The following is a 72,089-nucleotide window of genomic DNA, read 5'->3' on the forward strand; positions in this document are numbered from 1 at the left end:
CCATTTACAAACTGTCTGTACTTTTTTATTTTTTTCAAGATTATGTAATAGTCAATGGGAGCTCTCCAAGGCTGTCATTTTGTGGTCCTTTTACTTTCGAGGTATTTGAGTTTTTCTATTTTTTTGAGTTTAGAAACTCGAAAAAATATGGCTCGACTTTGCCTATGACAACTTCCATTGACTTCTACAGAAACTTGCAAGCAAACTTGAATCTGAGTTTTTTAAGTGCAAAAAAAATCGTATCGAGAAAAAAAATTAAACTTGACTGTTGATAAATCACCCCCTTAATGTCACAATAAAAGGTTAATTAGTAAATAATACAGGTTATTAGTGCATGGCAGCTCTAAAACCAGTGCAATTAACATTGGAATTTAATCATCAGCCCTGTAGCATCAGGCCAGCTTCATTTTCTGCTTATTACTTTGCTATGACCCCTAAGTTTGGCTTTTCAACAGCTGCCCAGAGCCCACTGAGCATGTACAGTGTCACTGACACTTCTAACAGAATCCAGTACGGTGACACACGGTGACGTGGCACGTGAGCTTACATATTTTGGCCAAAGTGTGGTACTAACACCTCATTTTTTGTAAAAGTTATTTCTAAAGGCAAACCAAGCGCTGGCAAACTTTCTTTCTCTTTGTGTATAATTAATGGCTTTTTACCGTTTATAACAGCTGGTCAACTCCAGAATGTGAGTTAGACCGAGCGCTGGCACAATAATGTGTTTCTAGCAGCTGGTCAACACTACAGCGTGGATTAGACCGAGCGCTGGCGATTTCTTTCTGTGTTTTGTGTACAAATTGTAGCCAAATTTTGCTTCTAGCTGCTATGTAGCCTTTAAACCAATGAATCACTTTCATGTGTGTGCTAATGAGCTGGGGCTTAAAAGCTCCCTGCTTTTCCACTAGAGCCTTTTTGAGCTAAGGCTGATGCCACACGTGGCGTTTTTACGCTGCATAATTTCTAATTCTCTCAGCGGCTGAAAAACGCCCGATATCATCATCCATAGAAATAACTTGAAAAGCCTCTAGGCAAACCACACAAAGCGTAAATACGCTAGAAAACGCCTTAGCGCGGATTTTTCAAGCGTTGGCTGAAATACGCCAGTATTTGCAAAGCAAGCTATTCCTATGTATACATAAAGGCAGCTGCCAGACCTAGCTGAAATACACTGCGTTTTTTGCTATTTTGCACTATTAGCACCATGGAAATGGGATTTGCTATGTCACCAGTACTAGGCTGAAAAACGCCACAATCAGGGGCTGTGTGGCTTGTGCAGCGTTTTTAGGCTGAGAAAAACCGCAGCGTAAAAACGCCACGTGTGGCATCAGCCTAAAGGTAGGTGCAATAGGTCTTACTACTCAGTTACATTGTTTTCTGGGGGACTTTATTTTAATTGCATCACAGACTCAAAGTCATTAGACAGTGTAGGACTCACGTACAATGAGGGGCCTTGACGTGGCACGTGAGCTTACATATTTTGGCCAAAGTGTGGTACTAACACCTCATTTTTTGTAAAAATTATTTTTAAAGGCAAACTAAGCGCTGGCAAACTTTCTTTCTCAATATGTGACAACTGGATCATTACTACTATATAGATGATGAACCTTTAGGCTTGTTCAATTAGTTCAGAATATAAAATATGGCATTTGTAGCCATATTCTTTTTTGGGTTTATTTCTCCTTTAAACTTGTGACTGCTGTGATGCAAGCCACCAATGCTAACCACAGCCCCATCATTTATTTCAGGATACACTACAAACCCCACCTAGGCTCCACCCCTTTTCAGACCCAAAACTCAGCTTACTTCCACAGTTTTACATACTTGGGTACTTGATTACTATAAATCAATGATATCATATAACAAGGTCAATGGCCTTGCAGATTGTAAGCTCTTTTGGGCAGGGCCCTCTTCACCTCTTGTATCGGTTATTGATTGCTTTATATGTTACTCTGTATGTCCAATGTATGAAACCCACTTATTGTACAGCGCTGCGGAATAAGTTGGCGCTTTATAAATAAATCATAATAATATGGTTATCTTGGGCATATGGGAGCCTATGAAAAACAAACTTTTGTAGGGCCACATCATGAGCCTTCAGCTGGACAGCCCTGCGGCAGAATTTATCAAGTTCAGGTGTCCTTTTGTTAAAAAAGCAAAAAAAAAAAAAAAACACCAAAAACTGTGTAAAACCAAACCAGATGCAAATGCCAGTTTGTTCCATTGTGGTAGGAAATGTCTATGCGCAAGAAACAGATGACAGAAGCGTTCCCTTATACTGTGTTCTAGACAAATGTCTTATCTGTGTTTTGGCTTGATAGAAACATGTCATAAAAATGCCTCAGTGGTATGATACATACCAAAGTTTTCCTCCTTTAATCTGAAGCCAAGAAGATAGCTGTGTGGAGAACAAAGTGTTTGCTCAATTTCAAGAGAAAAGGAAAAAAAAAAAGCAGGAGAAAAAGCGAGATTTTGAAGGCAAAAGTGAAGAGAAAAATCACATTCTGATTCCCAGTTATGTATTACCGTCTCCCTGCTCCACCTGAGCAACGTCAATCACAAGGTGCTTTTTTTTTTTAATGTGTTAAATCTGAGCAGGTCTTATTCCGTCTAGGTTTCAGGGAAATATGTTCTCCTGAATGAATGATGTATGTTCATGTTATACATTCTCATATATACATGCACCGACAGGAAGGAGATTAACTAATATCTCGCCAGATAAATCGGATTCTTTGTCCCTACCTGACATCTACAAAGATTTCTTCTATATGCAGAAACCAAAGAGAATTAAAAACTAATTATTTTTTTTTTGTATTTAGTCAGTTTTCCCCTAGTTTGTCACTGCACTATTTCTTATTAGTTGCTGTTAATACTCCATGTCCCTCTCCCTTCAGAGCTCAGAGACCTATAGTACATAATTGCACCACAAGGAGGCTCATATATGATGGTGGGGCAATGTACAAAAACAGGTGCAAATCACACTGCGTTATTCAAATTTGCACCCTGAAAATGTTTGGGGTCAAAGCGGCACAGTATATGCACCCTTATCACTCTAGCATATGGGATCCTGATCTTGGTTATATAAGGATATTCCCTTTGAGTTCACCATCTCAGTATAATAACTAGTGATGGGCGAAATGTTTCGCCAGGCATGGATTCGCGCCGAATTTCCGAGTTCCGCCATTGGCGGATTGTTTCGCGAAACAGATGAAAACATTTTCCGCACGTCCAAAAATTGTCGGCGGGGTCAAAAAAAGAATAGTCGCGGGTGTCAAAAGAATAGCCGCATGGCAAAATAATAGCCGTGCAACAAAATAATAGCCGCGCAACAAAATAATAGCCGCGGGCGACAAAATAATAGCCGTGGGCGACAAAATAATAGCTGCGGACGACAATTTTTTTTGCCGCCCAACATTTTCGCCATTTTGCGAATTTTTCCCCGTTTCGCCGATCTTTTGAAAGATTTGCGAATTTTTCGGCGAAGCAAAACGGAACAGATTCGCTCATCACTAATAATAACCCCTTTGTAGAATCAATTACATTTAACTTCTGTTTATGACTTTTGAAAAGTTAATATCCATGTTCACCTAATGTCATTTGATAGGACCCTAGAGCCAACCACTGTATCATTCAGTAGACCCTTCACACGTCTACTGAACTGTAAAAAAAAAAACTGAATCAACACACCTATGCGCTTTTTTGTCCAATGGGATTTTCACGCCTGCCAACATATATTATTAGCCCATGTATGGCCACCTTTAGGATAAAGTCCCACAGAGTGAGTTAGTCACCCACAATAGACCTCTGCTACCGCGAGCAACTATGATGAATAAGAAAAATGTACGGGGAGCAGTCACCGAAACGGTCCCACATTCAAAGAGTCCCATGCTATCACATCCAAATACGCCCCCGATCCAGGCGTGACTTCAATGCAGGAAAAATATGTAGATAGCTGGAGCATGCCAGGACTTATCTAGTATAAATAAAGCAACTGGACTTGTTTGGTAATCATTGAAGACGTTTCACTACTCATCCGAGCAGCTTCTTCAGTTGAACTGAAGAAGCTGCTCGGATGAGTAGTGAAACGTCTTCAATGATTACCAAACAAGTCCAGTTGCTTTAAATTTATTTATACTAGATATACCATGACCTGGATGAATGAAAATCTTCATAGACATGCCAGGACTTCTTTTCAATAAATGATATTCTTGTTTCCATTAAAAACATGTCTTAGCGTGCTCCATCTATCTACATAACTAACTGCTCTGAAATGCCTTTTGACTGGCAACAATAGGAGTCGCCAGTGGAAAGGCCTACACATCACTTTGGCTTTCTGAAGTCACCAGTGGTAGTAGAGATCTATCGCGGGCGACTAACTCAATCTGTGTACCATCAGCCTTAGGGTGAAGACACACGGAGCTACTAGTAGCAGCTACTAGTCACAGCTACTAAACAACAGAAAATCCCCTGCCATAGACAATACTGAGAATTGCCTCTGCTAAAACACATATAGAGACAATTATCAATAAATGATCAGCTTTGTCTATTAAAGTAGCCACGACAAGTAGCTGCTACTAGTAGCTCCGTGTGTCTTCACCCTTACTGTAGGTCCCTATCAAGTAATGTACACATACACAACATGGTCAATCTTATCAAGAGCCAATAACCCTCTTGGATGTGGGTGTTGAAGTGTGGATGGGATCCATGACTTTATGTCTCAAAGTAGTCAGTGAGATGAGCAGGGGAACAGGGGGTCAGGCTTAGGGAACTGTTCCAAACCATATTATTACATTAAAAAACATTAAGAGGCTGCATATTTTAAAATTATGTATATTATAAAGTTGCTTGACATTATGTTTAATTTTCAAAAATCTCAAGTTGTGTTTGGGTGGAGTTCCCCTTTAATGATGCTAGAGAGTAGTGATTATGAGAATAGAGAATCAGTGGGAGTCACTGTGTGTATGCATTGAGGGAATCCATTTTTGGTACCTACAATCCAAACAATATGCTCCTAGAATTACATCATAGAGAACATAAATCAGGGATTTGGGATCTATCATTAAGAGTGAATCTGGTAATACAGCATTTGATTTGATCACTTAAATCATAAACCATTTGGGGGGGTCTCCCTCCCCTGACGCGCCACAGGTGAGTTTCATTTAGATGCGCTCGGGGGAGGGGGTCGGAGGGTGTTGGGGGCTCCTGAGGGGGGAAGGTGTAAAGGCAGTGGGGGCCATTGGGGGGTGCAGGGGCCCCTGAATCAGAAGCCCTGGAGCACCTTGCACCCCCTGTCCAACCCTGTTTGCAAAGACCAAAAAGATTGCAGAATAACTTGCAACCGGCAGGCAGAAATTACAAGGGTTTCCTAGCCCATGCATCCCTGGTGCATCTCAGCTTGTGCTGTAATGATGTACAGGGTAAGGGGAATTCCAGGGGCAGCCCATGTGTTACCCCCAGTAAGGGAATGTCCCCAAAAGCTTGTGCACTTTCCATATACATATATACATATTTCATATACATATTCATGGGTGGCTACCCACAAGCTTGTCCCTGTGCTATGTCTATTACTGAAAAGGTACAAGTATGGGATCTGTAATCCGGAAACCCGTTATCCATAGAATCCATTTTAATTAAATAATTCCTATTCCTTTTTCTCTGTAATAATGAAACCAAACCTTGTAATTGATCCCAACTAAGATGTAATTACCCCTTATTGAAGGCAAAACAATCCCGTTGGGTTTATTTAATGTTTAAATATTTTTTAGTACAGGTATATGATCCCTTATCCGGAAACCCGTTATCCAGAAAATTTCTGAATTACGGAAAGGCTGTCTCCCATAGACCCAATTAAAGGTATGGGACCTGTTATCCAGAATGCTCGGGACCTGGGGTTTTCCGGATAAGGGATCTTTCCGTAATTTGGATCTCCATAACTTAAGTCTGCTAAAAATCATTCAAATATAAAATAAACCTAATAGGATTGTTTTGCCTCCAATAAGGATTAATTATACCTTAGTTGGGATCAAGTACAAGGTACTGTTTTATTATTACAGAGAAAAAGGAAATAATTTTTAAAAATTTGAATTATTTGCTTATAATGGAGTCTATGGCAGATGGTATTTCTGTAATTCGGAACTTTCTGGATAACGGGTTTCTGGATAAGGGATCCCATACCTGTAAAAAAGTAAAAAATCTGGTCCCGAGCATTCTGGATAACAGGTCCCATACTTGTAGATGTAAGGTTTTGAGATCCAAATTACTAAAAGACCCCTTATCCGGAAATCCCCAGGTCCCAAGCATTCTGGGTAACAGGACCTGTACATGAAACATGGCTGGAAAAAGCACATTAAAATTTTTTGATAAGGGCACTTCAATGCTAAATGATTCTTGTGTATATATATATATTTTACCTTTAATAAGAATATCCTTTGCAGATCTGAGAATAACAAATCTGGTCTTCATTACATATCTGTAAAACATACGTATTTTTTTATGTTTGTTAGTCAGAATCATCGCTTTTAATTTCATGTTAACATTAATAGACTTTAACTTCTTTCCAGGCTTCAAAACCACTAAAATCTTTACTTCAGCTTTGCTGGTTTTGGCATTTTCTGTCTACATCTAGTATATAATTATATAAAATGTGTTGATGTTAAGCCAAGATATTTTTACATTTTTCATATTATAAGTTAGTACAAACAATGGCCTTATGATATTCTGTTCCTAATGGCATTTCATCTAGTTCTACGGCTCTTCTTAAGGGAATCTACTTTATACACCTGGAAATTTGCTTATCACTCTTTATAATTCATACTGCCTTTAAATGGGAACTCCACCCAAACACAACTTGAGCTTTTTGAAAAGTAAACATAATTTCAATTAATCTTAAAATATACATCAATTAAAAAATATGCAGCCTTTTAACAATTTTTGGAGCAGTTACCTAAGCCTGGCCCCTGTTCTACTGCTGATCTGACTACTTTGAAACCAAATGTAACAGTAGACGCCTGTCCTTAGCCTGTCTTCATGCTCCATCCTCCAAATCCCGCAATTCCCAGCACACATGATGTCAATAAGGAAAGGGACATCACAGTGCAATGCATTGTGGGTTATGTTGCTCCTGCATGCGGTCTGTAAGCTGTGGATAAGTTGTTACGATTTGTAACGTCAATGTTTTAGTCCCTCCTCCCCTAAAAGGATTTCAGAAGATGCAGAAAGATATAAGCTGTTTTGCAACTGTATTTAAGCATATACAATGGTATTTATTCATACTTTTTTGGAACAGATTACAGTGATAGGTATATTAGGGGTTTCTGTGTTGTGTGGGGCTCTTTAATAAATTTTGATTCAGAAGTCAGAGTTCCCCTTAAATGGTTTCTCTGTCTATTTGCTCTCTCTTGCTGTCTCTTTTTCTGACCTTTGTCTTTGGAGAGGTTAGGAGCTGAAGTCTTTCACTTTTTGTATGGTCCCACTAATACAATTTAGAATTTTTCAGAAATATAGTAGATTCTTTTTTTAATTTACCTTTAATAAAGAATTCCTCACATTTTTAGCTCTTTAAAGTGCTAAAGTGGATTCTGAAACCTACATACTGTATTTTTGTACATATAGCTATAATATACACTAATTTGCTAATGAGTTTTTAGGTTTTGTTGACACACGCACGAAAAAAATCTTATCCAAGGTTTAGTTCTTATTTGTTCATGGGAAAACTCTCTTTCCAGTACTTCTTATGGGTAACTTCTGGAAATGGTCTTCAGTGTATGTTTCATATCATTTAAATGGCGTGGTACATAAGTTATGCCATAATATATGAACAGTAAGTTATCTATATAGGTATGGAACCCATTACCTGAAACCCGTTATCTAGAAAGCTCTGAACGACAGGAAGGACATCTCCCATAGAGTCCATTTTAATTAAATAGTTCAAATTCTTTCTGTAGTTAACCAACTAAGATATAATTAATCCTTACTGGAGGCAAAACAACTCTTTTGGGTTTATCTAATGGTTAAATCATTTTCTCCAGACTTTGGGTATGGAGATCCAAATTATGGAATAACGGAAACCTAGAAAATCCCAGGTCCCGAATATAATGGATAGCAGGACCCATACTTGTATATTATCATTATGAAAAATAGAGCAAGCTGATGTTGTGTGATCCTCAGAGTTGCTTTCTCCTATAAATTCCTTGGGTTGCACTACCTCAGTTGTATTATTGCTCTTGTGTTCTTGGGAGAAGGGGTGCCTTGTACTTCTGGTTTCTTCATTCCACCAATACACATCTCCTATCCTGTAGCCCTCAGCTTCCTTTAAGAAGTCTGACCTCTTCTGATCCCCTATAGCAGTGATCCTCAACCAGTGGCTCGCAAGCAACCTGTGCTCATCAACTCTTGAATGATGCTTCCAGTGGGCTAAAAAGAGGTGCTTATTTTTGAATTCCTGGCTTGGAGGCAAGTTTTAGTTGCATGAAACAACAGGTATACTGCCAAAAAGAGCCCCCTGTAGGCTACCAGTTCACATAGTGGCTACCAAATAGCCAATCATAGCCCTTTTTGGCATCCTTGTGTTGCTCTCCAACACTTCTTATATTTGAATCTAACTCACAAGTAAAAAAGGTTGGGGACTCCTGCCCTATAGCCTTAAGATACCTCAGCACAGCTTCTTCTATGCAAGTTAGCAACTTTAACTTCATCGCAAGGGTTCTTCATTCTTAAGCTCGATCGCAGCAATATTCTCTTGCTTGGGGAACTGCAGCTTGCAAAAATGCAATATTTAGGATATTAAGTATTACGTATTTCTTTTTCTGCCCCCAAAAGGTAGGCATATAATTATTGTTACTTCTAAATACCAGTTATGTTTGACCGCACCTTGAGATGATAGGACTGCCAATGGAGCAAATAAGTTGCATAACACTGCAAAGGTTGTGGGCTTTGCTGATTACCACAGGCTCCAACTTAAGGGGAAATATAGCAGAAATGAAAAGCAGAACCCAAAGAGTTAAACTGGATGATCCTTATGTTCACTGAATGAGAAGATATTTGCAACTATTTGCTAAAGTTAAACAGATCCAACACAAAGCTATTAAGGAAGGGGGACCCAAGGGGCAGTAATGTTTATGTGTGTTTGTCAGTTCCCGCTACTGCATGTGTATTATAAGAAAGGAACAATACATATGGTGCTGTATGTGTACTCACAGCCAGGAGAAATGACTTCTTGTGTCCAGGAAAAGTAAATGATGTTAAAAGTGAAAGGAAACTTAGTATTAACAGGAAACCAATAAAGTTTAACGTGCAGGCATGAATGACATTTCCCAACAATAAAGATATGCACAAATAACCTATAATAATAACAATACTGTTATAATAGGGTTGTGTAAACCTGTATCAGGGGTACTGGTCAAATGTCTGTAATAACAACTTCAGCATTTCTTGTAAATAAAACAAGAAACACAGCCAATAAGTGGGAAGGAGTTGCTATACTCCATTGCCTGCCTTTCTAGAGCCAGGGTATTTCTGCCATGAGGCAAGACTAGAACCTTCCATAAAACAACACAGTGCCCCTGGTAACTATGAGAGCTTGCTTAGGCAGCAATAGACCCAGAAGTACCCCTACCTAGATCCAATAACCAATGGCCGAAGAGTATGGGAGATAACATAATGAAAGTTACAAAGACTACAGGAATCAATGCTCCTGGCTGAACCGAATGTGAACCATAAAAATCACGTGACTTTGTGTTACATAAACACGGAAGTTGAAAAATTTTCCCATTTTTTTCCCAATTTAAACCTTATTAGAATATGCTTATTAGGATTCAGACTTGGTTTGGTGTTCGGCCAAATCCTTTACGAAGGATTCGGGGGTTCAGCCGAATTCGAAAAAGTGGATTCGGTGCATCCCTAACAGGTGACCAGTAAATTACCTATTGATTGGTTGCTATGGGTTACTGCTCCTGGTCAAACTTAGTGCCTTTTATTAAATAACCCCCAAAGAATAACATTTGGGTGCCGTTTTGACGCTAAATTTTGTAAAAGATTTTCAGCAATCTGATTTGCCTCTGATTTGTGTCAAAGGACACTTGCACACAATAGAAAACATTGGACACCGTTAAATCAAATGCATCTTCCCCCCGTGACTGGAATTATGGGGGAAAACCTGAATTGGAAAAAAAATGTTTGATAATACAGTTTGCACTTAAGTATTGAGCAAATTTTTTTTCCCAGGCATGGATTCTGAAACTAATACAAACATTGTATAAGCCTACTTATAGAGCAGTAATCCCCACAGTGGCTTGTGAGCAACATGTCGCTCACCTCCTCCTTTGTTGTTGCCCCCAGTGGTCTCAAAATAGGCACTTAAATTTGATTTTCTGGCTTGGAGACAAGTTTTGGAACCACAGAGACACAGTTTTACCCCAAGCAGAGCCTATAGCAGACCAGCAGTCCACATGGGGCTACCACATGGGGCCAATTACAAAGAACTTTTTGTTCATGCTTGTGTGGCTCCCCAATGCTTCTTACATCTGAGTGTGGTTACGAGTAAAAAAAAAGTTGGGGATCCCTGTTATAGAGAGTCAGGTAGGTTTTTGGGTAGGCAGGTGATTGATATGTTTATGTAGAAGATGCCTTCTAACAGTTCACGGTCTCTTAACTATGCAAGTAGTATGAGATTGTCTTGCACGTTGCATTAGCCTCGTAGGCTGCCGAGAGCTGGGGAGTATGGCTTCTATTAACCAATTTAAATTTGTCTGATTGCCTAGATTGCCTGTAGAAAAGAGCAGATCATGTTAGAAAGTGATTCGTCTACACAAATTCAAATCTGTGGCTCAGCTCCCATGTGATGTCCCTCATTTGTCCTCAGCTCTATGTGTCATGGAAATGCTGAAATCAAAGCTTTCCTGAAATTCATTCGGTGCTGGAGCCACATTAGAATGTTCTGTTAGCACAGTACAAAGGCTCGGATTCCAAAAGCTTTATGCAAGCTAAAAACATCTGTGAAATTATATATAACAACTTGCCTTTTGATCTGATATTTCTGGTGGGATTTTCTTTTTCAAGACTTCATATTTTCCAAAAAAAAGAGCAGGCACAGTGCCAGAATTAGTGCAAATCCTTGGGGTTCTTACCCACAATGCATTCTTTTTTTGCCACAATTCAGTAGCCACTGCTAGGGGCCAGCTATGCATAAAAAAACTAAAAATTGCATTAAACGTGAAGTACATTGGCATAAAGGGTTATGCCACTGGCATTCTCTTACACACCTTATAATTATTATGCAGGCTATTGAAACCATAGACATGCCAAGTAATATTGTTGTCCAACCTACCAGCTAACGACCCCACACCCTACTCGCTTGCTCACACACACTGAACACCCACCCACTCTGACCTGCTGATCTGACCCCCCCAAACAACTGTGCCTCCCTCACTGAGGAACATGCCTCTTATCCTTACTTTCTTTTTTAACCCCTCATTTCAGTGTTCTGCGAAATAGAAATTAATTCTAAAGCATTGCTTAGATTTGGGATAAACCACTTACAACTCCAATTAGACAATGCACAATTGATAACTGCTCTCTGTGCACAATACTTTATCCAGTTCTACCAATCCATGTACCAACATACCTTAGAATATAAGGCAAATATTTATGTTGCACATTATTAAACTCTAAGGCAAAATCTATGTATTTCACATCTACTGCATCACCCCATCCTGCTAAATGACCGACAAGTTCTGTTTCAGTCATCTTGCTGTTTTAGCATTAACAGATTGCTGTGTAATTCTGGCAAAGAACAAGGAGAGCAGGAAGGGCGAGCAACTGGGCCTGTTGAGCTAGAAAAAAGTTTTCTATTGGAATCTCTTCCTGATGGTAATGAAATGTATCTCCACTCCAGTATGTTGGAGTATACTGATAGTTGTAGCCCGTTAATATGCGGGCAACCCATATCCATAAAGGTGAAATATACCTTCTACAGTAGCATTGCTCCAACAAGATCTTGCTCTAACTACATTATTTTGCACTATATTATCAAGATTGGCGCATCATTTTATTGAGCAATATGATGTTTCTGGACTACATCTCAGTGTTTAGATTCCCTTTCTATGCCCTTTTTGACACCAATAGACTACAGGTCAGAATTACAAGTATCTATGAGAAGCCTTTCCCTGTAATATATTTTACCTTTAATCAACTGAACTGGATTAGAAGTTCCAGAGAGCAGCCCACAAATCCTCTTCAAAAGATCCCTTAGTTTCAGCTAGCATCTGGTTTTAGGTTGGTTAAAACATGCCCTCTTCCAAATATCATTCACATCCCTTTTGTACTAGTCATGCTGTTAATATAAGAGCGTAGCCAATGCCTTTATATAGTAGCTATGGAATGTGCATGAACTCTTCAAATAATTGCTGTACATTACCTACACTCAATGCAATGCTGCTCACCAGTAGTTTCATGGCTTGTTCATACAAACCCCAAAATAATTAATCTAATTACTTTCCAGCAAAGGTATGTGTAATATTTCATGGCTTGTTATTATACCATGGATATTTATTTAGTAGTTCAAATCAAGCATTCTGGAATTATTTGAAGGTCAACTGAATTCAGTGTTTGGAGGAAGGTAATAAAAGCTGTTAATTGACAACAATATGAGCAATTCAAACAACTGTTCCTTTCTGTATTTAGAAAACTAACAATAACAATAAAATTGTGGCCTCGCAGAACAATAGTTTTTGGCTGCCGGGGTCAGTGAACCCCAATTGAATGCTGGGAAGAGGCATAGGAAGAAGGCATATAATTCAAAAACTAAAGTAAATAATAAAAACTTTGCAAAGATTCGAGTAATAGGTAATTATATAACATACTAAAAGTTAATTTAATGGGGAACTGCACCTTTAAGTCATAAAGGGAACATAAACCTTAGCATTATTTTCCACTGACATATTCCTAGATTAAAAATCCCAGCATTCTCCAGAATATTATCAAAGGTTCAAGCAAAAATGGATTCTTAAATCGGCACAGCATAAAAACCTTTTTTCCATGTTAACCAGGGCCAGTGGGCCAATTTATGGAAGATCCTCTCCATCTTCTTCCTCCTCTGACTAGTGATGAGCGAATCGGTCCCATTTCACTTCGCCTAAAAATTTGCGAACCGATAATAATTTGTAAAACTTTGAAAAATCATCGAAAACGTTTGTTGCACTAATTTTTTTGTTGCATGCATCTTTCTTTGCCACGACCGTGCATATTTGTGATGCAACCACACCCATTTTGACGCGACTGTGGCCATTTTGACACAACTGCGACTTTTTTTTGACGCGGGACGTGAATTTTTTCGCAGCAGATTTTTGCTGAAGTTTCGCAAAACAATTTACCAATGGCGAAATGCGGAAATTCGCTGCAAATCCATGCCTGCCAAAAATATATATATACATATATATACAGGTATGGGACCTGTTATCCAGAATGCTCCTGACCTGGGGTTTTCCAGATAAGGGATCTTGGATCTGGATCTCCATAACTTAAGTCTGCTAAAAATCATTTAAATATTGAATAAACCCCATATGGTTGTTTTACCTCCAATAAGGATTAATTATATCTTAGTTGGGATCAATTACAAGGTACTGTTTTATTATTACAGAGAAAATGGAAATTATTTTTAAAAATTAGAATTATTGGCTTATAATGAAGTCTATGTCGTTGAGATGCCCGTAATTCGGAACTTTCTGGATAACGGGTTTCCAGATAAGGGATCCCATACCTGTATGTGTATATATATATATATATATACATACATATATACTTTGGTAAATGGACTGGTTATTTTCAGGTGCACTTATTTATTTTTTTAAATGTCCTGCTAAAGAATAAGGCAAAACAATACATTTTATCTCAACTTCTAAAAAGCAATTGCCACATGAAATAATTGATAGCCTTCTGCCAAGGCATTTAAACCTTTACGTATATATCTGAGAATATTACGGCAGCTGTTCTATTCAAAAATGCAGCTCTTCACAGTGAAAGAGCAGACATTTGGCAGAAAATCAGATCTTGTGGAATTACAAATAATGTATCTTGTTTCAGTAAATGCGGCCGTATTTTGAGAGATCACACACATATAGCATTCATCATGTAAGGAAATACAAAAACAAATTAATCAAGGAAAAGCAGGACCGAGCCAACGTGTGATGTTCTTCATGCCTTCAAAATGTGATTTGTCATCTCTGACAATGGGCACTGAGCATTCTGCTGAAACGCATTGCAGTTAATCAGCATTTGTTCAAAGTTGGCAGGCTTAAAGGACCACTAAAGCCCCAAAAATGAAAAATTTCCAGTTATTCCTGTTGTCAGAAGGATTTGGTATGTGTGTCCTTAAGTGGAACAAATCAAAGGGGACTTTTTTTTTCTACACATTTTAATACACAAATACGCTATCATTTTCTCACATAAGCATTTAGATTTAGTACCGCCAATATGCTGTATGATCACTGGCAGGCATATCTTCATTTATAAAGCACTACTTACGTACGCAGCGCTGTACAGTAGAATACATTTATACAAACAGGGGGTTATTAAGATAATAATAGATAAATACAAAGTCTAACAATAAATACAAATAAATACAAGATACAGCTGCAATAAGTTAAGAGTCAAATACACAAGAGGATGGAGGTCCCTGCCCCGTAGAGCTTACAATCTATATGGGAGGGTAACTTACAGACACAAATAGGCAAATATAAGTGCTGTAGGTCACAGTGGGTGACACTGCAATATAAGTGCTGGTTCCCAGATCAGGGGCTTTGGTCAAAAGCAGAGTAAGGAAAGGATTTGCAGAAGGGGACCAAATAGCCCCGAGCATATCATATCATAGAGTTTGACAGGGGACGTAGGAGGGCAGCCTGCCCCTCCCCCTTTTCTGAGGATAGGTGGGGATTGGCCAATTTAAGGGTTCCAGGAGGAGGCAGGGGGAGAGGCACACAGAGGGACGAGGATTTTACCTTGGTAGTTGGTTCCAAGCGGCAAGAGGAGCAGCAGCTCATTGTGCTTCACCCTCCCTATGAGATGGGGGTTGTGATTGATGTCATGGTTGGCAGAGGGTACCTTTACTTTGAGCTACAAGGGCAAGTAACACTGGGTTGTTGACAGGGAGCATAAGTATTTTGGTAGGCTAGGCATCCTGATGGAAAGGTAGCCAGCCTCAGTTTAGGGCAGGGAGAAAGGAGGTAAGACCCAGGCGTTACATAGGGATTCTGCTCGCTTTAGGGCTGTCCGAGTTTGGAGGCTATTAGGTAAAATAAGGCAGGGTAAGGGTTGCAGTCTCAGCACTGCACCCATCATGTAAATTACTATTGATGTGAATTATTATAGTATTGAGAAAATGAACTGGTTGGAATCAGTTGGAACAATAAAAATATTTGATTATTTATCTTTCTATTAATAAGAGAGAACTACAACCCCATTCTACTTTGTTGGTTAGTCAGGCTGCCAATAAATATGCAGTGTATAAACAAAATATCCAAAATGCCATCACTTGTCCACAATGGTCGAGGTGTCCACCACCTGGTTGCCAGGATTTCCTGAATGTCACCCATGGTCATTGGCAAACATAGAATGTAATATGCAAGGTTAGCTCTTAGTTATTTCTGTATACATGAATGCATGGAGGAGCATAGCTAGGTATTAACTTTATTGTCATTATGGAGAATAGAGGCAGAATATGTAGGGATCTCTGTAATGGCACAAAGTACAACTAATGAGCCTTTAAATGAGGGTAAAGCAGAAGCCATCCATCAGTGACTTCCCAGCATAGAAAGAAGGAAATGTAAAATTCATGATGCGTTTGTGTATTTGCTTATCCCTAGTACCTTTGCACTTCATATGACAATATTTCTTATGAATGTTTTAATTTCTAAGACATAGATTTATATCATTGTTCTACTATTTCATACATCACTTTGCATAAAAACAAAAGGCTATAAAATTACATTTGGAGAAAGAAAGCTGCGCTTCAGTACAACCATCAGCATTTATCATTCACGCTGAGCTATTCGCACACTAGTTTATCTCTCTAGCTGTGCTGTTCATCACTGTAAGTACCTTAATGTACATAAATAAGTAATAAAGTTGCATTCCAGAGATTTCGAAGAGTATCTGGCGCTTGCTGTCTTCGCTGTTCTGGTAAGGAAGCAGTGAAAGTTAATTGCTGTCTACTGAAGCCAGCAACTGTCTTCCCTGCTAAAGCCGATGATCCCATCATTATCTGGCACAGCTACAGTAGCAGTTCTTTTTCTACATCTGTGACGAGCTACTTTATCTGGTCTCTCAGTAAGGGGAACATAGGAACTCAGATTATCAAAGTCCTCAAAGAGCCTTTGGGATTCAAACTAAAACAATGGTACAGCTTTAGGAAAATGTTAAATATATATTATAGATTTTATTTATCTAAAGGGTTTTGGTAAAAGGATTTTATTTTTTATGCATCTTCTGTGCATTAGATTTAAAAAATCATGAAGTCAACACAGATTTTCTTTTTTTTTTTTGATGGCAGATTATGCTTTGCCATGTACGGGGTCTTATATGTAACAATTGCGTTTCTGCAGACAACCTTTTTTGTGGCCAGCTCATCATACCAGCAACTGGTGGTGGATCCTAATAGGGTTTATAGGGTGTTAACCCAAGACCCATAGCAAACAGGAGGCCCAGCGTTGATGGATAGAGTGGATGGGATGTGAGCAGAGCAGTGGTAGGCTGGGGCTAGGTCTTGGTGGCAAAAGCATGGACCAGGGGATGGTGCACAGCCCAGTTAAAGAATAAATTTGCCCCTGCCAATACTATAAAAGATACCCACAGACAGGATAAGACAGATATATGCCTTTAATGGTAACTGTCTGGTCAATATTTATCATGGATGATGCTTAGGTAAATGGGATTTAATAGGCACAGCAGACTTGGGCTTAAGAATCATGGACAACCATCATATTAAAGCTGAGCACAAGATACAAACTAAGTAAACCTTATGTACTTCATCATAATTATCATTTTCCCTATAATACAAGGTTTTTTTTCCCAGAATTCCAGCATAGTTGTGGTTGCAAGGAGGTGCTGCATCTGAAGAAACTGTGTTGCATCTGGTGCAATTGCGAGTGATTCTTCAATTAAAGCAACTGCATGCCCATTTTGTCGCAAATTGAACACAATCACTTGACTTAATTTCCAGTGTTGAGCATGCAAGTGGCAGCTGCACCCGATTTTTTAGATGTAACTGCGCTGCCCCTATTGACACAAGGTGCAAAGGGAACCCTGGGACTACCGCCTGGTTCGGATGGTGGTAGCTTCACATTTCTCCTGTGTCTATAGGTGCAACAGTACTTCATGCAGAACAGGAAGTGGGAAGGACTAAGCAGCACTGAGCGCTACTATACTGAGCTGCAAAGAGTGCATTTTGACGCAAGTAACTTTAAATAATGGGGTAACGTGCAACTGACTGCTGGGAAAGCACAGCTGCACTTGCGGTTGTAAATGACCCCTTTTCTCACGCATTCAAATACAAACACAAAATAGGATAAACAAGATATTATTCTGAGCACATCTCTATAGCTTTTTGTAGCAAGAAATGTTACACTACAGCTTGCTATTATATATATCTAGGTTCTGCCTCATTAGAATGGGCTGTGCATAAAATTCAGATTACATCACAGAACCACGAGTAAGTTTCATGTTTTAAATGAGTGAAAATGATGACTAATGCATAGGCAGGAGTATTGCTTGGGAAAGTGCTGAGTAGAACCATGCTTCAGTGGAGTTGGCTGGATTTAAAAGTAAATTGCTGTGTATGCTTGAAGATGAAAGTCAGGGCTTGTTGAGTGAGGACTTTTCTTCAGTTTAACAAAACAATAATTTGTTAAAAAGAGTATTTTTAGGTTGGTGAAGGTGATTGTTAATATGGACATTGGTGATGCTGAATTGCACATTTAATGTTCTTGCTTTAACAGTTTAATCACACTAGGGTGATACAATAATCAAATGTTAAGGTTTAGTAACCAGTTCAATCCAATGAAATTGTTTAAACAGCAGACCAGCACTAACTGCTGATTGGCTTCTTTTAGTAAAAGTTCATACCTATTATTATGTCACTGACTTAGTAATGTAACATCCTGGAAAGCGGGTAAAGTGAGATCCCTTCCTGCCACAGTTATTGTCCAAGTAGAACACATGTTACATATGACCTTATTTCTCAGCTGAGCACCCACTAAAGTGATAGGGGAAATGGTGTTATAGCTTAACTGTTAGTCGCACATGCATAGATGTTGGCCTAATAATGACAATAGTGGCTCTAACTGTTAACCCAGAAACAAAAAAGAAAAAGGGGTGGCACTCTAAACATCCAAAAAACAGGCCAATTAAAAAGTTAAAAAGAAAAAATCTTCTACACTTGTCTCATAAAGCCTTACATGTTTTGTGTCTATCTGACACTTAATCATAGGCAACAGTGGCTCTACACTGTGAACAGTTGTTTTGTTGAACATCAAAATAAAAATAATAAGTACTTCCTTTGTACCCATATGGAAATAAATCAGTACACATTGATGTGCCAAAAGGGTTTGAGGCACACACCAATATCCAGTTGGGGAAGAAGATAAAATCAACAGTATAGATTCACCAATAGGTATGAAACTTAAAGGGCACATTTATGATTGCTCAAGCCTTTCGGCAAACACAGGGTTTTGGGCAAAAACTCCTCATTCATTTTTTTGGGGTTGTTTTGCCGAGCAGCTTTCTTAAATAAGGAAACCTTGAGTTCCTTAACTCATGTTGGGTTTCCTTTATGATTGCTCCAGCCAAAAGGCTTGTGCAATCATATATGTTCTCCTTAATGTACTGAATCCCATCAGCATATGCCTCTCATGGATAAGAACATTAGCCTTGGTCCCCTTCCACTACAGTGTTACATAATGAAGTTTGCCCATCACTTGTTAATCATCATTCAGGGGTCCCTGTTTACTGAATTTCATTAAGGTTCATTAAGGGTTGAAAGCATCTTCTCAACTACTGAGACCTCTTCTTGCCTCAGGCCCTCCATTAAATCCAAATACCTGCTAAGGTGGCGTTGCTAAGATGAAGTAAAATTATGGATTTCCTCCCCTTTTAAAGAATAGAAAACTAGGGAATAGCCATAATACCAATGGGCCAATGGGAATATCTACCTCCCATACAGAGTAGGTTACTTTACTGGGGTAAAGTAATAACCGGCCTCATCTTTGGTCAAGGTTCAGTAACCAATTACAACCAATTAAAATGTTTGAAGAACAGACACTGAGTGCTGATTGGCTTCTTTTAAATAATAGGCAGGAAAATGTAAATATTTTACAAACTCTATAGTAGATTTACATCTCCTACAATAGATTTATAAAGCTGAGATTTGCCACTGATAAGTTTCCTGGAAATGTCACGCAGGGCCTTGATTACTGCCTTAAAGGAGAAGGAAAGTGAAAAAATTATATCGGTATGTTTGTTTAAAGCATTAGCTCCCCTCCTGAACCGCCGCATTAACAACTCACCAGCTGCTGCTGGAACGGTGCATCATCGATCCAAAGAATCTCCCGTGTTCTTTCTTTGGTGCCGCCATTTTAAAAAATTTTATGTGACTTCCTCCTTGCGTCTGATCCTAATGTGCATGCGTCGGCTTCGCGACCTTGTTGACGTAAGCGCTACTGGCGCGCTTATCTGTTACTGCCCTGCACATGCAGATTGCTGGCAGAGAAGGTGACGTTCGCTTTACTTATTTCAGAAATGGCCATAGCACTTTGCCTATAGCGTTTTGCCCATAGCGTTTTGCCCATAGCGTTTTGCCCATAGCACTGATTTCAGGATTTTCACTAAAGACATTTCCATTTCCACCTTAAGAGGACACTTCTGCCATAGAACTGGTTACAAGGCATTATTTTTGAAATGATATGTTTAATAAATAATATTTATTTTAATTCTGTTTTGTACTTGTTTTGTGGCTGGGCATGTTGGACTGTGGCTGTGGGATGGCTGGTGGATGTGGGACTGTGGGATGGCACAAAGTCTTTCTGCTCTAACTCGATTTCAGCACAGCAAATGGAGGCAGAGGGACTGTGCAGGACTAGAAAAAACAGGAGCATTCCTATTGGACAATAGAATGAAGTGGGCAGGGCTAACGGGGTTAAGCATTTATTCAGGGACTGCAGATCTTGAAAGGAAAAAAAAAAACGGAGCTCTCTGCTGTGCAGTGCGCATGTCTTTGTCCGGGACAATCTGTATACAGTGAGACAGGAAGCTGCACAGGCTAGGAGCAGGTACTGCATTTACTGACAAGACTTTTCCATGTCAGAGCGAGAATAAGCAACAGAATGGTGAGTTCAGGAAATATGTTTAGGACTGTATTAACGCTAAGTTATTGAGCTCATGTTGTTTTTAGACTTTCCTTGTCCTTTAAGGCACACAAAGGGTGAAGTAGTAGATTCCTTTCCCTCAAGTGGTCGTATCGGCAGATGCTTTCAATTGTTGAAAACTGTCCCACTGTACCCTCTAGTTCTCCAAAAATATAATTACAGATAAAACACAACTCACCAGTGAGCATTTTACTGGCCAAAAACTTTATTACAGATGCAGGAGAATTCACCAATGAGATTGCTGATTCCCAGCACCGTGTCGGGCATCTTGCTGTTATCTTACATACAAAGATTATTGTGGCTTCATTATATTACGCTGGAATCTGACATGGGGGATAAAGGACTGAATTGTTCAGTGCCAGAAAAGCTTTCAAATTCAATTACAGGTACAAAAACCATGGAGCCAGGGTCACACAGATCAGGGGGATTCAAATTGGAAGATTATTTTGCATTTTAATGGCTGAGAAGTGTTGGGGAGTAAAGTGTTGTTGAGCAACAGTGTTTAGATTGCCTTTAATACCATTAGTATAGCACATAAAATTACTAGTCCAAGTACTAGTTCATTGTGACAGGAAAGACATTTCTTTCCATTAGAGATGGCTTCAGCTTTTATTTCTGTTTTATCCTCATCAAGAAGTTAGTTCAGATTTTCTTATTTCACTTGTTTTAACCTAAAACACTTTCTAACTATGTGCAAAGATTTCCCAGTTGGTTCGGGCCAGGACTGGCAATCTGTGGATTATGGCAAATGCCAGAGGGGCTACTATACAATCTGTCACTATTTATTGGGCTGGGGGCTGTTTGGGCCTCAGTGTACTTGCAATGGCAGGGCCTATTTTGAATCCCAGTACAGACCTGTGTTTAGTCCTTTGCTGAAGGTCTTTCAGCAAAGGTGTGTGTTCATTGTTATTCAGTTATATTTTTAATTCCTAATACTGCCATGCATAGTTGGAATAAAGTATTTTCTTCTTCTTTATAGCAATGAATATTATTTTTAGTTTCAGCAACTGTCACATTGGGTTGTTACTGTATGTCAGTTTTGTGGCTTTCTCAGTAACATGATGTTCTGTGTTTTGGCTTAGATGCAATAATTATACACCAGAGACCAATAGTAAAGTCAACTTGTTGGTCTAATTTGCCATGTAACCACAGAATATCAGACATATTTTTCCTTATGAGAAGGATGTAGGTGCAACCTTGACATTGGGGTTGCCACCCTAAGACAAAAAATGGCACAAGAAGTAAAGAATCACATTTCTCTACCACCAGTTACTCTCTGTTTCATGAATAGACTCGTATATAAATTTTTTAAATATATGTGAATTCCATATTTTTGGAAAGCTTGGGTCTGATCATTGGGCTTTCACTGAGGTCTTTAGTTCCCCACTAGGTATGTTTAGATATTGAATGGGGTACTAAATAACATATTTACTAGTATATACTAGTCACAGGGCAGAGGAGGAGCATTACTAAAGGTATTGGACTTGTTATCCAGAATGCTCGGGACCTGGGTATTCTGGATAAGGGATCTTTCCGTAATTTGGATCTCCATAACTTAGGTCTGCTAAAAATCATTTAAATATTGAATAAACCCAAATAGGATTGTTTTGCCTCCAATAAGGAATAATTATATCTTAGTTGAGATCTGTTCTGTTTTATAATTACAGAGAAAAACTAAATCATTTTTAAAAATTAAAATTATTTGCTTATAATGGAGTCTCTGGGAGATGGCCTTCCCGTAATTCGGAACTTTCTGGATAAGGGGTTTCTGGATAAGGGATCCCATACCTGTACTAAGGTATACTCCTGCTTTGGCTCAACACTAAATGAACTGGAGTCAATTTCTTAGCAGTGTGACTTTTAAAACCATAGGCAATAAGTGATATTGAACTGGAACTTACTGACAATAGAAATGTCACTTATAAAACAGATTTTGGCACGGTTTTTGCTACAACCACAAAGCTTGTCATTTCCCTGAAAGTTATTACCCAGTGATTTTTCTATAGGAACTCTAGAGAGTGTTGGTGTGCATTGGAGCCCATATATCTCTCATTAGGCTGATGCCAGACGTGGCGTAAGGCTGGTATTTTCGGCAAGCATAAAAACGCAAAAAAATACGCAAAAAAAAAAGTGAAACTTTGCATTATCTTGCGTTTTCATGCGTATATCGGCTACTTGTGCCTGCACCTGAGCGTATCTCATTAATTCGGGTGCAGGCACAAGTATTAGGCGTAGGGCTGTATTTTCGCCAAGCGTTTTTCCACTTGCCGAAAATATCAGCCCTACGCCACGTCTGGCATTAGCTTTAAGGCTAATGGATATTTCATGTGCCAATATACCTTGTAACCCACAGGAGGAGACAGATCTGTTACAGCTGCACTATTTGTATGTAGTTATACTCTGATATATGCCAAACTGTTGCTGTTACCACAAGGAGTTATCTTGTATCTTTTGATATGTAATTGTTTATTCCTTGCATATTTATTATTATTGAACCCTGTTTATATGAGCTCTATTATCTGAGTGCAGTCTTCTACCTCTGTAACTTTTGAATACCACTGCTCAGTTTCAGCAATCAAACAGCCCCTGTGCCATAGCAATTAGAATAAATACATGTATACAATGAGAACCTACATACAAATCTAGCCTAGTGCTGCTTTTAGAAGTATCCCTATACAGCACATGAACTTTGCTATTAAATTGTATTTGATATACTTATTCACCATAATAATTTCATTGCTCTTTGGGTGACTATAGACCAAAGGACCCCAGTGCCAATTCTTCGGGTGACTTTCTCCCCTTTGCATCACCTTCCCAAGTTGACATCTTCACATTGTGTGCTCCTAGAAGTCCCAGAGGGCCGGGAGTCCTGGTGCATTCACACCCTCTGTACACCAGGCAGTTACACCATTGGGTGGCCTGTATTAATACTATTTTATCTCTAAGATGCTTTTAGATGGTGCCATTAAGCTCTGTCATTGGATAATACAACAAGGTGGACACCTCCATCTCTGAAAGCAATTATACCAGACCATTTTGCTACCCTGCCTGAATCCATGGAAATTGGTGAATATCAGCAGATTCTAGTTATAGTTTTGCTAGTAGCATTGAAGATAAAGTGCAGACATGGGTCTCCTTGACTGTATGCACTTTTTCTGTATACTGTATACTGTTGTGTTTGGGGAAGTAATAAAGGTAAAGGGAATGGAAGGCTATTGCCACCAAGGTAACCTTTGTTAATGGGCAGAGGTGCAAGTCATACCTACGGAAGTCTGACAGCTTCGTTCATTTGCTGAATTCCTGCTGTATTAGCCAGTTCCAATATAATTCAACATTCTCTCCAAACTCATCCAGCCTGCAGAGACCCCATACACCTGCCCAGGCAGCACAGAGCATAGCTTGCCACCCAAAACAATTATACCATATGCTATGCCAAAATATTCAGTTAAGTATTATCGGCAGCCATGTAAATACAGTAAGAAATGGAGATTATATGATATAATTAAAACCTATGTGCCCATGGCATATGGGGGTGTTTTTTGAAATAGCACAAACATTCTCATAAATTGCATAAAGAAAATATAATTCTAAGCAATTTTCAGTTATTTATTAACTGTGACTGGTTCACCAAGGGACCCCAGATAACCTAATATCAAGGCCCCAGCAGCCAGAGCCCTTGAACTTCTCTTTTAGATGAGTAAAAAACTGGTAATCCGCATGAGAGGTTCAATGTTCAAATGTAACTGACTAATATCGGCACTGTTTTTCAAAATTGCCCGCTAGATTCCAATTAAGTCTATGGGAATCATTTTCTACATCACAGCAACCAGTGTGGCAACTTCTACAAACACACATTCAGGACTAATTCTGTAAGGGCATCTGTGCTTTCTGGTTGTTGCATTATTGCTAGCATTCTTAGTGCAGAGTGCTAAAATAACCCTTTCCTATCTTTCTTACTGCTAGGAATTATTAAAACCACAAGCAGAACCTCAAAATGGTAGAAAATACTTAATCTCAGGCCATAAAGCAAAATGGGACCACTGCTATGTGAGAAAAAGGAGACACATTACACTTCCTTAGTAAAGACAAAAGTTATACATTTATTTGTAATCCATGTATTCTCATTTTTATTTTAGCATTTGCTAAATGTTTAGGAAAGTCAGTCTGTTCACCAGCCTTTATATGTATGCCTCCTCTCCCTCCCAACAGTTTATCTCCCAGACTTCTTCCTCCTCTTCCTCCAATTACAATATTACAGGGTAACTGAGAGAATATAACGTTTGGCTGGCCTTTCCCTTGATATTGCCTTCCTTTTTTGAATAAGTAGAAGTAACTTAAATTATCTTTATCTTTTGGCAGATTAGATTCAGAAGCTGATTCATTATGTTGTAGCTTATTTTCTATCCAGCCATGTGATGTTTAGTGTGGGTTCCAATTCAACCACACAGGCATCTACTATTTTAGGAAATTCAGTAAACTTCCTTCTCTCAAAGCAACCAATGAGATGCCTTCTCATTTTCTTGCTCTCGTATTTGCAGATGGGGGTTCCGCCGGACAGGAACTCAAATGCATTAGCAATAGCATAAACCCCACAGTCATGAGTGTTGTCTTGTTCATCAACATCCAGTATTTCCATAGTTCCTTCAGGATCATTCACTAGTTCACTATAGCATTCATTTATTTGTTTCCTTAGTGAGGTACAGTGCTGTTTAGTCACAGCACTGTCTGCAATCTCCACATGATCCATTTTAAAGCAGCTTGTCAACCAATGTCTCGCTACACTGTTATAATGTATCTGTACTGATGGTCCTTTAACTGCATGAAATCCAATTTGGGAAAGGAGGCAGCTTTGAAGCCCCTCTGTCTCAAACTGGATTTTCAGCAAGGACTGAGCTGCATCAATTATTGTGTCGTCCAGACATTCCCTGCCTCGCAGGGCCATTTTATGCTCTTGTGTCAGGTTCAGTTCAGGGATCCAGGCATCAGTCCCGTCAGGGAAGGGCTGGCCTGGAACTCCAATGTACTCGCAAGAATCATCAGAGAATTCATTCTCTTCATCCGCATAGAATCTTGTGCGTGATTTGTATTCATCCGCTATCTTTTCTCTCTTATTCTTTTCCTCGGCCTTGATAGTCTGTCTGTTGTACTTTCTTCCTTTCCTTGCCTCCTTTTTGTCCCTTCTCTCATGGAAGAAGGGTGTGAATTCATGCTCCTTATTCATCCAAGGAGTGAAATCCGGTTCAGTTTTTATTTCCTCAGTTTTGTAAGTGGATGGCTCATTTGTGCAGGCATACAGGGGTCTGTATAAGCCCACAGAGTCCCATTCTGGTTGTTTCTCTATTTCTGCCTTGATAAGGCGTTTCTTAGCTTTTCTCTCTTTTCTGGCCATCTGTTTGCTATTTCCCTCCTTTGGGCAGATAGTGGAGGGTTTTTCTTCTAATTCAACCTTGATGGTCTGTTTGTTATTTTTCTTTCCTTTCTTTGCAACCTTTCTGGTCTTTTTCTGCTTTTTGCTTTGATGTTCCACTATTTTGCAAAGAGTGGAATCAGGTTCAGGTTTCTGTTCCTCCTTTTTGCAAGTGGTGGAATCATCTTGATTTTCATTGAATGTCTCAGGTCTCTCTTCCTCTAGGCTGTTGGTTGAGAGATTATGTTTCTTTTCATCTTTGCATTCGGATTCTGTGGTATCTTCCGGTTCCACATTTGATAGATTCTGTTCGTTTTCATCTTTGCATTCGGATTCTGTGGTTTCTTCTAGTTCCACAATTGCCACCTCTTTGGGGCTTTCCTCTATTAAGCAGAGGGTGGGGAGCTCACATATCTGTTCCTCATCTGCGCAGGCACTGAAGTTTGAGCTTCTCTCTTGCTCTGCTTTGCAGGGGACGGGGAGCTCGATTCTCACTGCCTCAGTTATACAGGTGCTTACAGCAGTGTTTAGTTCTACATTATCAGCGCAGGTTTGTGGTTCTTCTTCTAATGTATTTGTTTTCTTACAAAAACAAAGCTTAGAAAAAAATCCAGAAACCTTGCTTGTCTTAATTTCATCGTTTTGTGCACTACAACTGTTTTTCACAGGAGATCTTTCATTGCTACAATTAGATGAATTTTTTCTTCTATTATGAATGTTATATAGTTGAATAAAAGGTTTAAAAATCTTTCTGAAACAGAAAAAGCTCCTAGCAGAGGCCATGGTATAACCAAAGTCTAAAAGGGAAAAGGATGGATTATTAAAATATTTTTATGGAAAAACAATAAGCATGATGATGTCACAAGACAAAGTATTTAGGAATTGGAGTTAATAATCATAAGAGTAATACCATGGGAATATAAAGTTCAGCTTTTCAAGCAGATTTTATCATTGTAATATTTATAAGACTTTATGATCATTATCTATTACATACAAATACAAATATATAATGTGAAAGGACTATTGCACTACAAAATTGCATTACAATCTTTGCTTTACCATAGTTACACGAGACTTCTCAACAACAAAAATGTGGCATTTGGGGACCACAATGTATTTATTGCAGCAGTGTCTAATTCTGATATGCTTTAATACAGCTTTTAATTCAAATGGTAAGCCCTTGCATCATTATAGATTTATGTACTGTATATGATTATTTTTTCAGTTAATAAAACATTTTATAGTAGGTTTGCATTTGAATTTGTGTATGAATAACATTCTCTCTAATTAGCAATAAAGGGAACAATCAGTTCTTAAAAATTACTTTTCTAACACTTGTATTAATATCTGCTAGTGTATACAGATTTGCAAACTGTTCATATAAAATAAACATCTTGACCCCAACTTGTACTCACCTCTGCCAGTCACCGTGTCTGAATTCAGACTGATCCCACTGTGCCTGTGATGTGTGTAACCCTTCTTGGGCATTGTGATGTCACAATGTCTGTATCATGTCACATGACCAAGCATTGTTGTACTGGAGATAAACATCATAACGAGTCATATAAATGTTACAGTATTGAAATCTAAAACTCGAATTTCAGCTTTGTAATCGTAATAATTATAAGACTCTTTATGATATTTACCTGCAATACATTCAAATGTAACTATATTAGGCACACATATATAAATACCTCTAGTGTAACCAGAGAAATTAATGAAATGTATCAAACAACTGCCATGGATACAAATATAAGAATGTATATGGATTGCTGTATTGAAGTATATTAAATCAAGACACTGCAATAAAATGTCATGTTTGGGAACCATCAAGTTTTTTTAGCTGCAGCAACTAATTCTGATATGTGTTTATACAGACTTTAATTCACATTGAAAGTACTTTTGTTATTATTTTTTGATTGAGGTTTATAAATATTTTTATACTGTTTATACACATTTTTTAGAATAATCTTTATTAATATAATTTTGGTTAGTTTATATAGGCTTGCTCATTTATATAGGAACAACATACTTTCTAATAAATCAAACATAAACATATTTGACCCCAACTTGTACTCACCTCTGCCAGTCACTGAGTCTGAGTATAGACTGATCACACTGTGCCTGTGATGTGTGTAACCCTTCTTGGGCATTGTGATGTCATAATGTCTGTATCATGTCACATGACCAAGTATTGTGGTACTAGAGATAAACATCATAACGAGTCATATAAATGTTACAGTATTAAAATCTAAAACTGGAATTTCAGTTTTGACATTGTAGCAATTATAAGACTCTTTATGATGTTTAACTGAATTACATACAATTGCATATATAATAGGCACATATATATATATATATAAATACCTCTGGTGTACCTAATACTCAAGTGAAATTAGTGAAATGTATTGAACATGGATACAAATATAAAATGTTTGCAAAATTGCTGTATTGAAGTACAGTATATTAAAACAAGACTCTACAACAATGGCAGGTTTGGGAACCATCAAGTAATTTTAGCTGCAGCGACTAATTCTGATATGTGTTAATACAGACTTTAATTCACATTGAAAGTGCTTTTGTTATCATTCATTGATTGAGGTTTATATATATTTTTTATACTGTTTATATACTTTCTTAATATAATTTAGGTAAGTATTCATAGGTTTTCTTATTTATATAGAAAGATACTTTCTAACAAATTAAAATGAACATCCTACAACTTGTACTCACCTCTGCCAGTCACTAAGTCTGAGTATAGACTGATCCCACTGTGCCTGTGATGTGCGTAACCCTTCTTGTGTATTGTGATGTCACAATGTCTGTATCATGTCACATGACCAAGCATTGTGGTAACAGATACATACACACAATTAAAACTAACTCCAGCACTCACGGGACTTAAAGAAATTCAATGATGGGAAAATATGTTTTTTTCAGAATACACCAGCTAATAGAGCTTCTCCAGCAGAATCCTGCATTGAAACACTTTACTGCTGAGCTGCAAATTGGCTGCCTACACACCAATATTACAAACTAAAAAAATTGCATTTGTTGATTCAGGAATAAGTTTTGGTCGAGTGAATTATTTGCTAAACAGTGTAATTTAGAAATCAAAAGTATGCCATAAAAATCATGAGAGTATGCCTTTAATGAAAAAACAAATTAGCTTTTATTCAATATTTCAGCTCCAAAGTGAGTCTCCATCAGCAAAACCCACACAGTGCACAAAGTGAAATATATATATATATATATATATATATATATATATATATATATATTGCATGAGGAATAGATTACATGAGGAACATATTTCCAAGCTAACATTAAAATCTAGTTAAGGTGTGCATTATGGACAAATATTGTAATATTGTTTGTTTCTGGAAAACAATCTTCAAAGTAAATTAGTGTTCAATACCTTTTTACTTATATTCTTTTTACTAGATATTTTGGGAATAGCTGTAATTTTCGACTCATGGGGTCCCTGACAAAAATGTAGATCTTTAGGGCTGCATTTCCTAACTTTCCATTATATATTAGAAAGTGATGGGGGGATAGACAGCTGGGCAAACATGCCTTAATGTTAAAGAGAAAAACAGAGGAACAATTCAAGGGAAACAACATAAGACAGAGGTTCCCATTTGGCCAGATTGCCTGCTTGCTCTTCTGAATGAAGACAAAAAGCCCAGACTGATGGTTAGTTGGGTGAGATTTTGGTTGAAAACGTTGCTGTCCTAAATATTCTTTGAACTGAAACTAAATGGTAACTCATGGTAACCCATGGTTACTCTCGTAGTGCAATTATGAAGTCTGCCAGGGTAAATACAGGTACTACAGTAATAGAAAGAAAAGGGGAAAATTAGCTAATGTCAGGTTCATAAAATGTATATTGAGCATGTTTGTTAACATCTAAGGCTGCCTAAAGCAGTGGGGGATCAACCTGAAGGTGGTTAGGGGGACATGTGAGGACAATGCCTATTTGCTCTCCTAATTACACCTGAGAGTTGAGCTTGAAAGTCAGCTATGGCGAGCTTTGGTGTGAAAGCATATTTGCTTTCTCAGGTATATAGCTGCATGGCCAATGCTTGAATGTTTTCCTATGGTAAGAGGGGCCAAGAGCAAATGCTGAACCTCCAAAATAATCAAAAAGGAATATAATAGAAGAAACCAATGGGGAAACTACATATACAAATTAAACCTTCTAGGTAACATTAGGGAGATTTTTAACTTTGGGCCTTCACTTTAAAGGGATAATGTTTGTCCTTCTGGCAGGGAGCAATTACTGTGCAAAGGGGGTTGAACATGGGGCAGCTGAATAGGCAGGAGCGGGAAAGAGCCGGTGAATAGACAGATACAAACAGGAGGCAGAGAGCAGGTAAGGAGACAGGTATGGGCAGGGGTGGGATGGAGTGGGCAAAGGTATGCTACAACAAAGACCTTCCTCGCACACCCTTAACCCTCCAGAACTAATTGAACGTTTAAAAAGTTTAAATTTAAGGGCTTGTCCCGCTTGTAGCCCTGAGTGCCATTGCATTTTTCACAATTGTGGGCAAAGGTATGGGCAGGAACGGAAGTGGCAAGAGCACAGGAGCAAAATCTAGGGAGCAGCCAGAGGCATCTTGAAAAGCTTTGGTGCAAGTCTTAAAACATTCAGTTGGCTTTGTGGATATGTCATTTGTTATGGCCCTTAAAGAAATAAAATGATGGCTGCACTGTATGATGGCTGCACTGTTAAGAAACAACGCAAATAATTTAAGCTAAAATTTAAAAAGCGTTTGCTACTTTCCATGTTAAAGATCTCAAATACCAAGACTGTATAAAATATGTTTTCAGTTATAAACACTGTGGAATGTATGAAGGGACATAGTGACCTGTATTCCTATCCAATCCACACGTTGCTCGAAGGTACCGGGCATCCACACTCATGTGCACATTTATCCTTTAATAACTACATTCAGCAAATTCTGCCAAATGCGGTTAACTGAAAACGTCTGTGGTGGCTTTGAAATATGATCACTTGCTTACTAGGCAGCGAGATGCAATCCTCAGTGATAACTAATATTTTTGTATTTTCTTTGCTGAGCTGTATAAACTTTGTCTTTGAATCCCAAATTCAGGTTTCTTTATATTTAGCATAATTCTTTATACATGCGCCACAAACCAGTCTGTTAAAATGCTTAGAAGGATATGCTGTGTATTTTAAATGCTGACCCCAGGAATTACCAGCTCACTTTCCCCAGCTTGTTCTTTAAATGGCCATTTTTAAGACTTGGAAAGGTTTATCTAAAATCATGAGAACACCATTGTTTCAAAACATTCCCCAAATGTATAAGTGACCCGCAAGTGTTTCTTTGATGACTCCTTGTAATACATAAGGCCATGTTAGCGCTTGCTTTAGAGTAGGATCAAAGGCAGGATCACTTTTCCTAATAGTACACAATTTTGTGGTTGACTGTGCTGTAGCCGTACAAGATCTGATCTCCTTAATTTACACGCACTGGGAAATTCATTAAATCTCGACTCCTGTTGTATTCCGCTGCCAAGTTTAGTTGAGCTTCAGTTGTTAACCTCCTTTTCTCACAGGAAATAATGGAATATTTGTTATGATAAGAGAGATTGTCTGAGCCTTTGAGTTAGTGCAAGCTGGGGTAAAATTGATGTAATTGCCTTGGGAAGTATATCATGAACACATAATGTTTGGTGTCCTGTAACAATTGTTTCCTCTATTTCTCTCTCATTTCTAACACTGTAAAATAAACCAATTATCTGGGTGCAAACAGATGCCAATTGTCTTCTCTTCTGCCTACACAGCTTTGGATGTACTCAGTTTCCATTGCTCGTGCTTTAATGAAAGAGATTTGTTTCCAAAGCCCTGTATCAATATTTAGTCTCCTAAAGTTCTAATAAAATATAATATAAATGTATATGAATGCAGTCTATTTGTCTTAACCAATAGAGTGGCAGTGATGAAAAGAAAGGGAAAGCTATCACCGAGTGCTAATGATCTTCTTTGTGGCCGCGTGAGAATTGTCTTTGTTTTTGTCGAACTCTCATCACTGTGAAAATGGATTTTGAAAAGCAGGTGGGAGATGTTTGAAGGGAGAACAGCAGACATATTATGAATTCTTTGAACTTTTTATAGTAGGGAATATGCATCTAAGTAGAGCAGGGGCTCCTAAACCGTGGGGCTGGCTCCACGGGGGGTCCAAAGCAGTACACATGGGGCCCTGTATGAAGCCAGATTGGGTAAAATTTAAAGACCAGAGCTTACTTACTTTCTAGATCAGGGGTCTCCAACCCTTTTTACCCATGAGTCAAATATAAAAAGAGTTGAGGAGCAACACAAGCATAAAAAAAATTCCTGGGGTGCCCAAATAGGGCTGTAATCAACTATTTTGCTGGCCCCATATGAACTGGCAGCCTACAGAAGGCTCTGTTTGTCAGTGCACCTGGTTTTTATGCAACCAAAACTTGCCTCCAATCCAGAAATTCAAAAATATGAACCTGTTTGAGGCCACTGGGAACAACATCCAAAGAGTTGTTGAGCAACATGTTTATTTGTGAACTACTGGTTGGGAGAATTACTGTTAATAAGCATCTTTCTTCTCTACATTTGTAAACTTGTTATACACTAAAGGGGGCTTGACCAATTATTTGACCATAAAAGGGAGCATAAATCTAAAAAATCCAGAGTGGAATTTATGTTACATGTATAGCCATATTGTTTGTCTCCTATAAATATGATGATACACAGTGGAGTGGTTTGTCTTCGGAAAACAATCTCTTGTTCTTAATTTAGAAACCAGTTTAATTTATAGGCTGGCCAATATTAACCTATGGGTTGGGACACTCAAATGGGAACCGATGCTGTTTAGGTTGGGTCTCATTGATCCTCTTAAATAATGTGACATTTTTTCTACAATAAAGCAAAGGTAGAGGTGATTCATTTTGACCCTTGATGCAAGTGCTAACAGACCAAGGGGGGAAAAAGTGTACACCTTAGTGATAATTTTAGAAAAGGTGGTTGAGTTTGGGGTCTGGTTGCGGTTGAGTAGGTGTACCATGCATCTACTGCCGTATTGCAAATCCTCCACTATGTGCAGAATGCAGCCCTGTAGGGCACAAGGCAGCCCGGTCCATACCGCCTTCCATAGAGCTGGGGGTAAATCCAGGGTCTTTTTGCAGCCTCTGTGTGCTGCACTGTCTTAGGGTGAAGACACACGGAGCTACTAGTAGCAGCTACTTTTTCACGACTACTAAACTCCAGAAAACACCCTGCCATAGACAATACTGAGAATTCCCTCTGCTTAAACACACGTAGAGACAATTATCAGTAAATGATCAGTATAGTCTATTTTAGTAGCCGTGACAAGTAGCTGCTACTAGTAGCTCCCTGTGTCTTCACCCTCACGTGTATGTCTGAGTGACACCTTCTTGCCTCTGCCAACCCCTAATGACTAAATTCTTCTAACTGTAGGCAGCGCCTATTTATTTACACTTTGCACCCCGCCCTGCACTTAATAAATGACCCCTAGTGATAGAAACAAGATGAATAAGTGGATCTAAACCTATTTTTGGGTCAAAAAGCTAATTCTACAACCTGATTTGGGTCCCTGAGAAAGAAGGTTAAGCAACCCTGCTATAAACATATCATCAGCCTGTATTCAGAAACGTTCAGTCTTGTCAGAGACATTGTTAAGTTATTCATGCGGTCCTGATTCTGTTTAAAGATCATTATACTCTTGACCTAACTCATTTTATTGTCAGGACAAAACATATAATTCATTTATTGGACCATATCATTATTAGTATAATGTTACTTTATTTGTTATGAGCACCAGTATTAGTTTCCCCTATTTTCATCAGTACTATATTTTGCACCTAGGGGGTGATTTATCAAGATTCAAATGTAATTTTTTTCCACAATTGGATTATTTTATGCACTAAAACTCCTAATATTTGAATTATGGTTCAAAAACTTCAATGTCCGATATTTATGTGTAAAACACTTCAAAAACTTGAATGTAAAACCTTGGCATCTAAAAGCTTTCGGGTTTATATAGAAGTGAATGGGAGTTGTCCTAGTCAAAATCAAGCTATATTGAGATTTCTTCTAGATTTTGAGGTTTTTTTTTTTAGTCGAAATTTGAGCAATTTGAGTAAAATATGAGTTTACCGGTATTGGAAAAATCTCTCCAATTCGTAAATAAGCCCATCAGTTTCTGACATCCTTTAAAGAGAATGCAGCATGAAGTGTGGTGGGTTAATGAGTAGGAAACAGGGCCTGAGCAGTGGAAAGAAAGAACATGATTGAGGCAGCGTGTGGCTATAGATGTGAAGAGCTGCAGTAGGTCTGGATGTTTTCTCCTCACTAGAATCTGTGGGGCCAAAAACTACAGGGATACTCAGCATGGAGGCCGCCGGCAACTCCTGTTGAATAGGGCTCATTTTGTTTAGCAGACCAAAGGCTGGTTCACCTTCAACACAGTTCCAATTCAATGACACATAAAGAATCACAAAAGCAAACTGCTTGGTCATTTAAACTGACACCGAAATACTCTGATTTTACCAACCAGAACCATTCAGTGTTTTTAACAGCATCACATTTATGTAGAATATCATTTATCACACAGCTTGATTTTAAAGTGAACATTTGCAAATATGTAGCTGAAAACCTTCTGGATCAGTGGTTACTACACTATGGGGCTCTGCCCAATTGCTGGATAAAGAGTGAATGCACGCTTTCTGTACTTCTTCAGCTATAGAAGAGTAACTTTTATATCAAAGATATCCACCATTCTGTTATTGGCTGAAAAGGGGGGGGGGGGAAACCTCTGAAAACCTCTGTCTAGTGATGAGCGAATCTGTTGTGAAAATGTTACTCCAACAGTTTCTTTTGTGTGTATCATTCTTTAACGCGTGCCACAATTTTTTGACGCGTGGCAAATTTGCCTCCACGAATTTTGTCGCCCGTTTTACAAATCAATCTGCCAATGGGGAAACGTGGAAATTCACCGCAAAACAATATCTGTTGAATTATTTTGCCCATCACTAAATCTGTCCTGTATTGTAAGCTCTCAGGATAAGGGGCCATCTTAAGCTCATATCTCATATCATAAGTTGGTTTGTCCTCTCCCCAACAAATACTTTCTTGTACAACAATATGCAGAGAACACATTTACTACAGGACCAAAGAATGCACTTACTTAATATTACTGCTGCTTCATTTAGTTACTAATTATTGATCCAGAATGGATGTAGGGTTTAGTAAAAAGCTGAAGCGAATCATGTAAGTTAAAAAAAAATGCCTTCTCATGCGGTTCAATATTTTGCGCTGCCCAGGATTTCCCTGTAGGTCTGTACTCATGGAAACACACACATTGAATGCAATGCCATGAAGAAACTGGCCTCCTGCTAAAGGGGTGGAGCTTGGGTGGGCCTGTTGGATTTAGGGTTGGGTCTATTGGGGCTGGCTTGGCAGATTGGGGGCATCACTAGTATAGGGACCCTTCATTCCTCACAGCATTCCTGGGGTAATTCACCTTAAATTTTTCTTTCTGTGATTAGACAACAATTTGATCTTCATTTAATTTATTTTTTGTATCTGTTTTCTGGTTGCTATGGCATAATTACCCTAGCAACTAGGAAGCAATTAGGCATTAAACCTGGAATATAAATAGGAAATGGCCTGAATATTAAGGTAAGAAATAAAAGAAAAACAATAATATTGCATTTAACTTCTCACAGTCAATATATTTTATGGTTGCTGGGGTCAGTGACCTCCACAAGCTGATAACATTTTCAGTTAAAGACAGGAAAGAGGCAGTATGGAAATGCTAGTAGTTAAAAAAAACATACAAAATAAATGATAAAGAACAACTGAATTTATTACTGGTTTGCCCAAGGAAACAGCTGCTACCGAGCATTTTGTATGCAGTTTACCAACAACCATATTCCCACCCAAGAAGTATCAATGATCCTTATTTTACCATTTGCCCAGGGGCTACCCACTAAGGGCAATGGCAAAGAAAAAGTTTAACTACCCCTGACAACTCTAATTCAATAGCACCACTGAAACATTTAAATGTCTACCATTAAATGCATTCTTATGCTTGTAATTCCGGCATGGGTTGGAAAGCCTCTAGAAACCCGCTGCTAATATGACTGACCCCCCAGATGACTGTTGTTAAAGTGGAACTAAACACAAACACCACACAAACACACAAAAACTTGAGTTTTTAACATAATTTCAAGCAACTTTACAATATACAGCAGTAAAAAAAATGTGCATATTTCATAATTTTAAATGGAATAATATGATTTGGAACAGTTACTTAAGCCCGGCCCCCTGCTGATCTGGCTGACTACTTTGAGACTCAAATTAAATGTAACAGTATTCGATTGTCCTCAGCCTGCCTTCAGCCTACATCTTCCAAATCCCACAATCCCCTGCACACGTAATGTCAATAAGGAAAGGGACATCACAGTGCAATGCATTGTGGGTTATGTAGTTCCTGCATGCTGTCTGTAAGCTGTGGAGAAGTTGTTACAATTAGTAACATCAATGTTTTAGTCCCTCCTCCCCTGCCAGGACTTGAAATAATGTAGAAAGAGAATAATGGGTTTCGCAGCTGGATTTCGGCTTATAAAATGGTATTTACTTATAATTTTAGAAGGAACAGATTACAGTGAGTATATTAGGGGTTTCTGTGTTATGTGGGGCTCTTTAACAAATTTTGATTCCGAATCCGGAGTTCCCATTTAATAAAGGGCCTAAGCTTCACTACTTCCCAACCCTGTAGCATAGCAACCTGATATTTTCCTCTGAATCATCTAATCCCTCTGTCCCTATTGGCTCTTAATTTAAATTAGACCCCCTCCTGCAATGAAGACATGACGCTATATACGTGTGAGCCTGTTGGGTGTCCCCATGTCCTGCCATGCATGCCTATGAGATACCTTAAGTGTTCGCCCTTCTTCTAATATGACAGTTGCATAAAGCAGCAAATCAGAACTCGTCCCTGCCTTTGAATACTCATACCTCCGAATCCAAGGGTAAACACCGAAATCTCCAAAGCATTTGTGCTCTAGGAATGCAAACTCATTAATCCTCAGTTTGTGAGCCCTTAACCCATGCTACATTTTTATCTGGCACTTTAGGATTAAAATATCTCCTTCATGCTATGTCTGGGTTATCTGATATTAAGTTTGAAAAGTTAGATATTCACAGGCAGAGATTGGACGTAATACCCAGACAATGACCTGGGAGTGGGAAAGAATCCTGTCAATTATCACACAATGGCTGTCTCCCTGACCTTACAGGGAATGCGGGTGAATAGATGCAGCTAAAGTATAGCAGCTGGATTCTTTCACTTGAAAACCTTTACAACTCTAATAACACTTCCGAGACATTATTTTCAGAGGCAATTAGGATATTTCTGGACATGGCATTGGGGGGGGGGACATAAATTAGGTTATATAAGCTTTATAAGCTACTTTTTAATTGACCCCTACTATATTTACATTGGTACTTAGGACCATCTGTGCACATGATCATTAAGTAAAGAATAGCAGGGCTAAACGCCAAAGGTTAGCTGGTCAGTGCAACAGAATGCAGTGTCAACTTAAAGGTTCTGGGTGCATGAGAAAGAGCCAAGGTTTCTTTGGCTTAGACATATGACTGTTTATTAATGCCTTCATCCTCAAATGGACAGAAAAGCAAACCGCAACCCGAGAGACTTGTGAAGTGGAGATCCCCTTCCGATGTTTTCCAGTTGACAAGACAGGAATTTCTTTTCTCGATGGGATGCTCTCAGCTCTCAGCAATGCTCTGTTGTGTGGGAGCTCCCGGCTGCTTGTAAACTGTACACTGTTTCGCTTGTTTGTCGTGCAAATAATTGCACATTATACGATGTGAGTGCGGGGCTGTAAAAATGTGATTTCATCCTAAGCAATGCTGATGATGGCAGTTTAACCCTACGAACTCTACTGATTTATCTCCCGTCCATTTCAATAGCCACTTCAGCCTTTTTAGAATCAACACCAGGATTTTATTTGCTGGTTGTAAATATCTGTGCACTCGAATAAAACTTTGGGCTAAGTAGGAAGGAAGGGGGGGGATTATAAGTCACTGTTTAATAAGTGTGTCCCAATAACCATAGTTCTTTTCCAATGGATACAGAAAATTGTACTCAACCGCAGCAGTGTATGCTAGATAAATCAAAAAATTTGAACTAGGCCTAGTAGCCATTAGCAACCAATCAGCAGGTAGCATTGCTGTGGATTACTATACCTGGTATCAACCTTGTGCCTTTTATTACACTGCCCAATTGGGTTAAATTAATACCATGCCTGGGACAGATGGTAAATTGATTATTATAATAGAGAGCAGTATGACATTATACAGATAGTGCTAGGAAGCAGAATATCTCTACAATAAAGGAACCTATAAAAGCAGCATAGCCTGCAGTTAGGGGGTTGAATGAGTTGAAAGTAGTAGACGCTGGTATGTGGTAGGTTATGAATGTGAGTTCAGCAGAAAAGGCAGGGAAATAACTCTCCCCTCCAACGCTCAAATACTAATCCAGAAAGTGCTACTGCTGTCAACAACTGCCATCACTACGTAATTCCAGGTCTGATGTCTTGGGGTGGGGGGTTAGCTTTTTGTTCACCATTTCCCTTCCTACACACAGTTACATTGTTTCATTTATGACTTACAATATGGCAATAACTTTCTCCTCACATCTGATGACAACAAAATTCCCTTTATTACTTAATTACTTAATTAATGAGCCTTTTGATGAAGAGTTGTCATCAGCCATTGCCAGGCTTATACACCGTACCAAAGAAACGTCCTCTGTCAATCCACTCTTCAAATTTCAAATTATATAACTGACCTTCCAACCTTTCCACAACAACGTCTCTCCATTTGTAACTTTATCTTTATGCATTTACCTCTAGTAATTATCAGCCACTCAGCACTCAGTACATACACATGTTGAAGACTTCTATAGATGGGCAACACTTTCCTGACGTTCCCTTGCATATTCTATTAGATTTTCCCTTTACTGTGTCAGACTTTAAGCAGTCTCTCAAAACTTCTTTGCCTATACTTTGTGAGCATTTTTAATCTGCCCCCCCAATAAAAGCAGTGCTTGTTTGTAGTTCTGATCTGGTTGATAGCTTATGCATGCAATGGTATCCTATGAAAATGGATATTTTAGAAGTATAATTGGGTTTCTTTCACAGGGTCCCTTCATTTTGATATACAAATACGGAGATCGAGTCTGCTCACTTGAGATGCTTAACTGTATTTATACTTGTCAATAATGGTTTGAGCATCTCAGAATCATAACACCAGAAAAAAGGTGTGTAGGTATTGTAAAATATCTTACAGCCAAAGTAAATTTCCAACCCTGATACTCAGTGAACACTTTTGAGTGAATATCCTGGCCTAGATTCAGGGCTGGACTAACACAGTAGAGCACCCAAGGCAACTATATTCACATCCAACCTCTACCTCTCCTCAGCTTTGCAACTTCTCTATCTCCTACCCACTCCCTGCTTACTCCTCTCTTACCCATTCCTCACTTACTCCTCTCTCTTACCCAGTCCCAGCTCTCTCATCACTCCTATGTGGTGTGCAACTCCTATCCCCCTGGCACCACACTCCCAGCAGCTGCTGATCCAATGCATAGGCCAGAACTAAAGAAGGCAAAAGAGGTATGTGCCTAGGGTCCTAGTGCCTCCCCCATCCTTGTACCATAGGCACATGTCTCTTCTGTCTACCCCTTGTGTCAGCCCTAAATACTGTAGATTTCTGCCTTTTGTAACAAATGTAAATTGCATCCACACATGATGTCTTCAGATCAATAGCTTATTGTTGTAACATTTTTTTCACCTCATCTATCCTAACATGACATTTCTGTATTTGTATATTCTGCTGCTGAATTCAGAATAATGATGGAAAAGGGAAGCATAAAGAGCCACATGTGACATTCTGACATGATACAATACCAATGCCCTTGCAAAGTCCTAGTTAAGGTGTCATAACTGTTTTATAGAGTATGCCACTAATATATTTGGATTCTCCTTACCTCATATTTTTTAAAGAGCTGCTCTTTTACATGGCTCCTGTATTTATGTAATTTGCCCCTGGATTTATGATATAACATGTAGAAAAAATGCACAAACAACATGTATTAATTGTGCTTCTGACAAGAAGGGGGGAAAAGTCACTCAGTTTGCTTGTGGCCTCATACAGGGGATTACAGCAGCGAGTAGGTAGCAGAGGAGCAAAGCAACATAGATAGGCACTAGTTTTATAGTATGCATGCTTAAAAGTGAATAGGCAGGGATAATAGTGTGAAGGTAGAGACATAAAAGCCATAGCACAAAACTCATTTAAAGAAATAAATAATGATAATGCATTAGGCACATGTTACATTTTGCCTACATTTTTAAAAGATAAAAAGATAAAATGTTAGAAAGTATTTTTGGATTTAGTGCCCAAACACCTGCAAATGTATTTACGTTTTTTTTGGGATGAGGGTTGTTTTCTTTATAGGAAAGCTGCTTGAGAGGGGACATGATTACTCTTTAAAGTACATTATCAGGGATTATAGAGAGATAGGGGATGTTCTTTTTTCCCATAAAAATGATCAGCGCACCTAATAGAACTTTAATTTAAAGCAGCAGGGGGTTTCTTCAAGGTGAGGGCATTGAGGTTGGGAAATGCCCTGCCGGCTGATGTCGTAATGGCAGATTCTGTTAATGAGAGAGTAGTTTCAATTACTTCTTGGCCAAGCGTAATATCCAAGATATCAGTAATCTCAAAATCTACAGTTAATGTAGTATAGATATGTGCATATACATTTTTATCTATGTGAGTGTATCAATAGGTCTGTATAGGTCTATATCTGTATATGTGTGTGGGGGGGGTGAACTTTATGTCCTCTTCTGATGGCTCTGTATACTCATATTATGTTACCGAATATTGGTCTTGGAGACAAATATTACGATCAAGCTGATCTGCCCCCTCATATAAATTGCCAGATTGGGAAAAAATCAGCTGGTTTGGTTGCTTCACCTTAACAGGTGGGCCAAACTGACCAGGTTGCCTAGGGCACCTCGCCCCCTGCCCTACCCCTGCATACGACCAAATGGTATGGAGTGTACACATGTCTGTGACGTCACGGGGGGGCAAGAGACCCCAGACTAGGGGTAGGCAGAAGAACCCCCCAACCGTTGTGCCCTAGGCAGGTGTCTCTTCCCCCCACCCTTAGTTCCGGCCCTGTTCATATTACAAGTGTATTCTACAACCTGCTAAGGAATTAAGTTCAAAAGGGCAGCAATCCCTTCTGTCTCCTGATATTTTCCATTAAAACAGCAGTAATCAGCTTCTGCATGTTTATTTATGTACTTTATTACACACTTTTTTGTGTTGTCTTATTTAGATAATAAATATATATTTGAATGCTTAGAAGTGTGTACCAAAATATGTACTAATACATAAAAGAATTAAAGTGCACTTTAATGGTGGGGTTCATTTAACAGAAATGCGAATAAGCTTATCTGCAACCTAGAACTACATTATTTAAAGAGGCATTTATGGCCCATTATCAGGATGGAAGGAGAAAACAACATTACTCTTCCGTCTGCTGCTAAGGTTTTGGTAATGGTGTTAACGGAAGGATAAAAATGATGCCTGTGGCTGAGCTAATGCGGCACATTATCTCGGCTCGATTCATCACACAGCCCTGGTCATTGTGAGACGCTACACAGGGAAAGAGCAAGGGTCACACAGAATACACAAGCTGAGAACCAATGAGTCACTAAGAGAGAAAAAAACACACACAACCCAGGGAAATGTCAAATTGCTCTGCAAAAACAGAAGCTTGTATTTTTCTAAAAGAATGACACTACACTGTGGCTATATGGAGGCTGAAAAATGGACTTGTAGTAGGCACCCTCTCCTGCCATATACACATATGGTTGGGGATATTTCACACTCAACTATGAATGAAACCTATAATAGCTCCTCATGTGACTTAATTGTGCCTCTGCATAAGGTATAACCCCCTAACACATATCCCAGGCCCACCCCCCCCCCCTTAAATATAAAGATATGGGTCAGATGTAACCAAGCAACCTTGCTTTTCTGCCCCACTGCTGTATGTATGGAGGAACCATCTTTGCTGCTGACCAAACAAGCAAGGCAAGGTGCAAGCCTGCCCTGTTCATAGGAAAGGGGCTAAATACAGAGCCCCAATGTGGCCGGCACCTGTCAGTGTTCCCTAACTTGCCAATATGAAAGATGAAAGTTAGGTGAGGGGTTTTGGCTACATGCCTCCCCCAAGCATCATGAATGCAGTTCTGCCAAACACAGGTAGCACAGTGTGTTTTTTAAGGCCCGCACCCAAGCAGGACCCCCATATCTGTGACCTGATCTGGACCCATGATCTCGCATTGGTTATGATGTCTTTCAATACCGGAACCCACCTGAAGAAGTGCCTTCCCATAAGCACACTGCACTCCCGCCAAACCAAAAATGATGTCAGTATTCTGGTGCAGGATTGACTAGGGAAGGTGAGGTCATAAATCATCAAGATCACTGGGGAGAGTAGGTCTTTTAGATTTTGTTAAAGTATTAAAGCTGCCCACAACCCTCCTGATTACCTGTGTACCCACAGACCACCCACACAATTAGGACATCTGGGATTTTCTGCTCTAAACCAATTTGCAGGTAATCTGTGTGTATCTGCAGGTACCTGACCTGCTGCAGGACTCTAGTGGATTGTGTACCTTACCAATCACATGATAAATCACCCCCAATCTCAAAAACAAAGAAAAACTGTTTTACATGATCATATGATACCATATTTACATATGTCAGAAAAATGTACAGGATTCTTTTGCATCTTTTGAACCACTGACTCTAGAGTACAAATTTTCAGTGTTGCTTTAAGAAGCTCTCTGTATGGTTGCTGGACTACAACAACATGGAATTTGACAGAATATTGGGAGCTGGAGTCCAGCAACAATTTACAGCTCCTCTTCACTTCCTGAAGTTCCAATCAAATGAACAGAGCTATGGAAGGGGGTCCTGCATATTTGTGTCCACTTATATGGTATCCATCAGAGACAGATGTCAATGAGCACAAGTGGAAATGTTCCAATTCGGGGATCTCCAATCAGTGTTTCGTAAGAAATATGTTGCTCACCACCTCCCTTGATGTTGCTCCCCAGGATTCCACATCCTCCTACAGGCCAGCAGTCCACATGGGGCTACCAAATAGCCAATCACAGGCCTAATTTGGTATCCCCAAAGAACCTTTTTCATGCTTGTGTAGCTCACCAACACTTTTTGAATCTGAGTGTGGCTTATGAGTAAAAAAAAAAAAAAAGGTTGGGGATCCCTGCCCTATTTGGTTCAAATGTTTTTAGATCTCTGGGGAGATCCATGCCCAAGCACCCCAAAACACTGGAACAAAGCTGCAGTGATCTGTCAGTGACTGAATGTTCTATGAAGTTTGATATCATCCTCCTTATTTCTGACACCAACTCAGCCAATGGCTTATGTAGATTATGTCACATCTTTCACGTTGCTAATTTGTTTCCTGAAGTCATAAGGACATCAGTGATAGAGCTAAAGAGGGACTAAGTGTTATTGCAGCAGTCACCAGAATATTTGTCATGTTGGAATCCAGGAAGTTATAAGAAAAATCACCCTTGACTGGAGATCGTATTCCCTTGTAGTGGCAGGACAGTGACAAATTGATAAGGATGTTTCCCTGATTATGCTAAACAAACACAGTTCACACACATGCATGCCACCCTTGCACCCTTTGAGACGGTTGCTAGCTGACATTATCTCATTTGTTGTTCTAAGAAATAGCAGGAAGGGAAACTTGGGCTTTTCTCAGAGAAAAAGGCTGCAATGAGCAAGGCATCCGGAACTGGCATCAGGGCTGCATATTCAAAAAATACATGGCTTATAGTTATTGGTACTGTACTTATTTTGCAAATCATTGTTTGCATCTGCTGCCAAAATGCAGTTCTCTCTGACCCTGTCAGTTCTTATCTCACTGGGGATGCTGGGAGGAATAGAGTACACGTTGGTGCTCTGACTAAAAACTCCAGGTATCTTTAAAAGCACATAAGGTTTATTTATAAAAGGTCGGCAAAGCTTTCTAAGAATTGACACCAGTGGTATAGCTACCAGGGTGTATGACTGCACTGGGGTCTACTCCGGGGAGAACTGCATTGCTGCAGCCAGGGCTTATGGTTGCAAGCTAATAGCATGATGGGGGGGGTCTGATGCAAAGGGAGTCTGTGATCTGCGGATTCTGGCAAATGCCAGAGGAGCTGCTGTAAGATGCCATAGACAGTAACTATTAAGTAGGCCTCTGAGGGCCTGTTTGAGTCTCTGTGTACCTGAAATGCCAGGGACTATTTTAAATCCCAGTCCAGACCTACTATTTTTATGAAACTTATTGGCAGTTCTCTCTGTTTTATTCAGCTTGCTCTTCAGTGTGTTCCCAGATCACCTTGCGCTTCTGGACTGCATCAACCACTACCTATACATGGAAACTTATGTTTACCTTCTGTAGTTAGTGTACCACTTTGCAATATCATGGTGGGGGAATGTTTAGTAAAAACAGATGAAGAAGCCATTCCACACTCCCATTCCACTGTCCCATTATTAAATTACACTTCTGAAATCCTTATATTTTACAATAGGGGGTATTACCATTACTACTGGATATGTCTGGAAAGTTTAAGCTGAAGGACAGCTGACAGCATTATGACTAAAGGGTGTCAAATTTGTGGTTCCCCCCACCCAAATGTTGTGACCTACCAGTCCCAAGATCCTCAGCCAGCCCCTTATATATATATAGTTCATTGCCCTGTTATTAAAAAAGTGTCACAATACTGCAGCATTTTCCATTCCAGCCAAATGAAAATCACTCTAGGCAATCTGTTTGTCACATCAAATGTGTAGTCTCATTGCTCCCTGGCACATGTGGGAAGATATCACAAAACCACAGAGGTCTGAAAGAGCCGATGGCACGTTAATGCTGTAATATTCTGAGCACAACAGATAAAGCGAGTGATTGTTGCTATAATTATTAGCCGGGAAAGGCTGGCAGACATGCTATCTTTGCACACACCAGCAGTTGGTATCCAATTTAGTTTTATAATATGGTGTCATAATGACATCCAGAATGGCTCCCTAAGATTGTTATTACCGCTTCATCTTGTAGACTAATTGGTGTAGAAGTGATTTACTCAAAAAGGGAACGTACCAAGCTAGGGTAAGCATGACATAATGAGGGCATTAATTAACTTAAGGCGAGAGTTTATGATTAATTATAAAAATCAGCAGCAGCCAGTCATGCAGAACAACTGGTAGGAATAATGATGCTGCGCGCTATTATTATATCACTGCAAGGTCATTGCCTTATTGCAATCTCTTAAATCTGCCCTGTTATGTTAAATGGAGCCGAAAATGCAAATTGCATTATTCTTCATTACAGATCATTTGACATCATGCCTTCTGTCCAGTTATGGACCAAATGGATATCTGTATGCTCATAATATTCTAATTGCTTTCAAGAGTCCCTTTTTTTTCTTTGCCCTTCATTTATGGTTCAAAGCTTAAGGGTTCTCATGCTGATAGATAGCTAAGTTATAGCAACTGTCTATTCAACTACCAGATTTCTTTTTTGTTACAAAATGTTACTTTTTTATGGAAGACCCCATCACCTTATATGTAATACAAGACACAAAGTTTGCCCAGGTGCAAAAGCCTATAGCAACCAATGCCATATTGGGTTTCAAACAGGTGATCAATAAATGCTTTCTGACAATTGGTTGCTAAAGGTCACTAGGCCTCTACCAAAAACTGCACATTTTATTACATAGCCCCAAGACTTTTATAAACCCCCCCCTCACACAGGGGCTGATTTACCAAATCACAATAAGAAAAGAGTGATTTACAAAGTTTTCTCTTAATAGCCTGTCAACAAGAACAAAAGCGTTTCTAAATCATTAAACCTTCTTAACTTGTAAATGAGCTAATTCCTAAGGAATGGGTTAATAACATGACTAGTATTCTCTTTAATTCAAATTTAAATACATTTGCCCTTAAGTATTCTACACATATGACCTCAATTATATAAAATATGTCCCCTTTATCCACGTACCAGAAGAACACTTTGTATGGCCATTCTGCCAGTATGGAATCCCTAGCTGGATATACATATGAATATAGGGGTTAAAAGAGGTGTAGATTTTCCCCAAGCCTCTCCCTAAAGGCACATAAACCTTCCATAGTAGTGGGGGTCCAGCCAAATGTTGAGAACTACAGATCCCAAAACTGATTCTAGATAATATGCTGAAAAATTCTCAGACTTGTAGCTCAGCAACATCAGGGTTGGATAAAACTATCTATGGGGCCCTGATACAAGCAGATCCTCCAGTAGAAATTCTGTCTCCTATGTATAACACTATAATACGTTTAATGTTACACGTATTGTATGCTATTCTCACTGTGTTAGATAACAACAAGATAACTGGTAATACTGGTAGGAATAATTCTGAATAGAGAATTCTTCATCAATTAATTGGAATAGGTAGTGGGTGCATAGTTTTCGGAAAGGTCTATTTCCCCTTTAGTATAATTACAGATACAGTTTGCTCCACACTGGTAATGTATAGCAACCAGTCAGTAGGTATAATTTATGGTTCTGCTGTTTGGAAGCAAACATCGATTGGTTGCTGTGGCTTACTAAAAATGGCACAAACGGTGGCTGCTTTATATTACACCATAAATTAATATACTCTGGAGTGCTTTCCTTTGGATGCTTCGCTTATAAACCCCACGCTTTAACTATGCATAATAGTGTTGGCTTTGCATTACCTAAAGGTTGACAGACTACAACTCTCTGCAACATCTTGTAATTGGTTAAAGTTTCTATAGCTACAGTCAAGGTAAAGCACATTACAGCCAGATTCTGTAAGCAATGTTCAGTATAATATCCACAACACTCATGGACCAGTGGCCCATTTAAGTAAATCCTATGGTGAGAATTGTGCCTACTATACATTTTTTTAGTATCAAACACCCAAACAGTGCTAAGCATGTAGTTAGACCAAGCAAAATGATTCCTCAGCTTTCTTCAGCAGGAACACTGTCCTTTGCTGTCCTGCCCAGCCACCACTTAAGCAGAACAGCAGAGGGCGATCAAGATACATTTTTTTACATTAGCAATGTAAGAACTGGTAATATCGCGAAATCTAAAAAAAATTATGTAAATGTAAAAAGTGATATGATCACTCTGAACACTTTTACATTGCTATACTTTACTTTAATGTATCTGTCCCCTTTAACAAACATCATTTTCCAGAACATTTTACACAGGAAGGACCTAGTTGATGCTAGCTCCCTTTTATCTTTCTTATTCTCTGGTATTCATTTTGACAGACTTCATAATATCACTAAAACCTTGAATGATTAACTCTATAGGTATTGATTGACTGTATCATTCCCTCTTTTTTTTTTTTTTTTGTTATAATTTTAACAGTATGACCATAGGGGATTGGTGGTGTGGAGAGCCCAATTGAACTATATCCACCATAGTGCCATCCTTTTTCTCTGATTAAAGCTTTTGTAAAATTTGCCATTAAACCTGTCATCAGAGATAAGGGCCCTTGTACTATATGCATATGCTGGGTATGTTCTTGAAAGAAAGATAGGAAAGTGGTCATTCTGAACTAGTATATCTACAGCTACATGTCTTAGGGCTCTGGCACACGGCGAGATTAGTCGCCCGCAACAAATCTCCCTTGTCACGGGCGACTAATCTCCCCGAACTATCATCCCACCGGCGAAAATGTAAGTTGCCTCGCCAGGCGTTTTCGGCGATTTGCCGAAATTGCCTGCGCAGCACGTGCCATCCCACCAGCGACTTACATTTTCGCAGGTGGGATGGTAGTTTGGGGAGATTACTCGCCCGTGACAAGGGAGATTTGTTGCGGGCGACTAATCTCCCCGTGTGCCAGAGCCCTTAAAGTGCTACGATAGTTATGCTGGTATTATCTAACCTAGGGTCATGACTAGTTTTGCAGATAAAAAGGAGAGTATAGTGCTATGTATTTAATTGACATTGTAAGAAAATATCTTTAAAGAGATTAAATTAACTACTATTTGTCCATGGCTAAAAACCCAATTAGTTCAAGAACATTCTCCAATGGCAATCCAGTCTGCTCTGTGTATTCTCATTCCCCTTGGTTAGATCTACAGTAAGCAAGGTGCCTGACACATCACATCACAGGTAGGAAGAAATTTCTATGATTATGTTCTGGGTATCTTCAATGGAGTCATAGGAAATGCTCTGGTAGAGGTTTATGGAGGCTTTACACTCCCTTCAACATTTCCCTTCTAATTTTCAGTGCTCCATTCACTCAAACCCATAGTCTAAGGCTAAGATGCACCAGTTTTTGGACTTCCAGCTTGGGCTTAATTACAAACTTTACTTTGCTTTGGACATCATAGAGCGGGGTTTGGTTCCAAATTCTATATTTAAAGTTGCCCTATCCCAAAGTACCTTGCCAGATTGCAGGTCTTGCTGAGTTCCTGAAAGCATTGTTTTCTGCTTGAATTTTTTTGTTATGAGCTTCTGGACTATTCCTAGCTCTTCATGGTTTCTGCCTACCTTGTACAATGCCAGAAACTTGGACTCTACCTGATTCTTCTGGAACCACATCTTCCCTGTATTTTAATATTCAGTTTAGTTCTTATATTCTGATCCTGATTGCCTTGGATCCCTGACATGTATGTCTTTGGTTGCTTATTTCTATGGCTGGCACGTTCCCCATCCAGCCTCAGTGAAAGTTGCTGGAGTAAATGCATTTATCTCTAAAAACAAAAACACTTTGCTTTTACCTCTGATGTGTGACTGCAGTGAAATAGTGGCCCAAATCAGCACATCAGTATCTGCATTGGATAACGACAAGATGACAGACGTAGCACTAGTAATCAGGATGGCCAATGGTAAACCTATTTACTTTGTATTGGGAGAATTTTATAAAAAGAGCAGTATTGCTTACCATTTTGTTCAACAGGAGTTCAATGAATAGAACAGGTGCTAAAAATACTTCTACCTTGTACTAAACAGGGCAAACAATAAAACTGAAAGTGTTTTCATTTGGCAACTACCTGGTTCTTCATTTCTTCGACCAACTATTGTTGAAGAAGGCAGTTAATAAATAAATACATAAATAACTAACTCCCCTGGATTTTAAGTAGTAGAATACATGTTCAACACATGTTCTGTAAGTTGAGCTCATGTTAAAGAAGGTATATGTGTAAGTGTCTGTACTGCGCCTTGATAGAGAAGATTTATAAAGCCCTCTATATTAAAGGAACAGTAACACCAAAAAATGAAAGTGTATAAAAGTAACTAAAATATAATGTGCTGCTGCCCTGCACTGGTAAAAGTTGTGTGTTTACTTCAGAAAGTCTACTATAATTTATATAAATAAGCTGCTATGTAGCCATGGAGGCAGCCATTCAAAGGAGAAAAGGCACAGGCACATAGCAGATAACAGATAAAACACTATTGTATTCTACAGAACTTGTCTGTTATCTGCTATGTAACCTGTGCCTTTTCTCCTTTTTCCAGCTTGAATGGCTGCCCCCGTGGCTACACAGCAGCTTATTATATAAATTATAGTAGTGTTATTGTAGCAAACACGCCAGTTTTACCAGTGCAGGGCAACAGTGCATTATATTTTTATTAATTTAAAGCTCTTTCATTTTTTGGTGTTACTGTTCCTTTAAGAATTTAGCTGCAGGTAAAGTTTTGCATCTCCCACCCCCCCCCCCACCTCATTATTCCTCTTTGATGAATAAGACATTTTTAGATATATAAAACCACCCTTGAGGAAATAAAGCTCCTTTTAAACTTAAAAAGTCCTCATCAACAATGATGTTGTCAACAAATTGTTCCTATTCTGGAATGCAAAGCTGATCTGATAAACCCCATTGATACTTTCACCATTCAAGATATATATATATATTTTTTTATTTTTTTTTTGGTGGGGGGGTGGGAGAAGAAAACAGCGTACAGAAATGTACTTCTTTTAACAACCAGAAGTGAAAAGCAAAAGAATGTTAAGGAAGTATAAAACCAAACATATATTCCCAGAGTGTCAATCAGGAGGAATCAACTGTTTTCTTTGTATGTTCCCACTGGAAGCTTGGGTAGCCGTCTAAGTGAATGTGGCTACATGAAAGAGCTATATTATTCCAAACAGGATTCATAGATGATTTGCTAAGTCAGAACCCAGCAGAAACCTTACAATAAATGAAACAAAGCAATCTCTAGATCAGCCTTGCATTACACATTCAGATCCTCCCGGCAGCACACATTCAAAGAGCACTGTGTCCTGTGTAAGTTGACTGTATCCTATCAGGCAGAATTATGAATTATAGCAGGGGACCACCCAGCAACTAAATACAGACACTTTTTTTTTCCTCTAACAATGAAGCGATAACTGGGAGTTTAAAAAGCCATTCCTTAAGCAATAGGGTGGACTTTTAAAAGTAATTGAAATATCATAACTCAGATTAGAGAGAGGACCTTTTGTGCCAAAAGGATCTTCTTTAGTTGACATTTCGGCTCCTAGCTGTCACATTAAGTGCATTTTGTTTGGCAAAGCACTGGAGTTCTTTGAGGTGTGATGAATGGGAGGGATGCAACATTAGTCATTACTTTCCTCAACAAAGAGAGAGATCTCCTATCAAAGCAATGGGAGGGTGATTTTAAACACACGGACTTGAAAGGAACATTCAAACTCCAGGAAGCATTAAAATGTAGTTTTTTTGTAATAGTCAGTCTTGAGTTGGATTACCTGATCTTTTCTTGGAATATAACGTCTGATAGAACACATTGAGGCAATAGTACATGAGAACATAAGTGCTGTTTTCTCAGGCAGAAGGTTGCCTGATGACCACTTGTCATTGGCAAACATACTGCTCTGTGCAACTCTGTATTTATGCCTTTACTAGATTATCTGTCAGGAACACTGGCTTAATATTCACATCCGTCAAGCATTAGCACCAAATCGGCCCATCTGTGATGCCTTCAATATATTGCAGTTTCATAAATGTTACACAAGTTGCATTTGCCTTGATATAGGCATCCTGAAGCATGAGAGTAGGGTCTGCCACTAGAGTAGGGTCTGCTACCCTTTTTAACCATGAGCCACATTCAAATGTAAAAAGAGTTGGAGAGTCTGGGGGTGACAAAATTGGTTATTGGTAGTCCCTAGGTGGACAGCCTGCAGGAGGCTCTGTTTGGCAATATACATAGTTTTTATGCAACTAAAGCTTTCCCTCAAGATAGAAATTCAAAAATAAGCACCTGCTTTGAAGCCACTTGAAGCAACATCAGATTGTTTGGTGAGCAGTCACTGGTTAGGGATTACAACTCTAAAGCAACACTTATTGGTAACTGTGCACTTACCATGTGCTCAATCCACCATATAGTACAGCGCTCCCTTGTGTCAGTGTGCTGCAACTTGCACAGTGCAAATATAGGTGCAAGCATGCTAGCCAATAGCAATTGATAAGTGCAGTTCTATTTATTTATAAAGCCCCTATAGCTGCAACTACTGAGTATAAATGGACCACATTTTGTATATTTCAGGCTCATGTACAAGTTGCTCCAGGGATTGGTCCAAATGCCATTGTGGAGTCAGGAAGTTTATCCACTTACTGTTCATGGTTGAAAAGAAAGAGATAGACAGTTTGCAGCATATAGCTGGGGATTTCTTTAAATCTATCCCTCAAATCCTCTAAAAAATATGCTAAACCTCATAATTTTAGAGGACTGGTATATATTGCTCAATAATCTCATATAAAACTTCTAACTTTACTCCCTCCTTTACTGGCATTCTTGACTGATTGGATTGATTTGGAGTTTCAGCTTTTCCTCCCCACAAGCAATGAATCTCCTTTTCTACTCAATGCCAAATCATAGGCCCTTTCAATCATTCCTTCTAGAGTGTTTTATGTAATCCTCCACATTCAAACACTTGGTGGTATGTAACACACCCATAGCAACCTCCCCTCTCAACGTCCAAAAAATAAATCCAGGCGTTGTCATAAACACTCAGGTTAACTTTTTGTTGATTAATTTCCTAAATCCCTCAATCCCCAGGAGTGTATTCCAATACATAGAAAATCACGTCATAGCAAAACATAAAAAACTATTAATTAGTTCAGATAGGCATTACTAATTATTATTACTGGCCAAGGGCACACTGAGGTTAATGAATCTGTAAATAGAATTTCTAGATGATTTGTAACAATATTATCAACTCAAAAACAAGTAATTTATAGTACTTTAGGCCCCTTTTTACCTTTTCTATGTCAGCTCTGACTGATCTATCCCTGCCACGTTGTTCCCAGTGATATCTATATCTATATGGGACTGGTAAGACTGGTACTTTAGTATCAGCACTGCACATAAATAAATTTCCTTAGACCAAGTAATAATTATTCTTGTTTAAACTGTACAACAACCATCAATGCCAAAGCCAGGAAAGAAAAAGTATTTTCTGGCTCAAAACAGGTGCTAGCCATGCATACCGTTTATTTATTATTATAAGAAATAAAAGAACCATTGCAGAACCTGGCAGGTCCAAACTGTTACACATGTTAACAAGAAGGATTAGTGTATGTCTGAGGCACAGGCAACCAAAAATGGTGCAACAGAAAAATTCTGACCTTTACAGCCACTGATGCTGAGTAGCCAAATGTTTTCCATTCCTTCTTACGTCCTTTTAACTCTCTGCATTAATTATTGTTTCTGTTGGAGAAGACAAGCTTGAGGTTTCCCAGCGTGTAGGTCTCTCAGTAGCAGGGGAGCTTTCCCTAGGTAAGTCAAAGTAGTGCAGAGACTTGTTTTTTACACATTGTGGGCTCTTAGCGTTCTACCAAACGGGCTGGAAATAGAAAAAAAACAAACAATGTTTAAAATGTTAAAAATAAAGATCATTGAGGTTTTTTTGCTTTTCTTTTGAAGTGGGACGGTGAATTGCCAAGCTGCCGTTATGCTTAGTGGACAGGATAGCTTGCGCATCGATCAGCAGCAGTGGAAAACAGAATCACAATAAGGTACGGAGACAGGTTAATTATTCATGTCCCAGAGAATACAATAAAAGCTACTGTAGCTGCAGCCTTAATCTTTTTACTTTTAGACAGTCCTACAATTCATTTTAGGAGAACAAAACAGTGGAACAATGCTGCCCATGTACTATCCAGGTGTGATTTCCAGACGGACCAGCAATTTCCTGGTGCCCCACAGAGATGACAGATATAAGAGCAAGGTCCTGTTCAAGGTCACTTCGGGTGATGCTGAGATTGTAACAAATATCAGATACATCCCCTTCAAATCTGTCAGCAGATATTGTAAAGGGTTTAAATTCCTATGCAAGTAGCATTTTTTAAATGTTTCTTTTATGCATATAAACATATACTATTTCTTAAAGCAATCCCGTACAATAAATCCTTCAGAGCCAGTAGTCCAAGTGATGCAAGAGGATCCTCCAATTAGAATCTTGCCTAGTCTGCTTACACTCGAGTCTTTCTTCTGGGATTCATGGGAATTTCAAGTTTCACTTGAAGAAATAAAAAATATGGTGCCAAATTTGCACAGATCCTTCTTGGTCCTGGCTGTTTCATATTTGGCCCAAGGGCCTGACATAGACTAACCCCATTACACTTGATTAAATATCAAAAGATATTGGTTTAGAAGGACAGGTCATGTCAGACCACTTTGATTGCTTTTTATGATGAGGTGAGTAAGAAGCTGGACAGTGGGGATGCAGTAGATATAATCTATTTGGATTTTGCCAAAGCATTTGATACCGTTCCCCACAAACGACTGCTTTCTAAGCTAAGGTCTATTGGTCTTAGTGAAGTCGTTTGCACATGGATAGAAAACTGGCTACAGGATCAGGTACAGAGGGTGTTACCCCTCTGTACCTGGGGTGTTACCCCTTATTAAACTTACTCAGAAACCAGAAGAGGTACAAAATTTGAGCGTATATGGTCACTGTGTTTTGATGCTATACTGTTTATTTTCTGTACCATTTTCATGTATCATCTTCCATTCTGTATCATTTTCCATTTATGTACTAAACAAATTATTATTATTATTATTAACTTTTGACGAATCCAATGTACAACACTTGGTAAGCGTTGGATACTGGAAATCATTGGATACTGTATTTACCTTGTTAATTTGTTTGTCTTTTTGATTAAAAAGAACAATAAAATTGACACTTTAAAAAAAAAAAAAGTATGATTTGTCCATCATTGAAAATGACCATTTCAAGAGATATCATCTAGGTCAGTGCTGTCCAACTGGCGACCCCCCTCTGTGTGGCCCCCCACCTGTCTGGCTGCTTTGATGGCTTACTCTTGTGTAAGCTCTAAGTGGTATCAGTACTGTGATTAACTGCCCCCCCCTGCATGGTTCTCACCTCAGATTCAGGCTGTAATCAGGCTGTATTGTTTAAATATGTAATCCCCTGTGTTGTTCACACCTTTTAATCTCTGCATTGTTCACCCCCTGCAGTGTTCACACCTCAGGCTCAGACTGTAATCACCCCCATTGTTCCCCTGTTCACACCTCAGGAGCAGTAGAAACCCACAAATAATCCCTGCACACTACAAAAAGAACATATACTGAGGTGGTACTTCAATTAAAAAGTTTTTTAATATATAGTTATTGTGCAGACTGTAGGAGCAGTGCCAGCATTGTGTCACTGTGGGCTGCCTGTGTGTGCCATACACACAGGCATCATAGGGCAAGCAGAGTATGGCACACACAGGCAGGGTAGGGAAGGCAGAGTATGGCACACACAGGCAGAGTATGGCACACACAGGTCAAGTATGGCAGAAACCAGCCAAGAATGGCACACACAGTGAAAGTATGGCACACAGGCAGGGTAGGGAAGGCAGAGTATGGCACACACAGACAGGGTAGGGCAGGCAGAGTATGACACACACAGGCAGGGTAGTGAAGGCAGAGTATGGCACACACAGGCAGGGTAGGGAAGGCAGAGTATGGCACACACAGGCCAAGTATGGCAGAAACCAGCCAAGAATGGCACACACAGTGAAAGTATGGCACACAGGCTGGGTAGGGAAGGCAGAGTATGGCACACACAGGCAGGGTAGGGAAGGCAGAGTATGGCACACACAGGCAGGGTAGGGCAGGCAGAGTATGGCACACACAGGCAGGGTAGTGAAGGCAGAGTATGGCACACACAGGCAGGGTAGGGCAGGCAGAGTATGGCAGGTTTTTGCTGTACTGCAACCATTAATATGGGTATGGTCATGTGATAACATGGGTGTGGTTTCAAGTGGGTGCGGTTTCAAAAAGGGCCCTCCACCTCGGTACAACAGAAGTTGGACAGCACTGATCTAGGTGATGCTAGGTCCTGCAAACAGTTGGACAATGGGCAAATTCTATTATTAACTACAACAATTTTCAAACCTGCCTGATCAATTTTCTGTTCGTTGGTGTATGAAAAATCACTAGATGTACGACAGTTCAGTGCCCACTAACTTTGCGATAATTTGATTTTTATTTTAAGTAAAATCTTAACATCTATGGTCAGTCTAAATCTATGCCCTTAGATACCATCAAAAAGATGTATGCTTATAAAAGATGTATATTTAATTAATTACGACAATCTTTTTTGATTTCTGCATGATTACATGCAAAAATGAATGAGCCTTGAAGCTAATCTTCTGTACCTTTCAAAGCAAAAAACATTGAATACATAAAGTATATAGCCAATACATGAATACGTATATATCATTTTTTTGGTCAGATACTTTGGATTATTAAATAAAAAAGGCCAAATTCACTTGCCTTATGCCTTACTTTACAGTATAGCTCACCACTTCTGTTTTCAGCAGTTTTGTTGGTAAATTGAAATTTTTTCAAAATTGTATGTTACAGCAGTTGATGGTTATCTAATTATCTCCTTGCCATTTGGCACAGGTTATCAAGGCTCACTTTACATGCCAACCATGGCTGCGGTGGCTAGCATTTAGATACTTGAATGTTTGTTACGGCATGGCAAGGATACATTTGCTGGCTTAATAAATATAAATATTATAAAAGCTGTGGCCGACCTCCGTCCATTCAAAAGCAAATAAGGTCTCAGTATTGTCTTTTATGATTACTCTACGTCACCCATTTTCTGCCAGGTATGATTTATATACCTGCTTGAGCCACCTATCCATAATCAGGCTTGAACTGGCAATCGGTGGATTTTGGGAAATGCCAAAGGGGCTGCTGTAAGATGCCCTAGACAGTCACTATTTATTGGGCTGGTGGGGACTGTTTGGGCCTCTGTGTACTTGAAATGCCAGGGTCTATTTTGAATCCCAGTCCAGGCCTGCCCATAGTCATGGGTGGTCATCAATAAATTTTAGAAGTTTTAAGAGTTTCCTCATTGAGGCTGAGATTATACTAAAGCACATAAATGGTGGCACATATCAAAGAAGACAGTGTTTAACTGTAGATAGCTTTGTAGCTGAATATATAAAGATATAAACATACATATGATGAAATATAATGGTAACATTAAAGGAATATCTTTTTTTTATGTGTAGTATCTGAAGAAGGACACTGTAATGATGGCTTAATGCCATTGCATTAATGTCATCATGGCAATAATTACCAAGGTCTTTAAAACTATCTATTATTCATACAGGGTCATCAATCAGGAATTGCTGCTCCTGAGTTTGACTAGATATTTTGCTGGGTCATATGCTTGTAAAACACAATGTTCTTCTGTGGCCCTGGGTTTCTGCCTGACCAGATCTCTGTTTCAGTGCATTCTGTACACTAGCACTGCTTTTGCATGAATTTGCACCAGGTGCGGAGGATGCTGTCATGGAGAGTGATGGGGAATGTTAGAGTGCTAACATATGGCAAGTGACAGCTGAGCAGATATGGAAGTGGTGAAGAATCTAGGAGTGGTGTTGTTTGTGCAGACTCAGAACTAGGTAATTGGATGTCAATATCCTGACAAAACCACTGGGTTATACAAGCAAGGTCAGATCGGGCTAGGTCAAAAAGAAGTCACAGGCAGCAGGACAGAGAAACAGAGAGCACTATAGCATTCCCACAAAGGAGTAAGAACTGAGTCAAGAGCAAAGAGGTATGATAACACAATACAAGAGTACAAGTTGTCAGGAAAGCATCACTAATTTAGCTTCTGTAGACCCCAACAAAAACCTCAACTAGGTTCTCCAAACTACAATGTCCAGTCTGAAAAAAAATTGTTCTTACAGCTGGATACAGCTTCCAACATGTTTAACTCCTGATCAGATGTTGGTATATGCTGCTGATGTAATCTGGCAACACGTCGGTAACCCAAGATAAAGCAACGGTGAAGAACATAAGATGGCCTTCAATCCTTGAACATAAAATGGCCTTCAATCCTAAGGGGCTGATTTACTAATCCACGAATCCGAATGAGAAAAATTCGGATTGGAAAACGAACATTTTGCGATTTTTTCGTATTTTTTGCGATTTTTTTCGGCGCCGTTACAACTTTTTCGTAAATTGTCGCGACTTTTTCGTAACCGTTACGACTTTTGCGAATTGTCGTGACTTTTTCATAGCCATTATGACTTTCGTGAAGTGTCGCGATTTTTCGTATTGAGCGCTCGAAAAATTTGCGACAATTCGCGAAAAAGTCGCAAAATACCGAAAAACACGTATTCGGACGCTTTTTGGACGTTCGTGGATTAGTAAATGTGCCCCTAAGTGTGGCTATTATGGTGCCATAGTTAAATTGCTGTTCATGTTACAGCTTGCCAGCAAATTGCCCACAGGAATTACAAAAAAAATAATCCAAATTTTGTACATGTGATCTTATTCATTTTTTCAGCCCTAATAACAGCTCTAATAACACAAAGTACAAAAACCTATAATCACCAATTAAAGAACATCTTTCATAATTTTACCTGGTTTGGACCAGTTTGGTTGCACCCCAATAAATTAGTAAATACACCCCATAGTGGGTGGGCTTTTACAGAAAATAGCATTTTATTTTTAAAGTTATGGGATCCATTATCCAGAAATCCATTGTTCAGAAAGCACTGAATTACAGAAAGGCCATCTCCCATAGACTCCATTTAAATTTTTTAGAACGCTAAAAGTATGGAGATCCAGAAACCCCCAGGTCGTGGGCATTCTGTATAACAGGTCCCACACCTGTACTACCCTACTGTATATCATGGGCTAAGACAAAGTATTCTTGTGAGCAGGATATATACTAACTTCGGTAAATGTCTTGCTGAGAATACCTGACATAAGCACATAACTGAAAGCTGGTTTATTTCATGCCCAGAATGTGGGCACTTAATGTGTAAATTATAAATGAGAATCCCTTGTTGTCTCAATAACCTGTAGCTTGATGACTCTTTACAGAAAACACTCCAAATATTTATTGATTTGATTCCAAATCAGATCATGTAGTTGAGAAGCTTTTAAGTCTCCTTTATATCAGTCTTTGTTATGCTGGGGAAAAAGCCAATTGATTTTTATTTTGCGTCGTATATATTTTCTGCAGACTTAATGCATAGCAAAGCAGTACGCGTTGGGCTGGACTAACTACTGCAAACTGAAAACCACATTTGCTGATTTTCATAAGGGATTCTCATGTACAAAACATTAGGGGTATTTTTAACCAGAAAAAAGCACACCGGTGCCAGATTACAATGTTATCCTTGACTCATTAGGAGGAGGTAGGATTACTTGTAAGAGGAATGGGCCTCCCTATCCCATAGAGCTTACAGTTTGTTTACTATGGTAACAAAGAAGGCTATAAGTGAAGCCATTCATAAATAGTTGGGGTGTTGGCCCATTAGTGCTAAGGCTCAATAATGGTTGGAAGTGCGAGTGGACTGGACTGGCAATCTGTAGAATCTGGCAAATGCTAGAGGGGCTGCTGTAAGATGCCATAGTCAGTCATTATTTATTGGGCTGGTGGGGGGCTGTTTGGGCCTTTGTGTACTTGGAACGCCAGGGCCAAGTTTGAATATTAGTCCAGACCTGAAGACAAAGTTAATAAAGAGTTCCATATGGAGATTTAACATAAAATGGTATGGGATACATAATCCATTGCACCTGAAGAAGGGGTCACCCCCGAAAGCTTGTGCTGTTTGTACATTTCTGCAAATAAATGATTTAAAGGTATTGCCGACACACTGGAGTGCTTCTTCCCTTTGCAAAGATACACAATCCAAAAACCCATTATCCCGAAAGCTCCAAATTATAGAAAGTCCATCTCCCATAGATTTCCATTTAATTAAATAATTTGAGTTTTTTAAAATGATTTTCTCTGTAATAATAAATCAGTACCTTGTACTTGATCCCAACTAAGATATAATTACCCCTTATTGGGGGCAGAACAACCCTATTGGGTTTATTTAATGGTTAAATGATTCCCTTTTCTCTGTAATAATAAAACAGTACCTTGTACTTGATCCCAACTAAGATATAATTACCCCTTATTGGGGGCAGAACAGCCCTATTGGGTTTATTTAATGGTTAAATGATTCCCTTTTCTCTGTAATAATAAAACAGTACCTGTACTTGATCCCAACTAAGATATAATTACCCCTTATTGGGGGCAAAACAATCCTATTGGGTTTATATATTTTATTTAGTAGGTTGTACCTCCAACACAGATATGGAGATACAAATAACTGAAAGATCCTTTATCCAGAAAATCTGAGGTACTAAGCATTCTGGATAACAGGTCCGTGTGTGTGTGTTATATATCCATTGCATCATTAAAATATAATAAAAATCATAAAAGTTTGAAGATCAACTTAGAATTTGAGTTTTATTGTGAGGGACATCTTATATAACCATAGATATATTTATACTACTGGAAATAATTTAAGGATTATTTATAATCCTGTAGTTTTGTATCATCCAAATTACAGTTTAGAAAGATTTTTTTTCTTAAATCTTTGAAAAATATACTGTTTGAATCAAAATTCCAGACTTGTTATTCTATCATACCATACCATAGTAAATATGTAGTCAAAACGTAACTTGAAAAAAAATTGCATTTAAGATTGAGATTTTATATTAGCAATGAGAAAGTGAAAAGGAGGGGTTCACTGCAGTCAGATCCTCTCAAGTCAGGTTGGCCAGCTGCACAAAAGCGCACTGATAGAAGCTAACAGAAGAAGCTAATAGAGGAGAGATAACAGTTTATTCAATAAACAGTTGAGTAATAATGGTTTTCCAATAGATCCTTGGTACCTATACACCTATTGGGCAGATGTCGGTTGGGCTGGTTTAATAATCCCGTGGGATTGAGGACCATGTTGGCTCTTTAATGTGGTCCTCATCCTGACAGCCTATAACCACATCATTGTGATCCAATCATTTGGCCCTATGCCCAAAAGATCAAATAAGTGGATCTTCACCTGTTCGGCTATCTTAATGCAGAAATTGTCTTCATAACAGGCTTATTTACTAACACAGACAAACTCCCACCAGGGCAGGGACCCATAGAAACCAATCAGTGATTGTTTGATTGGATGCCATGGTTTATTACATTAGTGCAAATTTGCCTTTGCAAAGTATCCATGTGCATCTCCACCTCAAGTACAGTTGGTTCTACTGGCCTCAGAAAATGCCTGCCAAAGTGTACTTAGTTTAAAAACACATTACCAGATAAAAAAAAGGGGGGAAGGGATATAAGAAAAGGTGCAACGTTTGCTACCTGTCTAGTTGCCACAGCAACCAATCAGCATGTACCAATTAGTGGGCAGCTGTCTAAAATTATATATCTGATTGTTAATTAATACATCATCGTTATGACTGCACTGAACATCAGTTTTTAGAGAAATCCTCACCTTTTCATGAATGGTGGAGATGTCTTAGACATTTACAACAGTGTGCATACCCCTCAATCCATTGGAAGACATCTCTTTTGGAGGGCAGTTGGCTGCAACTTTTCCAGCAAAGTATCTATAGTAGGTTACAATGCTTGAAGTAGTAAGTCCCCCCTGCCTGCTTGAAGACATCAATCTATATTTCTAGAACCCATACACACTTTCGTTGATATTTTTGTTCTGGGGATAATGTGCTTTTATGTTAGTTTGAGTGTCTTTTTACATCCTGATCTGATGACAGGCTGCGAAAGTATGGGAAAACACAGAGAGCGCGTGACATAGTACAATTCTTGGCCGTTTCTTTTGCCAGTATCTGCTGCTATGGAAAAATAGTACTGCAAAGTAGTTGGAGTTATTTGGCCTACCTCTCAGCTCAATATGCCAAGGCTACATCTGGAAAGACCCACATCCTGTCCTTCTTCCCCTCTTTGTGAAATGGGTCCAGGTTGTTTGTTTGATGGCTTTTCAAATGAAGGCTTTCCTCTGCTGATTATTAGTTTCTCTTATGTGGGATACATCTAAATGCGTATGTGTATACAATTACATATTTAACCATGCTTGGCGACATACCCGATTTCCCCATGATATTTTGTTTCTTTCAGGAGAACAAATAAATACTTGACATCATTGGAATAAGATGCTTAAGGCATTGGATTAGTCTATTCTCTTCTCAAGACCTCTAAATATAAAAACAGTAGACCCAGCAATTGTGGGGGAGGGCCCAGTGCCACTGACTGCTGCACAGTTTAAATCAAATGTTAAATCTTACCAAAGTGTTGAAGGTGTCCTATGAGGACAAGTAAATTCTTCTTATGTGCATTTTCCATTAAGCAAACCCCTTGCTTTACACTCATAACTGGTCTTAATGCTTCCATGTAAGATTCAAAATACACCTACTGGAAACATTACTCTGTACAATATGAAATGAGAAACATGAAAGGATTCAATAATAGAAAAAAAGTGATTTTTTTGGTATGTTGGGATCCCTCCCTGTTATCAGTAGACGTGGTTTTTTCCATTTAGGTAATGATACATTCGGTACAAAACTCATTATTGCACTGAATAGCTCCATAAACTTAAATATTTCTGCTTCTGGGCTAAACTACACTGGATGGCATTGGACTGACAGAAAGCATCTTACAAGACAGATTTTGTCGTATAGGTCTAAAAAATCTGATGTGTAAACGACATGAAGTGATGAGCAAATTATTTTGTCAGACGTGGATTTGCAGCGAAATCAGCAAATTATTGCGAGAAACTTCAGCAAAAATGTGCTGAGACAAAAAAGTCGCCAAGACAAAAATGTCACAGAAACAAAAAGTTGCCAAGACAAAAATGTCACAGAAACAAAAAGTCGCCAAGACGAAAATGTCACAGAAACAAAAAGTTGCCAAGACAAAAAATGTCACCAAAACAAAAATGTTGCAGAAGCAAAAAGTCACCAAGACGAAAATGTTACTGAGACAAAAAAGTCACCTAAAAAAACGCTCATTGACTTTAATGCATTTGATCTGAGAAAAAAAAGCCCATTGACTTGTAACGTGTAAAAAATGTTGCCTATTGACTTCAATGCGTTTCACATATTAGATTCACTCATCACTAACTACATGGAAGCTTTGCCATCTGACATGACACCCCTGTCGGAAGAGTGTCTAAAAGACTTACTTTTTATTGAAATACAAAGGGTGTTAGATTTAGATCAGGGGTCCCCAACCATTTTTTTTTTTATCCATGAGTCACTGCCACATGTTAAAAGAGTTGCGGAACAACAGAAGCATGAAAAAAGTTCCTGGGGTGCCAATTAAGGGCTGTAATTGGCTATTTTGTAGCTCCTATGTGGACTGGCAGCCTACAGGAGGCTGTTTGGCAGTACAGCTGGTTTTAATGCAACCAAAACTTGCCTCCAAGCCAGGAATTCAAAAATAAGCACCTGTTTTAAGACCACTGGGAGCAACATTCAAGGGGTTCGGGAGCAACAATAAGCTCACGAGCCTCTGGTTGGGGATCACTGATGTAGATGCATAGACAAAACCCACCATTCGACTTTATCTGATCCAACCTACATTACATCTGTGATGATCACATTTTGTATAATCCTATAAAATCTTGTGTTTTTGCATGACGATAAAGTCTCACCCACAATCTAATGTGTAGTTTATCCCACAGGAAAGTGAAAGTGATATCTCTTCCCCCACCACAATGGAGAAAATTAGTGCCAAGATTAGAGTCAACTTGCTGGTAGGTTGTTTATAAGAGCAGAAGTGCTAGAGTATGTTACCGACACTAGTAAAAGTGCCACGGCATCTCTGCAGCCAATTGCTTCGTCTGGGTTTGTTTTTAGAAGGGCTTGTTTCCTGGTAATTCTTTCCTCCGAGCCCCCAAACTCTATCAATATAATGTCTGTGTATTTTTACAGCAGGATTCGAGCTGGAAGTGCTAAACATGAAAACACTGTAGATTATTCTAGTTTAACGTTAAGTATAAAAATAAGCCTGGATATCAAGTTCCACACTTCTGTATGCCTGAAACCCAATTCATAACCACTAATGCTCCTTGCGGCTGACAAGAAGTGAAGGGAGCGGCGTTGGTTTTATAGCTTTAACTTGCAATAAGAAATAGGATTTGAAGGTCTGACATTGGCACAGTGACTGATGTGAGCTGAACATTTGCAGAGGATTATAGTACATGATGTTCATTTCTTCCCTCTATAAAACAATAAAAAGTTCACATGAGCGACTTGCTTACTTTCAGTACGCTGTGAACAGATGAAAAGTCCACAACCATCCACAAAAACCAATGAAAATGCAGATATTTAATATTTCCTGTTCTTATTGCTGAACTCGTTGGTTTATCCCATAGCAGAGGCATGTTGTGTAACCTGAGTAACTTGCTATAGAAAGAATTAGTCCAGAAGCTTGGTCCTAGGATGGGGGTATTACAATGCATCCTTAGATGGATGAATCTTATAAGAAATTGTTGAATTAGAGGAGGAGTTATCCTTTACTTTAGCTTCTGTATAAACAGACTTCTCTTATTATGGATTGCTGCCTGATGTGATTTGCCTTGCTAAAGCATCCACCCTGCTTGAAGCATTCAGAATGCATTGGATTCTAATTTTTCATGTGGAGTAAGTGAATAAAGAAACATATGTGTGACTCTGTTTTATGGTATAGTGGCCCCATAGCTATATAGTCATGCAAATGTTAACAGTGCACCCTAGCTCCTTCTTAAATTACATGTTACCTCCCCCCCCAAAAAAAAAAAAATAGAATCAGTAAACAGCCTCTTTAAAATCTTAAATACTTGCCAGTCTGGTTGTTAAAAGACTAATCACTCACCTAATCACTTGAGATTGCATATCCTCCTCTAATCTACTCGGCTGCCTCCCTTAGGAATTTACTTTGGCTGTTGGCTAGTGAGCATGCTCAGTTCTTCTCAACTCAGGTTACTAAACACACCCTCCAGTCTAGCAGCCAATAAACAGATGGCACTGCTGGTTTACATAAAAATTCTGCTCTAGCTGTGCACTCTGCTGAGAAACATGCTTTTCCCCCTAATTTCCTCTCCTAAACTCAGCATAACTGTTACAGTGCTCAGTCCAAGCAGGACTTTTTATAACAGTAAGTTCTGCCTGTGTAAGCCTGCATTCTTAACTGCATGAACTTTACAGCGCTGGGCATGTCCCAGGTTTCTAAACTACAAAAAGAAGTGCAGAGTCCTGTGTCTACTATCAAACATTGCACCACTCAGTGTGCAAACAGCAAAATAATTAGCTATGTCCATTATTTAAGAGTAATTGCAGCTGGTAAGGCCAGTTGCCCCTGCCACAGTTGTGGCAAAATTTGTACAATTGCACTTCACTGCCAATCACACACAATTGTGCTCATCACCTCCACCTCTCTCCATCAAAATGATGTCTGCACACAATCCTTTTGGCACAAGTATGCTGCTCCAATTGATGCAAATACAGTACTTCTATTGAATGGGATTTTTTTGGATAAAAGGAGCCCACTTTTACTGGAGGCAAGTATTAGGCTGACAGAGGTTGCCCGCAATTTAATCTCTGCTACCGTGGGCGACTAATCTCCCTGAAATGCCTTTCCACCGGCAATAACATGAAGGCATACACGGCGCTTCCTTTTCCCAAAGTCTTGCAAAGTTTCCTCCTGCAGGCAACTTCACGTTCAGAAAATGAAGCAACACATATGCCTTTCCACCGATGATTCACGTTCTTGCCAGTGAAAAGACATTTCAGGGAGATTAATTGTCTATGGTAGCTGTTATTAACCGCAGGCAACTAATCTCCCAGTGGGCCATTGCCCATAACACAGGTGAAAAAGCAGATATAGTGGCATACAGGAAAACACAATGAGACAAAGGTATATCAACAATTACAGGTATGGGACCCATGATCAAGACCTGGGGTTTTCCGGATAAGGGATCTTTCCGTAATTCAGATCTCCTGCCTTAAGTCTATTAAAAAAATAATTTAAACATTAAATAAACCCAATAGAATTGTTTTGCTACCAATAAGAATTCATTTTATCTTAGTTGGGATCAAGTATAAGGTACGATTTTATTATTACAGAGAAAAAGGAAATCATTTTTAAAAATGTGAATTATTTTATTAAAATGGAGTCTATGGGAGATGGCCTTTCCATAATTCGGAACTGTCTGGATAATGGGTTTCCGGATAAGGGGTACAATCCCTGTACCCTATGCAGTGAGGCAGATTTTGTTTGATGCCATTTATAATTTCTTAAAAATCCTGGCCAGATGTACAGTATATAATGCCATGAGATGCTTTTCATACAATCGTGGCACAGTAATTCTTGCAGATTCCCGTGCAGAGATAGACATTTACATGAGAGAAATCCTCGCACTTTATTAATAGACTAGAAATGTGTGTCAGACACCCTATGCACATTGTACTGTCTATTTTTACAGCTAAAGGGTATTAATAAGGAGCGGGGGTGGAGACACAGCTTCTAAACCAAGACCAAAGATAAAAATAAAGCACACATTCCCAGGCCTATTTGGCACCCTGGGTTTCCAATAAGCGTGCAGTGGGAGACGCCAGAGTGTTTGCAAAGGCAGAAGTGTAAATTCCTATTATTAATAATTGAGGAATTGTAGAACATCTGTCTGAGCTCCGTGATAGCTCTAGGATACCGAGCAGCTGCTCCTGTGCTGTGAAGATCTACATAATCTGCATGAGAATTCCTTTACATTAACTCATCACATGCTTTCATTGGTTACACGCCTTCCTCGCTGCATTCTTTATTTGTCAAGGAGGAATTAATGCTTAAAAGCAAATTCTTAAAGGTCACATGGGAACACTGACAGATTACGTAGGAAGTCCTTATACTTTGATTGATCTTAATCTAATGTGTTTATTTTCTGGTAACCAGGAGGAGTGATTTTATATTGAAATGCCATGATCTGGGGTTGTAAACCTAATACAACATGGCTTTACACACACAAATATTAATATATATTATTATCTATATTATTATTATTATCTATATATTATCTTTTGGCACCCTCCAGTGAAATAGACCTGTTCTTTAATATACTGCCTGACCCCAATAGAACTCTGAAAAGTGATAGACGAGTGAGGGGCCATGGCATTAAAACAGACATCTCTGTGACCCTGGCTTCATGCTCTTTGTACAGGTATAGCATCCCTTGTTCAGGAACCCGTTATCCAGAAATTTCCGAATTACTGAAAGGTTATGTCCCATTGACACCATTATAAGCAAATAATTATGATGAAAAAAAGATTTCCATTTTCTCTGTTGTAATAACCTTGTAATTGATCCCAACTAAGATATAATTAATCCTTATTGGAGGCAAAACAAGCCTATTGGGTTTATTCAATATTTAAATTATTTTTAGCAGACTTATGGTATGGAGATCCAAATTACTGAAAGATCCCTTACCCGGAAAACCCCAGGTCCTGAGCATTCTGGATAACAGGTCCTATACCTGTACCTGCATTTGTAGTTGGAAGCACCGTTTTCATAGCACTGAACAAATCTGTCCTTCCGCCCCAAACCCAAAACCAAACAGTTTGTTACATATAAAAAGCCAAAATGGCACAATAATCTTTGTATGTATAACAGCAAGATAATCAGAATTTAGCTGATAATCAGAATTCTCATTCTTTTGATTATGTTTTTGGTCAAGTTCTGCAGAGAACAAGGGGGCACAGAGGGACAGTTCTAAGAAGTATTAGATCCTCCTTTCATCTTTAAATATTAACATATATAGAACATGAATAAAAGCTTCAGAACAAATCAAAATCAATGTGAAATCTATTATAATAGGAATACTTTGCTCTGTGCATGAAAGCATTTTCTGGCAACTTCAAGGCGTTCTTTACTGTTTATTTTTTTTATTTTTCACTAAGTATTCACCGCTGACAGGTTTACGGATGTTTGCACTTATAGCTTTTAGTGCCATTATGTTCAAATTGGCCATGTTGTTTTCTTTTCTGCAGACCTTTGGATATAAAGCTTCCAAAGCATATCCATGTGCCTTTACTAATCCAGGCTAAAAGTAGCCTAGTGAAAACTAGCCTAGTGCTTTTGAAAGGATGTCCAGCAAAAAAAAACATATCACCTTAAGAAAAGGACAAAAATTTGCTTGAGCCTCGATCTTCAGTCAGAGGATTGAGCTCTAATTCATGCATCTATTTAGCAAAATTAATTAGGCATCCTTAGGATTGGGTTTCATTGTAGACTTAAGCTTTTGAAAGGCAAGGTATTCAGCGTGGAAGCTTTGATGGTTTGGATGAGGCCAAAAATGTTTCTTAGGCTAGCTAACTCATTGTAACTACAAAGTAAAAAGGATCTCCCACTTATTTAGCTCTCTATATAACAACAATGTGGGATTAGAAATGTTCTAGAAACTCAACTTTTTGTCACTGGTGCTAAGCACCGGAACTCTAGTCTTTTAATCCTCTTTTTAGGAGTGGAGTAGGATTCCTCATACAAACTGAACACTGGACAGTCAAGAAAAATCTTCTATTTTCTTTAGTATGCAATTATTAATTTCACTTGCAGGTATTGGCAGCAGAATATACCCAAAGGCACTTTGTTAGTCTGTGCAAGGTCTGAACCTATAAAAATACCTTTTACAATTAAAAGTTGCTAGTAATGAGTGTATTTTTTTGCCAGGCATGGATTTGCAGCGAATTTCCGCAAAACTTCAGCAAAAATGCCACACGGAAAAAGTCCCGGTCAAAAATAGACGAGGTTGCGTCAAAATGGACATGGTTGCATCAAAATAGGCGCTGACAAAAAAGATGCGTGTGACACAAAACGGGACAGATTCACTCATTACTAAAGGTTGCACTTATAAATACTGGGGGCCCATTTACTAACCATCGGATTTTTTTTTCTCAATTCGGATTTTTGGCACTAAAAGTTGCAGAAAAAAGTTGTGAGATGTTTTAAGATTTACTATGCATCAAAACAGCGAAAATCTGAATCTGACATTTCGCCAGCTAAAACTTGCCGAAATCATGTAGAAGTCAATGGCAAGTCCCTTCACTTTCCTTGAAGAACCTTCCTTTGTTTTTGAAATTTCAGAGGTTTCAGGTTTTTGATACTGTTTTTTTGTGCAACAATTCGATAAAGTAGAGGTTTTGGTGCAACAAAACAGCAAAAATCTGAATCTGACATTTCGCCAGCTAAAACTTGTGAGATCATGTAGAACTCAATGGCAAGTCCCTTCACTTTCCTTGAAAACCTTCATTTGTTTTTGAAACTTCAGAGATTACAGGTTTTTGATACTGTTTTTTGTGTGACAATTCAATAAAGTAGAGGTTTTCGGGCAACAATTCGAAAATTTAACGTATTTGCAGCGGCAATTCAGAAAAGTCACAGTTGCTGCACCTTTTTAAAACAAAAAGGAATTATAGAGTTTTAGTAAATTTGCCTCTTAGAAGGCCTTTATATTTTTGATATTCATATTTTTTTTACAATTTGTGTTTCTTTGTACTTAAACTTGAATTTTCTTTGTACTTAAACTTGAATTTTCTTTGTACTTAAACTTGAATTTGTCGTGTAAAAAGAGACATTTTTGTGGTTTATTAAGTGTAAAAACCACGAAAAACACTAATCCAAAACTTTGCCATCTAAAAGCTGCTGTGATCATGTAGAAGTCAATGGCAGTTGCCCAAGTTGTAATATTTGTATTTAATTTGTGCTTTTTCGTTTGACGGTCCATGAAGATTTGTGTAAAAAACATAAAAACGATAAAAAAATTGTCATTTTTGTGTTCTCTCTGTTTTTTGTTCCACATAATTCATTTGTGCTTTTTCAATTTGGATCTTTTAATAACATTCTAATTTTGGAATGAGTTTTTTTCAAACCTCAAATAAATTTGATTTGAAATTGATTTGATTTTTTTTTCGATTGCTAGAAACTCAGTTGCGTAGAATAGGTGGGAAGAAATAAAATTACATTGTGCTGTTCTATTATTCTACAAACTAGAAAAATAAAATATGCTGAATTATGAAAATGCACCTCCCTTTTTTAGGGGCCCCTTACATTTTAGCTGCAGAATTTTTTTTGATAAGTCTCAAAAATGCAAGTTCAGAAAACTCCAATTTTCTAATATTTGAATTCGCATATTTGTTATCCAGTTTTCTCTAGATTTCTAGATTTCTTTGCATTCATTTCTACATGACATACTCTATTTTTAGATATACCCTTTTTTTAATCTTTGGGTCATGACATGTTTAACCTCTTTTGAGGCCTCTTTTCAGGCATTGAAATTGGGTATTGTTTTAGCACACAGCCGCTCTGCCTGTGATCAGATCTTTGGCCCAAGAATGAACATTCAGATCAGCTTAATTGTGTTTGAGAGTCTGTGCATACTGCAAGTATCTACACCCATACAGGTGTTTAGCAGCAAAGTAACAATTATGCATGCTTTTCAAAACATATCAGTAGTGATGAGCGAAAATTTTCCCCAGGTTTTGCTGTGAAAAATGCCTACAGGCTCCAATGTTTTGTGAATAAAGGCACTGTGGGGGAAAACATGCACATTAAAGTAAAATTTCCCACCACCATTGACTTCAATGATTTGTTTTTGGATTTGTCAAAATCCATTCACAATCTTAAACAAGCTGATGTTTTAGTCACATCAGCCCTTTGTCAGTCTTCAAAGGCTTGATAAGGGGACTTTTGGCAGGACTGTATCTATGGATAGGCACCTGAGCAGCAGCTTTTGGGGTTCTTATATATAGATTTTTTTTTCGATCCAGCATGTGACATCACTCATATGGATGTGACATAACACACTACTGGAAGTGACACTACACACACACTGTTGTGTGACATCAGTTCCACACTCTGGGGGGGGGGGTGTATTTAGGCCTGGTGCCTAGGGTGGGACCAGACCTACATACAGCTCTGGCCGTTGGATAATGTTCCTATAATTGTTCATGGGGTTTACAGTGGTGCTTTAAAACTTGATATTTTATGTGCTGGTGTAACTAATTGTTATTAAGCCCCACTGCAAAAAACATACCTAAAACATTGGTAATTTGATTAGTTTTCACCAATATTGTTTAAAATTACTCATTAATTAGGGCCTTTCTGGACCCCCTACACTCCTGGGCCTCTGCAGCTATAGGGCCTGCCTCTGTACACCCCTGATTTTATGTGCCGCATTGTTCTCACCCATTGCCACAATTGATCTTACATGTATTAACTAATAATATATTTAGCCAATGCAGATTTTCCTGTACCCAAATTGTAGCACTGTCAACATTGTAAGGTTCCTGATCTTAAGGGTAAATCACTGAATTACCCTTATTTTCTATGCCCAACTCCATATTTGTCTTATTTCATGTTCTTGAGTCCTTAGGTTGCCAACATATAAATCAAACAAAGTAACTGTACTTTCCCACCTTTCTGTTCCGTTTATTTAAGTATAACATTTTCCCACTCATTTCAATATGATTTCCCACAAAGAAATAGCAACAATCCTAGCTATCAGGATACACAAGGACACCAAACAGGGCAGAGGTGAAGATACTTTGATGAGTGAGGCTTGTATAAAATGCATATAAAGCCCATACAGCACTGTGGCACTAACAGTGGGTGACTTATTAGTTTTATTAATGTACTATTATATTACAGGAATTAACAGGTTAATTTCTGCAGCTTGCTTTTTCCACAGTGATATTTTTTTATGTTTTTAATTATTTTCTTTAATCCTCTACAAGTCCCTTTGGGCGTTTTGGTAAACTTTGAGATGAAGAACTAACTAACTGAAACTCTTAAGGATATATAAAAATTTACTATATACCCACAATTTAAAGCTAGATTACTTTTTTGAAGGGCATAGGCTATGCTGAATGTGTAAAATGTTTCAACTTTTGTCAACATTAGGTGACGCATGACATTTGTATTGGTCACTTCCTGTTGATATGAAAAAGCACCATAAGTTACCATATATGCTCTAGTTTAGTGCATTTTCATTCAGTAATTCCAAGTCTGGGACAACTCACTGTGCTTCCCACTGATTTCATTAGAGTTGGGGGTCCCCAAAACAGCATACAAAAAGTTCCTTGGGATGCCCAATATGGGCTGTGATTAGCAATTAGTAGCCCCTGTGCAGCCTGGCCGCCAGCTGGAGGTTGTTTTTGGCAGTACAACAGATGGGCATATATAGCTTAGTGTATTTTTTTCACTTTTCAATGATAAATTACAGCAGCTTTGCTAATTGCAATTTAGCTTAGCATTTGAATCCACATTAGAGAGTGCAGAGGGGTCTTTGATCAAATATTACACTTGCAGTTGTTGTGGTACAACTGGAAATCTATAGATCATCTCTGCATTCTGGTTTGCAGACAGGAAAGTGAGAAAGTGCTTAATCCCTTCCAGTACCACCCACTTACTGTGCCTATGGTATATGCCAACACTGTTGTTAATGGCAGCCATAAATTCGTGGGCACTCCCATGCCATTTGTGCCCAGTGTTGGGTATGAAGGACAAAGTTAAGAATGGAAATGAATAAGGAAGAATAAATATATGTACCTAATTACTTTTGATTGCGTCATCACATAATCTCCTACATAGTACTTTGCAAAGCAAGCATTGTCTTGAGTTGGTATAAACATGCTTTTCACACCTAGAATCATGAAAGGGCTTTAACACCCAGAAATAAATAGCCCTTTAGTTCGCCAGTTTATTTGTAACACCTCACGCTCCATTAGTATCCCACCCAACCAGCA

The sequence above is a fragment of the Xenopus tropicalis genome, chromosome 9 (assembly GCF_000004195.4).
Source record: "Xenopus tropicalis strain Nigerian chromosome 9, UCB_Xtro_10.0, whole genome shotgun sequence".
NCBI lineage: Eukaryota > Metazoa > Chordata > Amphibia > Anura > Pipidae > Xenopus > Xenopus tropicalis.